This window comes from Paramisgurnus dabryanus, chromosome 1 (genome assembly GCF_030506205.2).
Source record: "Paramisgurnus dabryanus chromosome 1, PD_genome_1.1, whole genome shotgun sequence".
NCBI lineage: Eukaryota > Metazoa > Chordata > Actinopteri > Cypriniformes > Cobitidae > Paramisgurnus > Paramisgurnus dabryanus.
This window is the reverse complement of record NC_133337.1, coordinates 65,929,912-65,990,859: the sequence shown is the minus strand read 5'-3', so window position 1 is coordinate 65,990,859 and position 60,948 is coordinate 65,929,912. Positions and strand designations below refer to the sequence as shown.

The 60,948-nt window shown below is 37.4% G+C and overlaps 2 protein-coding genes across 2 annotated transcripts; one reads left to right on the top strand and one right to left on the bottom strand.

Annotated features, from left to right (window-relative positions):
* Positions 1 to 699: 699 nt before the first annotated feature.
* hs3st3l (heparan sulfate (glucosamine) 3-O-sulfotransferase 3-like) lies at positions 700 to 12,989 on the top strand. The gene is made up of 2 exons (XM_065257683.2): positions 700 to 1,426; positions 12,102 to 12,989. The coding sequence occupies exons 1-2, from the start codon at positions 924 to 926 to the stop codon at positions 12,718 to 12,720; spliced, it is 1,122 nt and encodes a 373-aa protein (XP_065113755.1). The 5' UTR covers positions 700 to 923; the 3' UTR covers positions 12,721 to 12,989.
* A 67-nt stretch (positions 12,990 to 13,056) lies between these two features.
* Positions 13,057 to 28,262, bottom strand: gsg1l2b (gsg1-like 2b). The gene is made up of 5 exons (XM_065257685.2): positions 27,723 to 28,262; positions 25,459 to 25,506; positions 22,799 to 22,951; positions 17,181 to 17,292; positions 13,057 to 16,741 (listed from the first exon to the last, which is right to left on the bottom strand). The coding sequence occupies exons 1-5, from the start codon at positions 28,021 to 28,023 to the stop codon at positions 16,441 to 16,443; spliced, it is 915 nt and encodes a 304-aa protein (XP_065113757.1). The 5' UTR covers positions 28,024 to 28,262; the 3' UTR covers positions 13,057 to 16,440.
* Between the last annotated feature and the right edge of the window lie 32,686 nt (positions 28,263 to 60,948).

Here is a 60,948-nt window from a genome sequence, read left to right as displayed (position 1 = left end):
TGTTGAGATTTTGCTTTCCAGAACTATTTGAATGAGGCTGTTATTTTAGTTTGATTCTGTAAAGATAAAGACTTGTTAATGTTTAATGTTTATTTAACTGTTGCCAGTAAATAACATCAGTTTAAATCTACAGTAAGTTACTGTAAACATCTGCCAGTAATACTGTAACTTTTAACAGTGCTTCTGAATAGGTTAGTGGTTGAGTATTGCATTAGCAGCAAAAAAGTTCTTTGGTTTAAACACAGGAATACTGATGAAAATTATTGGTAAACGTTCAAAATATGTATATTTTTCTTTTTTTTAATGTTTGGAGCCTGCATCTGTTGCCATTTACTTCCATTGCGAGATCAGCGTAAAATATTCAGAGTTTTGTATTCATGCAGGTTTTTGTGTTCATTTACAGGTTTTGTTTTCATACATAAGGGTTAGTAAATGATTGATGGTGACCGAATTTTCATTTTCGGCTGAACTAAACCTTTATTACAAACAGAACAACGCCATGCAAGGGCCTGTTGAGACCTCATAAAATATTACCATGTCCAAATAATGGAAAAATAATGCATGCCATATTTCACCCCATACCAACACCTCGAGCTCATCTTGTGCGTCTTCACTTTGTGAAGTAAACCCGCCTTCATTCGCCACCCTCCAATCATAGGCCGTTTAAACGCGCCAGGATGCTGAGCGCACTTTCATGAATGAAGACAACAATCCTCCGGGGACCAGAGTCACATCACCGCACTGATATTACAACCAGGATCTTACTGTTGCCCGTACAAAGCATGGGAACACGAGTTAAAGAGTCTCTCTGTGACGATGAAACACCCCAAACTATGACATTTGGACGCTTTGCAATATAGGAATGCCGCACCCTAAACTGACAGGGATGGGGACCGCGACTTCTTCTTCAGGACAGGCGCCTTATGTTTTTCGGCTTGTCAAAGTTAAACGAATATAGTCTTAAGTATAATGGCCGACTACAGACTGTTTTCAGAGGGATGGCAACTTTTAACAACCCTCTCTTGGACATCCGGAGACTCTTGCAAAAACTTGTGATCATGTTTTCATTTGGCGCTATATGCGTATCTCTTCTCTACCTTTTGCTGGGATGCTGCGAGTCGGACATCTCGAACAACGCACAGCCGTGGACTTTAACTGAATGGTACCGCGAGGGCGACAACAAAACCTTGTTAAGAGAAATATTAAAGTCGCCGGGTTACGTGCTGGAGGAGAGTGTGGATGCAAACAGCTCCGGGAAAGATTGGACTGCAACACGACGGCTTCCTCAGGCTCTCATCATCGGAGTTAAGAAGGGAGGGACGCGAGCGCTGCTCGAGTTTCTGAGACTTCACCCGGACATCCGAGCTCTCGGCTCCGAACCGCACTTCTTTGACAGACACTACACGCGTGGACTCAACTGGTACAGGTAATAAACTCACAGTGGACACGAACTTCACCACTTACAGTAGTTACATCACAACATTTTTTTTGTTTCTTTAAAAATGAAGGCAATGCCACTGTAAGAAAGCCGGTCAAAATATGTACCCCAGCTGCCACTGAGAAATACTGATAAAAAAATCCTCATATACATTTGGTACCAATATCAAGGTACTAATATAAACTCTTTAGGTGCAGAACTGTACTTTTAAGAAGCGTACAGCCTTAGTAACAGCTAAGGTACATATTTTTAAAAAAAATCTTAAAGTGAATAATTTTTTGGTTCCCCAAAGTACTTTTAGGTTCTCAATTAACCATTTATTTCTTTTTATAGTCTTCACTTTCAGAAAAAAGGTACAACAGTTATACCTTTTTGTTACATGGGACAGTGCCTTTTAAAAAGGTCCTCATCTGTACCATTTAGGTACAGATATGTACCTATTGGTGAGGGACCAATATGGTACCAGTGTGTAACTAAAGAGGGACCAATATGTACCTTTGAGGTAGCCTACAAAAGTGTACTTTTTGAAAAGGTACCGCCCCAGTGACAGCTTTGGTACCTTCATGTAGCCTACCTTTTTCTGAAAGTGTGTGGAGCATTTTGTGGAGCATTTTTGTAACAGAAACATTCTTTTTAGGGAGCCATACAGCCCGACAAAGAACCTTTAAGGAACCTTTATTTTTGACAGTGATATTTTGATAGTGTATTTAATTTTTTTCGTCCTTGCTAAATTCCCTTAAATTGGAGCGTCTGTAAAATAAATAAATGTTAACACAATCCTATTGCATTGATGAGTTTGTACATTCTTAAAGATAAAAGTGCCTAAAAGTGTTTTGCAATACCATTAAAGAACCCTTTTTGGTTCCCCAAAGAATCTTTCAGTCATGATTCCTCAAAGACCCATTTGTGTCTTATCTTTATATTGTCTGAAGAACCTTTTGCACTACAAACAGAACAGTTAAAGGTTCCTTGTTGAACCATACTAACCAACACAGAAGCTCTTGCAAAGCTTTTATAAGTGGGCCCACTGTCTTAAAAAGCGTAACTTTACCGATGCATAACATCAGTGCAATTCACTCATTAAAAGTCACAGAAATATCCTTAAGCATATTTTTATGATACATGGTATGCAGTTGAACATAGGGAATATCACAATATTCATAAAGCTTTAAATAAGAGAAATAATGCCATCTGGCCATTGTAATCCACTGAAGTGGGACTGGATGTTGACAATGTTAATCACCTTTGGAGCTGTTGCCAGATGTTCCTTTATATTGAGAAGAACACTCACTGTATGTCTCAGCTGTCCCAGCTGTTTCTGTCTGAGACACCACAGTAAAATGCTAAAACTTAAAATAAAGCTGCTTTACAAAGTAATGCATACACTCTTAAAATAAAGGTTCTTCACAGCGATGCCATATAAGAACCAGCTGGTGACTTTTCTTCTGAGGGGCGTGAGTTCAAAATATGTATCTTCGTAGTGTTGCATTTGTTGTGTTATGTGAACCTATGTGCATCATGGATCATGTCACGTTCCTGCTGCACACACGTCGAAAGGGTTTATGATAAAAGAGACACGTTCACAAAATAATTAAGCAATTATGTATCTGGCAAGCGAGAATGTCTCTTTTATCATAAACCCATTCGAAGCGTCTGAAGCAGGCAGTTATTTTGATATGAAGCGTGATGCACATATGTTCACATGATACGCAAACACATATTTTGTCATGATGAGCCACACACGAGACGGGCTAAATACATGTTGTGATGAGCTTTGCATCATGTGCCCTCGACAAAGAAGTCACCAACAGCCACTGATTCTGCACCACGCTGTCAAAGTTGAGCGATCAGCTTGGTCATCTGCATTTTATGGATCAGATTCGGGTTTGTATTGATAAGGTATAAAGACAATATTATCTCCTGTTGTGAGCTGATCTTCCAAATATGGTAATGTGCTTCACATTTCCCTCACTCTGTATTTGACCAATCACAATGCACTGGATAGCTGGCCAATCAGAGCACACCGCGCTTTTCAGAACGATGAGCTTTGTACAAATCAACGTGTTTCAGAAAGGCGGGGCATAGAGGAGCAACAATAATGTACGCTTCATGTTTTTTTGCACCAAACACATTGTATTACACACAAAAAAAAAATATTTTAGCAGCGTAATTGGGGCTTAGAAGACGCATTTCTGTGAAGGTTCTTCAGATGTTAAAGGTTCTTTATGGAACCATACAGGCGAAAATAGTTCTTCAACAGTATCGTCCAGCACCTTAATTTTTAAGTGTGCATGTCTTCTGTGATTTCAACTTGATTCAAACATCCTGGCATGAGTGAACCAAAAGAAACAGATAGTTTGAGTTTATATTGAATACATCTTTTAACATTGTGTTACTGAAGGATAAGCTAGAGATTAATATGTTGTGGACTTGTACTGTCCAGATCAATACTATATTTGTTTGTACAGTATGTCTAGAGAAAAGCGTGACAGGTTGATCAACAAGCTCATCACAGATTCTGTCAGTATCTTCAATAAAGTCACACCGTTCAATTTTATGGCTTGTCACGCTGCCTTCGAACTGTTGGGAGAGTTGACAAAACTCAATTACTTACCCTTAAAGCAGTGTGATTGATTGTTTTGTCAATTCTCAATTGGCTTGCTTAGTCCATATAATCAGTCCATAGCTAAATAGTCAGTGCCTTGAAAATATTTGAATTGTGAACATTTGAAGTATTTGCCTGTAAAGATATCACTTTGATATTCCTTTGTGTGCATGCATGCATGGGTGTGATGTTGGCACATAAACCCTCGGAGGAAGTCTTTGAACAGAGAGGAGGCAGATTGTGATCTTGCTGGGAGCAGATGGACCTCACAGCATGACAGGCCACTTGACATTATTGCGAGACCTGTCAATTGATCTTTAACCCGAGTCACTTTTTCCACCGAACATAATGATGTGTGCCAGGGACTTCATATGGTCGTAGGACCTATAGATATCTGGCCAATCACAAATCTCGGTTCAACTTCCCCAGGTCTAATGGAATGGACCGGTCATTAATCTTGTTATCAATGGTAGATTAAATCCGTAGGCGTATGCGGGGGAAGGGATGTTGGTTTCACAATCTCAATTCAGATCTTTAACAAAGAGAAAATAAATGACGGCGGGTATAAGACCTAAAACATGGGTGAGGTGATAGATTATTGTTTCATCTTATAAGTGTTTCTCCAATCGACTAGACCCAATGTTTGACCTTGAGTTCACGCTTGTTTTAAACCGGTTTGGCGGATTCACAGATTCGGTTACAATTAGCAAGAGGCTTCATCCTGCCATAATCACCACAGAGACTCCAAGTTCATGTTTCAGGCGCCTATACGCTGTCACTTTCCCCTGAAAGAAATCTATTTGGTGTAAGTCACCCTCAATACTGCCTGAGATAGATCATTCAAATGCAATAGAGAACTGTCAGCGGTGTATGGGGGAAGGCTATTTGAGGTTAAAATGACAGATATTACAACATTAGCAATCATCTGCTGTATCCTGTGTAGAGCTTTAGATGTACATTTGCAGTTTTTGAAGTCGACAGAAAAGCATCGATATATTGATCGAGAACTACAGGGTATAGCTGAACGTAAAACCACAGGCCTGATTTCCAGGAACAATTCGGCAAAACAGGCCGTGTGCGTTTCTGCTAAGCCTTTGTGAATTGTTCGCTTGCTATATGACAATAATGCTGTGTCACTCATTGTGAGTGAGCTGAAATTTGATTTGCTGTTGTTGGATCTGATGTCGTCACATTATGTGAATTCATTTGCAATTCATTGAGAGCTCATTAAAATCATTTAAATTCATACCCCCGGTTTGAGCCAAACCTGGCTTGGCAGGAGATGACTTTTTTAGTGTGCATATGTTTGCACAAGAGGCATTGCATTATCTTTGTTATGCAGAAATTAAACAAACCTTTATAACAATTCATACTGTATGCTAAGTCATTATTAATGCTGTCTGTCAATATGAGCACTGCATCTACTTCAAAAGGGGATTTTGAGTATAGACATTAACATAATAACAGGATTATAATTGATGAAAGTTACTTTTTAAGTTATTATAGCTAAAAATGTGACAATACATTTTGACAATCCAGACTAAAGTCTTATATCTTATAATAAGATTAGGAGCATCAAAGTTTGATTTCAGTCATTGATATGGCCTTAATCTATGTTCTTTACATTACGGTATGTAGGATGATTTTATGTAAATCAGTCAGAATCGAAAGAGCAAATCCAAGATTTGACTATGCTTAAAGTAAAGATTGTAGAAGTATGATGTGAGTAGTGTGTGTCTGTATTGGCATAAGTATACTGTACTTTAGGATTAGATGCTCCATTGGTAATTCAGCTCTCATTAGGGGTCTCAGGGGAGCAGGGATGGGGATAGGGCGTCTGAGCCCCTCTATGATGGATGTTTCTGGGAAGTGGACAGGGCACAGTTACAACTGACTGGCTTCTTAATGGCCTCTGTATGCAAAGAAACGGATGGCTTGGCTCAATCACACACACACACACACACACACACACACACACATAAACATACTTCATCATGCCGGTTTTATACAGCTTGTGAATTTAAAGTATATTTCTGAATACTTAATGCTTACTTAGTGTCACTTTACTCACATTAGTGTGAGAAACACAGCAGAATTGTTTAGAAAACATTATATTAGTTATGTACCTTAATGCACAACAATTGCACAATATTAAAAGGTGCATTGGGTAACTTTAACATGGAAATCTGACTTTTTCTTTAAGTGCTATAATTGGGTCCCCATTGCTTTTATCAACCTAGAAAATGTGGAAAAGATCAACCCAGTAACTTAGTTTTGGTAAACCATTCTCTTCAAGCATGTGAGAAAATAGTTCATTGAAATTTGGTTGTTGTGATGTCAAAAAAGGGGATAACACCGCCCCTTAATCTGCACTTTCCAACCATTGCACTGCCATTTAGTGCAGAGATGAGCTAATTTGCATTTAAAGGACACACCCAAAATTAGACATTTTTGCTCAAACCTACAAAATGGCAATTTTAACATGTTACAATAAATTATTTATATGGTATTTTGAGCTAAAACTTCACAAACGTACCCTGGAGACACCAAAGATTTATGTGACCTCTTAAAAAAGTGTTGTGAAATGTTCCCTTTAAGAAGGATCTCTTGACAGAAATGTAATATAATCTACATAACTATATTATCATTGGTGTATTAAGACCTTACATAATGAATTGTATTGTTTTTATTACATAGAAGTCGCTGTCATGTTTCTATAGTAGCCCTACACGGACAAGCTCTTCTACAGAGCGTTTCATCCCTACGTTGTCTCAGATGACGACATGTTTGTCCTGTGGCAGCTATCATACAATATGCGTTTTGAACTTGAGGGGTGATGTGTTGATTGCAATTCGCAATCTCACCACTAGATGCAGCTAAAATTTACACACACCATCTTTAACAGAGTAAATCATTGTTGTTTTATTTTTTCTCCATGTACAGTTTTAGTGCATTGTAAAAATAAATTGTTGGTTTAAAAAAAATAAATAAGTTTTTGCCTGAGTTAATTCAACTAAAAAATATTGTTGACACAATATTTGTACAAAATTTTTTTCAACTAATATTTTCAAAGTCAAATCAAGTCAAATTTTTAAGGCAACCAGCTATAAACTTTTTTGAGTTGAACCAATAAATCTTTATTTCCATTGAACACGCCCACACTGAAAGTTACTTTGAATGAAAGCGTCTACCAAATGTAAATGTAAAACTGTTACATTAACTGGGAGAAAATTCATTTATAGTAATAAATTAAAGTCCAGGATCTCAGACAAAATGGACACCAATCACCAAAACATTGACTTTTTGCTTTTCTGTCTGTAGCTCCTTTCTTAGTTTAAGTCTGATTATATAATTTTATTGTAGGAAAGCAGTGAAATCCAAAAATCTTTCAGTGCAAGTAAATTCTTTCTTAAGGTAAAAGTAAAAGATAATTGTATTACACATATTCATTGGAATGAAAACATTCTTATCACATCCATTTCTGTAGTCGATGCCTGGACATGAGACGGAGTAATTGCTTCACATCTGTTTGTGCACAGCAAGCTGCTGATGAGGCCATAGAGCAGCCCATCTACAAACTCCACCTGCCACCCCCGCACCAGCTGAGACCCAAATTACCATACCCCCATCATGATCAATACCCACGGCACCATTTGGTTTATTCAGTATACCTCCGAGAGGCCCAGCCAAATGTAGCCTCAATTAGGGGAGACCTATCCACTGGCTCCTATGGGCTCTCGGGATTGGACAATACTGAGCAATGGGGAAACAATGAAGTAGCTTCAAAGCTCACAGAGAATCCATATTTCTTAGATTGATTTACCATTTATGTTCTGAGACATTTCGCGAACAAAGACCTACCTAAACCCAGGTCCACTTAAAACCAGACCTGCCTCTGCATGGCAAACTTTCAAAGTGTTCATTCTTTGATAAGATTATTATTTTGTAAAAACTGTAATTCGACAAACCCACAATGCAGATAGTGTTTGCAAAGTCAAATACTCATACTCTGTCAGAAAAATGGTCCCTAACTGTCACTGGGGTGGTACCTTTTTAAAAAGTACAACTTTATACGTAAAGAGTTCATATTAGTACCTCAAGAGTACATATTATTATCTTAAAGGTACATGTTGGTATCAAATGCATACATAATTTTACCTATTGGTACACGTTAGTACCTTTCTGTACATATTTTGACCATTTGGTCTGACAGTGTAGAGTTATGTAAGTGAGAGTTTAAAAATCTACAGTAAATACTTTGCACAATCCTCTGGATTTCTTAACTGTAGTCAGCGGACATCACAAAGCACCTTGCATTAGCTAGAGGACAAAATCGAAGAGGCACAAAGTGTCCACTACAAGTCACATCAGTAGAAGCGAGTGAATAATTAATGGTGAGATCTAATAGACTTGCTGGCCCTATAATAGGCGAAGGTAAACAGTGAAGTCTTTAAGCTAAGTGCTTTCTCAGATGAAGTCATTGATAATGCAGGGCGTTCTGGGGATTGGCATAGTCGGTGTGGTCCTCCATCGATAGGAGCTTGCGCGTTGCAGGGACGGCTGGCACAGCAATGTGAGTCCGTCTCCTGCCAGAGGACACTGGAGGCATCATATGGCCTGTCCTCTATGACCCATCTGAACAGCATGATGGACGATAAGTCTTTGTCATTTCTTTGATGATGTACAGTCAGATTTGTTGGATCTCTTTTGTTGGCATATTATAAGACTTGTATACATTTAAATAGTGCATCCTTGAGGAGTCTTTAAAGAGCTTTTAAATCTGATTGGTTGGGAAGGGAGAAAGGGATTCCAGAGTTACTTATTGTGAGAGAGAGAGAGAGAGAGAGAGAGAGAGAGAGAGAGAGAGAGAGAGAGAGAGAGAGAGAGAGAGAGAGAGAGAGAGAGAGAGAGAGAGAGAGAGAGAGACAATATCGCTTAGATTACCCGCAAAAAGACCTTTATATGTCTTTGCGTGTACTTAGCCATAGCAAACATTGTAAATTTACCATTATTAGTATGTTACTAGGTCACTACAATATACTGTAGCTTTGCACAATTAACTTACAAATATTGCATATAGCAATAATATAAGCTCAGATAAGGTTTGGTTAAAGTCAAATTTCAACTTTGTCAATATCAACTCATAGAAAAATTCAGGATATCTCAATGTGCTTTTAGATGGCGAGTTTTTGAAAGCCATTAGCTCGTGGTACTTGCGTTTTTAAGGAGTTGTTTTTGCATCCAACCATTTAAAAAAATTCTTCCATGGCCAGGGATGTATAAGGATTGATTGGTCTTCCTGGCTAACAACCTTCTTGCTGATGTTTGGTTGGGCCATTTCGCTCGAGTTCTCTTATTGAGTCTCTGCCACAGATATCTTCATACTCGGCTATAAACTGTAAGTCTGCTATGTCTGGTGTTAGGAGGAGTAACGAGTTACAAAGTTAGTATAGTCTACTTATCACAACATTGTCAGTCGTACAAACCAATAGGGTGTTGAAATGCTATCATGTATACTTTTTATCCAACCACAATCAAATTGACTCTATACTATTCGAATGGCGCAATTTATCAGAATAGTTTTTTTTAACTATGACAAGCCGAAATGAAATAGCTTCGTTTCTCCTATTTCAAAATGTAAGGAGTAGAAAGTACAGATAATATATGCATTTATGCATAATACAAAGATGGTTAGATGAAGGATCATTTATGAATAGATATCCACACATTTATCTATTATAGGCAGCTATTTAAACAATATTCATTTCGATAGTCCACTTTAGACATTTTACTAATTATAAGTAACGTTGTAACTACTTATCAACTACCAATCTTTAGACAATTAGTAAACTGTCTGCTTAATATCTACTAACACTTTATTGTGATGATATCTCAACGGACATTCAACTGTCTAAGTATCTTAGTAGGTGCATGTCAACTTATTTCACTAACCCAAACCTCTTCCCTAACCCCAACCCTTACAGTCTACTAATACTCTAATGACAGTTAGTTGACGTATAGTTGCAAATTATTGAAATTTAGTTGACATGTAGTTGCAAAGTTGTTTATAGTTGGTAGAATGTCTAAAGTGGAATATCAAAATAAAGTGTAACCTAAAGACATAATTTGAATTACTATTTTGTCTTTCAACAAATTTTTCTAGCAGGTGTTACAGCAAACCCTCTGTTTGTTACAATGAACCCCACCTATGCACTGTAAAAAATCCGTAGAAATTACAATGTTATAGCAGCTGGGTTGCCGGTAATTTACCGTAGATTTACATTTATGTTATTTACTGGCAAGAGTTTGTTTAAAGTTAAATAAATTTTAAATATTAACAAGTATTTATCTTTACAGAATAAAACTATACAATAACAGCCTCATGCAAAGCATTCTGGGAACCAGAAATCATCATCAACCTTTCTCTGTTTTTTGCTTCAGATTTTGTTTTCCAGAATGTTTTGCTTGATGCTGTTTTTTTAGTTTTACTCTATAAAGACAAAGACTTGTAAATGTTTAAATGTTAATTTAACTTTGAACAAAATGTTGCCAGTTAAAAACATACATTTAAATCTACGGTAAATTACCGGCAACCCAGCTGCAATTTTTACGGAATTTTTTACAGTGTGGGGTAAGTTATAAATGTTTGGCACTCCTAGATTGATCTCACGGAAATTTTGTGTTATAGTCATGCAAAATTGTTTTAATTTATTTGTGTCCATGGCACAAAATTTTGCTTTTTTTCCGTGCTTTGAGCATTTCACGTCTTTGTCGTGACACTTGCAAACATTTCTATAAATAGTTTCTTGTGTCTGTGGCACAATTTTCTTTTTCGTTTCATTTTATGTATTGTTTTCTCATAAGTTTTTTACTATTTTCTTAACATTGTCTCTTGGGGTTGGGGTTAGAATCACTTTCTGTTACATTTTTAGACATCCTAACCCAAACCCCAACTCTAACCCCAACTCCAAGCAAGAATAGTTTTAAAAGCAGAAGAAACATGTAGAAAAGTACATCCTAATAAAAACTCCAAATCATTCATTTGTAGCAGAGATATGTATGTTGGTTTTGTAAAAAAATTATTCATCTAACTTAAATATTTTTTGAATGATAGAGCCAAAGCCAAAAAGCGTCAGCTTGTGCCCCGCTCTCCCCTACTTGCTTTCGCCCCTGTGACGTTGGTTTGGGGGTGGAGTTAGGTTGGGGTATCACTATTGTTATGTTCCAATAATCGAAAGTTTTTTTAAATTGTCAACTTGTAAAATATGTACAAATTCCTGTGAGATCAGGACACACGCAATTGCTTTTTTCAGAAGCAGGGAATTATTTATCATCTCAAAGCTGGATATTGTGACTTGTAGTCTTTCATAAAACACTGGATGTGGTCATGCTGTAAAGGCAGGTGGGGTGCAGGTGGACCATTAAACCTGGTGGGCCTGTGAGCCTCTTAAAACAAATGAGTCCCATCTGCCAGCGGTAAGAAAGAGATGCATGAATTCCATTTGTTTTTCGGTGTATGTTGGTAACCCTCCGTGATTGATGCTGGTTTCACATCTGCACGATAAGCTGCATTACCGATGCACATTTAGAGCACTCTGGGAGCTGTCTGACTTCTCATTTACAGCCAATAAGAGACACAGTGGACCGTGTGGCTTGGGTTTATCTGCTTGAGGACAAAAGCCATCACCTCATTAGCTCAGTTTTGCTGTGTTAAAGTAGCTCATCTAATGCTGCTGCTAGTGTGGGCGTGATATAGTTTGGACAATCAATACTGTGTTGCAAGTGTAATCCAAGACTTAAGTAAAACATTTCTTGGGAACAGCTAAAGAAAGATTGATTGCAGAATAAAAGCACGTCTACTTTTTCATTCCCTAAACAGGCTGTGTCTCTAAAGAATGAAACTTTGTAAGCTAAAAACTTCTCATACCATTGCTTCCCTATGACAAATAGCTTAGCTGTTTTCCTTATTTTTGGATAAAAGCATCTGCTTAATGCCTTAAAGTAAAAGTAAGTGTACGTTCTTTAATAACTTTCCTAACTTTTCTTCATCTCTCTCAGGAGTATGATGCCAAAAGCTCTCGAGGGGCAAATCGTAATGGAGAAGACGCCCCGATATTTTGTCACCCCGGAGACGCCCGCCCGCATCCATGCCATGTCACGAGACATCAAGCTAATCGTAGTGGTGCGAGATCCCATCACCCGCGCCATTTCGGACTACACCCAGATTATTTCCAAGACCCCCGACATTCCCAGTTTTGAAAAGCTGACTTTTAAGAACAGAACCACGGGTCAGATAGACTCCCTTTGGAGCCCGCTGTACATCGGACTCTACGCCAAGCACTTGGAGCGGTGGTTGGCCTACTTTCCGCTCGCCCAGATCCATTTCGTCCACGGTGAGAGGCTGATAAGCGACCCCGCGGGCGAGCTAGGCCGTGTGCAAGACTTTCTAGGTTTGCAGAGGATCATTACAGACAAACACTTTTATTTTAACAAGACCAAGGGCTTTCCATGCCTCAAAAAGCCCGAAGGCAGTAGCAAACCCCACTGTTTGGGGAAAACCAAAGGAAGAACTCATCCCAAAATTGACCCAGAGGTCATTCGGAAACTTAGGGAATTCTACCAGCCACACAATCTTAGGTTTTATCAAATGGCAGGCATGGACTTTGGATGGCAATGAGTGTTTCTTACTATAAATGTATAATAAGAAACATTTCAGTGGGTGTTGGTACTGTAGATACCTGTGTGTTTACAAAAACTGATAACTAATGGTGTTTGTCTAGATCAGTGTTTCTCAAACTTTTTCAGCCCAAGGACCACTTCATCTTCCAATATTTTTCTGAGGACCACCTAACAGAATCTGACTCTAACACGCCCCCAAAAAAACAACAAAATAGGAAGGATAAGCTAAATTTAAGTTTAATATGCAACTGTTTTAAGTCAAAAACTAATTTTTTAAACACAAATGTTCAGAAATTATTATATGAATTTTATTTAATTCCAAAGAGCCATTAATTTAAAACTGAGGTGGTGGGTATGTGAAGTTTATGGTTGTATCTATGGTAACAATATAATGCTGAAAAAAAATTCCCCTTAATGTCCAAAATTACTGAAATTACAGGGATTTTACACATGAAACAAAAACTAGTACATTACAAAACTAATAGATCTGTGGATTTTAGCTGCTTTCAGTTTATGCTTGACATTAAGCTTTATTCTACATTTTAATAGGTAAATAAGATCCATATCACACTCATTGAGAATTTAACTCATTTACTCACTTCAGTGCACATATCAAAAAAGTTTATAATATGGAACATAACATTGTTTCATGCAGTTTTTTGTCAAAGCTAATTATTACAGTAGCCCTATTTCAACAACAACAGCCATCTTAATAATTGGCAAACATTAGGCTAGCTTCTAATAAGACAGAATATGTTTTTAGATTTCGCAAGAGCAGTGAAATCAGGTGTATGTTTCTCAGCACGATACGCATACAGTGGTGCAAATGAACTGTTACTCGTTTAAATTGCATTATTGTGTGAGAACGATGCTTTGAATTTTGGAAAAACGGCAGTTTCATTTATTAAGACATGTAACGTAAATGTCATTGTTGATAAGCAAGTCATAATTGAGCAGACTTATCAGACAACAATTGTCGGAAAAGGCAGTGTTTTAAAGCTGGAAATACAACAAATAAAGTTAAAACAGCCATAGAGTCCGGTCTCTTAACTCACCACAGTCAGCTATCGCGTCTTGAGACGCGGGCGCGAGCGGGGGAGGCGATCGCGTTGAACTTGTGGACCAAAGCGCGAATATAAACACGTGACACAGCTGCTCGCACCAGTCACGTGACTCGCGCTCTGCAGCTCATGCTGTATGAAACAGACGCACGCGCATCAACTCGTAACTGTAGGGCCCGTTGTCTAACTTACTAAATTTATTCTAGAGATGTCTTTTTTACAGACTACATAAAGGGACGGATCAAAATACCTTGGGTAATGACCCGCGGGCCGCCAATTGAATAGCCCTGGTATAAACACTTGCCTAATTTAGGTCATCTTTTGGCGGACCACTGGGGGGGTTTGGCGGACCACTAGTGGTCCGCGGACCACACTTTGAGAATTACTGGTCTAGATTGATTGATCAGTAGGAAAGCTGGTGTTCATGAGGAAGGTACAGTCAAGTGATATCATTAGATGTTATCATATACAGTAGGTTTGTTGATGGTTCCATTGCTATTCAGATCAATGTATCATAAAGTTTTAAGGAGGTCATAAATATTCTTTTATACCTTGTTTGTGTGTCAGGTTGTGTAAACTGTTGACATGATGTACTTAACTAGTGAGATTAATTTATTGTTGCAAGCAGCACTTTACTGCAATTTCCATTTTTTTATGTTTTGATATTTTTCAATTTGATTGATTAAATTAAAGCGTATTACACACATCAAACTGTTTACGTTAAAATAAACTGTATAGCAAAACCCCTCTATTATTGTTGCAGTTTTTATGCTAAACATGAAGGATGATGTACAAAAACAGCTCATAACTGAGGTATCAATGTGTACAGAATAGAGTCTGTCTACAATCTAATTCACACCCAAAGATAGTTTGGATTTCCTTTTGATATTGGTTTGGATTTAGACAATATACAAAAAACAAATCATTTTATAATGAATTTGCACTATTATGAAATGTGTCTGGTTAAAAGTCAAAAATAAATTAAGGTCTTGTGTAGTCGTGTTTTTTTTTGTTTGTTTTTTTGTAAATTTGTTCAAACATTTTGTAAAAAGTTGTACCACGTGAATCCAAAAGGTATTTCATATGATCAAATTATTAAATTATTTAAAATAATGTTACTTACATATTTTTTGGTGTTGTATGAGAACAAATATTTGTGATACTAGAAGATGGGTTTAAGATATAAAGTTTGATTTGTTGACAACATTACCAAAATTGAGAAAACAATACCATCATATTATAAATTAAAGTGTTGTTTCTGGCGCCACCTTCCGGCTAAAATAATAAAGGAAATTGAAGTTTAATAATACGCAAATCAAGCTTAATAATATGCAACAAATAATTGTAAGATTATTTCAGGTTATAAAGGTTTTTTATTATATTTTATTCTTCAATAGATTGTTATTATATTCTATTGTTCAATAAGGTTATGAACAAAGTTAATCATTACACAGAAAAACAACAAGAAATACAGTAATTAGAGGGGACAACACAGTAAAAGATGAACATTTAGCCGACATGCATTTTACACCATAAGTCTACAATATTGTTTCAAAGAATTGTTCTGTATTGTACTGTATGCGGTATTACTGCAAAAAACAGTTATATTTATTATTGCACATAAAATGTAAACAATTCATCTTGGCAGTACAAAGACTCATAGCGCAGTTAATAAATGAATCAATACATTGATAAATATGTCATGTACAGTTTGATGTATTTCCTGTAAGTATGTAAAGTATACAGACCAATATAGGGGCTATGAACTTACTAAACTTAAACATAACTCTACTAAAAGTGTTTTTTATTTTATAATACAGCCCTTCATAGTCATCCCCTGTAGTTCTGCAATTTTTTCACACTTTAATTCCAAACTTTTACATTTTGAAACTTCATTTTCTTTAAATTGCAGCTTGAGCATTGTTACATAGGGACACTGATCTTGGAATTATATTAAATAAAATATTATTGATTGATGCGTAGTAAAAAAATTCATATACAATTTAAACCACATTTTAGAGTAAGCTAAAGTTTTCATTAAAAAATATATCAGTTTATTTTTTTTTTTAAATGTCACATATGCTCTAGTTTGTTCCTTAAATGTTTGATGTGAAACGGGATTATTATGGGACTTAACTTTGGATAAACAAACAGACGTACTGTTTAAAATAAACAGATTTCAGGACTGTGGTTGAAGATCAAAACCACTAACAAAGGCACTCAGCAATGTATGTTTCATCTGAATACAGCTGATAGAAGACGATACAGAAGATACAGTTGTGTTTTAATTACTTCTTAAATTCAATTGTCACTAAAAGTAGTTTGTAATGTCATTAAATGTGTCACATATGACTCTCTGAAATAAATATCCATAAATAAATATCCTTTATCCATTCCAGATTTGGCTTCAGAAAAACCTGTAAACTCTATCATAAAATATACGACAACAAACTAAAACATACAGCATCACCGAAAATCAACCAACATAGTACATCAAACAAATCATGATCCCAAGAGCACAGTTATGAAAACCTAATGGATCATCTTAAAGAGCCTTGGATGAAGGTTTTAATCTATCAAATACACACACAAGTACAAAGCCAAAGTTGATTATGCTTTATAAATAATATGGTGTTTTTAAGTCCACTGTATTGGCTTTAACAGTATTCCTCTCCTTGTGGAGATGGCAGATCATTGATATCAAGGAAGACAGAATTGGTGGACAGCTTGCGTCCAGAACTTGACAGGTCCAGAAACTCTTCAGCTGTACTGGGCACAGAGCTGATGTACATGTCCCACACCTGCTCTGGAGACTCCAGGTCCAGTAACTTCTGCTTGATTTTCAGGTTCTTCTCAATGTTCTTACGCTTGTGTTTGAACTCAAGAATAGTCTTGGTGTATCTGTTTATAGTTGTTACGGAGGACGCCATGCAGGCGGTGAACGAACTCCAAGCCAAGCTGAAGGACATTAAGAGAGCATCATACAAACATTTTAATTATTTCAAATGTTTCTTTCATTCACAACAACACATATGGGTGGTTTTCCGGACAGGGCTTATCCTAGACCCAGACTACAATGCACATTTGAGCTGCCTTATTTTAAAGAACTGACACATTGGAATTTTTTGTAAGGTTCGTTTGTAAAAAATACTTAAATGTCCTAGTATAACTAAGTTCTAGTAATGGATTAATCTAAATCCTGTCCGGGAAACCGCCTCTTAATTATTTAAATTAAGTTAAAACCATTGTTCATGTCAAATGTGCAGTCAGTGATCAAAAAAATTAAAGTTTGATATTCACAATTTATTCTTTGAAGAAATTTGCTATAAGAACATATTTTAAAATAAAATTACTAGAAAATCCATTAAAATAACTTGAATTAAACACGTAAACGTACATATAAGACCAGCTGTAGTCCCAGTTTTGTGGTTTCCAGTCTTCAGGGCCCAGACTCACAGTTAACTGAAACGCTGTTGTGAACATCATGTGTGCTACCATACCAAGAAGACCTTTAAACAAAATGAAAGTTTATTTAATTAATATATTCTGCATATAGATATTGCACGTTTAATAAAACTAAAGTCTATCAGCACAAGAATTCGTTCATCAACTGTAGGGGGCGCTGTTGTCATGATATTTAGAGAGTTGCAGGATATGCTTTTGTGTTTCACCACAAGGAGGCGGTGGTGAACTACAACAAAGCTGTTCACGCACAAAATAACATACCAGAAAAATTAGATATTAACAATTATGTTGTGCATTATTAACACGAATAAAAAAGGTGTCACAATTCTGTACTGTACTATACTCTGTACTCTTTTAACTCTTCTATAATAACTGCACAATTTAAAATTTTATTTTAATTGAGAGCCTATATGACATAGGTTTAATACTTTTTAAAATTTCGACCGCAGGATTATTTACTAGTTAAATAGGCTATTATAGTTATAATAAGATATACAATTTCTGCCCCTGAGAAATCACACCTGTCTCTGTCACAGCATATATGTATGGGATAATGTATATGCAGTCTAGATATTATTGAAGTGAAGGATCTTGTATTACACTAAAATGGCTTATTTCACAATACACTGTAAAAAAATTCCGTAGAAATTGCAGCTGGGTTGCCGGTAATTTACCGTAGATTTAAATTTATGTTATTTACTGGCAAAATTTTGTTCAAAGTTGAATGAACATTTAACATTTACAAGTCTTTGTCTTTACAGATTAAAACTAAAAAAACAGCATCAAGCAAAACGTTCTGGGAAACAAAATCTGAAGCAAAAAACAGAAAAAGGTTGATGATGATTTCTGGTTCCCAGAATGCTTTGCATGAGGCTTTTATTGTATAGTTTTATTCTGTAAAGATAAAGACTTGTTAATATTTAAAATTTATTTAACTTTGAACAAACTCTTGCCAGTAAATAACATAAATTTAAATCTACGGTAAGTTACCGGCAACCCAGCTGCAATAACATTGTAATTTCTACGGATTTTTTTTACAGTGTAACAACTGGCTGTAAAGTAAGGTTAAATATTTAATTATATTGATTTAAAATATTTTATTAGCAAATTTTTAACAAATACAGAACTTCCACGAGGAACACCTCATTACTTTATTACCTCTATTATCACCTCCATTACCTAATACTTTTTGTGTAAAATTAAACTGTACCTGTCAAAATTATTTGCAGCATCCGGGTTACCGTGTGTTGTTACTTTTAACACAAAATTACTTTCTTAGTATTTTTGTCTTGTTTTCTTTACAAATATCTAAAAATTCATAAATCTTGAATTCTTGATGAGCAAAATGACCTAAAAAATAATTCTAGTTTTTAGACAAAAATTATCAAATTTAAGTGAGCAAAAAAATCTGCCAAGGGGGAGAGAAAAAAAATCTGACTAGTTTTTTCTTAAACACTTCAAGAAAGATTCAAGAAAAAAATTCAATTACAAATTCACTTAAATTTTATATAATTTGTTTAAAAACTAGACTTATTTTCTTAGGTGATTTTGCTTATCAAGGAAATGCATCTTGCACATTTCATTTAGATATGTGTACCGAAAACAAGACAAAAAAAACCAACATTAAAATATTGTCTGTTGTAGTTGCCGGCAAAGGATCCAGCCAGGTATGCATTTTTGTCAATATCGCACACCCCTAGGCTGCATAAATGCGCAAAGGTAAGCTATTATTAGAGTAATAAGTTATTTTACACTTTTATGCGCATGCCCAGTTACGTGATTGGTCATGTTTAATGCGTTTATGGTCGTGTAAAGTGTGGATGAAGATTCTTTTTAAAATGCCAGTATAAACGAGAATTGTTTTCATTTTAAAATGCCGTTTTAAAACACAAATGCTCTAATGTAAACAGGGCCTTTTTTTGCAGTGTATCTGGAAATAGCAAACCTGCAAATATTGTGACTGGCCAATCAGAATCAAGCATTCCAATAAGCAGTGTAATAAATATCATTTAAATTATTGTGAATAATAATTTTGTCATGAAAACATTAAAGAAAAAATATTTTACTATGTTCTTACCTCAATTTAGATGAATTACATACCTATCTTTTTTCAATGTGTGCACTTTTAGTCTTTGTACAGTGCTTCATGATTGTGTTGGCATTTAACCTATAGCCCCATTCATTTCTATGGCTCCAAACAAAAGTTTTATTTTGTGCCACCATACTTACTCATGTAACTACTCATGTAAGAGTCTTTAAATAGGGAAAACATGGAAGTGTTTGGTGGCTTCTAAATTCATCCCTGGTTGGATCCTAATGAATGAATGGGGCTAGGCTAAATGCTAACACATTCACGACACGCTGTATTGATAAAAGAGGTATGTATTAATTCATCTAAGTTTAAGTAAGAACATAGTAAAATATTGAAAAACTGTGGTGTTTTTCTATAAAGCTTTTAAAACATTTGTGTCAAAGATAGTCTCTTATATTCTTTCATTTCAAATGTAACTTTTGTACTTCTGTAGCCTACTTCACTTGGTCATCCCATATTCACTGTACGTTAGGAGCATGCAAATCCTTTAAGATGCGTGGCCAGTTATTAGTTAAGGTTAATTGGAAATGCATTGTAATCCAGCTTAGATGCACAATTCAGAATAATCTTCCTTGGCTTTTGAATGTCAGAGAAATACCCACATTAAGCCCTGGCTAATCCATGGACAATGTTTCCAAAGTTATTAATGAGTGGTATAAAGGTGTAGAGCAGTGGTGCAGGTCAGGGTTATTGCTTAATATTGCCACAATGTGAAAGTGAGGAGGAGTCCAGATGGCAAACAACACAATCAACACCAGTCAGCCTATGAGTCAGGAAAACCAATGTCACCCCATAGCAAAAATAACAAGGACAAAGGAAGATTACAGATTATATACACCTCACTAACCCCACTCTGCATATTTCACCAGCTGTTGAAAAGTCTACTAACCAAGGTGAAAGACCAGGAATCTAAGCTACTGCAAAATCAACAAACCAAACCAAAAAGAGATGTTTTGTTACACCCTAGGAAAGGCAGTTTGCACTTAAATCCTCTCTGTCCTGTTTACATACTATCATGTCCATCTAAATCTCTCTAGATTCACCTTCATTTATCCTCTCTCTCTCCCTAGATAGCATCACATGGATAAACCCTATGTCTCCATGACAACAGTGAGGTGCCTTTATGCAGACACACACGCACACACACTACTTAAAAATAATTATAACCTTACCCTAACCCACAATCTAACCCTTACAGTCTTTTTACAAATAAGGGCATCCTTAAAGCGAAGTTTTTCTCCCTTGTATGTACGCTTGAATAGTCAAAGCATCCTCTAGTCAGCACTTCAACTGATGGTCTAATATGTTAAAGTGTACAGCAGAGATCTCTCATATGTTGATTCTGTCAAACGCAGACAGGAGCTAATTGAGGTTGAGGCTTCAGTCCCATAATCATGAATCAGCTCTTATAAAGCTAAATGACAGAAGGCCATATGTTCACCCCTCAACCGTTATAAATGTGACCACAGTAGGTCTGCAATGCCACTCTCTGAGATAAGGAGTTTGACAGATACGCTGGTTGGTCCATCCTTCGCAAAGCCTCATTTAAAGGGACAGTTCACCCCAAAATGAAAATGTTGTCAACAATTAGTTACTCTCATGTTGTTATAAACATGTATAAATGTAGTTGTTTTGATGAAAACCAAGGAAGATATTTTGAGAAATGTTTGTAAACAAACCAATCAGAAGCCCCATTGACATCCATAGTTGTCCTTTTATGGGGCTTTAGATTGTTTTGTTTACAAACATTTCTCAAATAATCTTCCTTTGTTTTCATCAGAAAAAAGACATTTATACAGGTTTATAACAACATGAGGGTGAGTAAATGATGACAGAAGTATTATTTTTTATGCAAAGTTTCCCTGTAATACAACAATTGTTTTGTAAGTTAATGCAATGTAATCATCAAACATGTATCAGTTTCCTGTAAAACTAACTAAATTCACAGAATTTGTAAATATAATGGCCTAATACCATATATAATGGTACATTGTATTTATAATCTTAAAGACATAAATATAAGATAACGGTATACTGTCAATCTCCCTGGATGAAATGGACATCAATGCTACACTGAAATAAAAAAAGAGTCGATTAAATTTTCTACACGTGTCATCATAAGCTCTTAAATCGTGTAAAAGGGCAAAAATATTCTGGATGACATTCAGAAATACTGGCTTATCAATACTCTAAGGCTTACAAGGGTTGCTGAGCCTGATGTTTTGTATGTATCTAGAGAATAGGCTGTGCTCTGTGATACCACATAAATGCAAAGGCATTTGCCACAAAGGACAGGCAAAGGGCAGCCTGCAGGTGGAGAGAAATCTAAATCTGTTCTCTCTAGATATTTTCAATAATGCCAATGCTTTAAGGACAACTGTTTCAACGGATTTACAAAAAATTGCTAGAATTGAAGGGATGTTTGCTTGACCTGTTTATAAATTAGAAAAAAATCACACAGTACGGTTTATAATTTGTCTTGAAAGGTTGGATGTAATAGCTACAAGCTACATCCAAATCACAATGAGTTTGGTGACCTTTACGCGGTTCCATATACATTGAGAAAGGACGGCTTTACCACATTATAATCACAATGCAAAAAGAAACTGTGTTTTATCCAGCACACAGTATGAAATACCTTTGGTGTCTTTACTGTAAATCTATTACCACATGATTGATCTACCCACTAAAATTCAGGGTTGAACATACAGTTTCATACACTATTAAACAATTTTGATTATTTGTATGAATTCGTAGTGACGTGAATGTTACAGAAATTTTTTGAAAGAAAAAAAAAACAATAATGATACCACACCCCGCCCCTAAACCCAATGTCATGGGGGGGGGGGCAAATCATAAAAAAAAGTATGTTGATTGTGTAAATTTATACAAATTAGCCAATTCCAAACAAATATGTGTAAATTGGGATGAGATTGTGTTGTTGAAAGCTTTGCAGGATCCTGCATGAATTTGTGTGGATATGATCAGTTTGCTGTTATTGTCTATGTTGCTATTGTTTATTGGTTGCCACTGCTTTATATTTTTGTATGTGGTGATATCAAAACTCAACTTTTTACTTTCTGTTTGTTGTCACTATTGAGGTTTTTGTGTTATGTATTTAGCTCAACACATGTAAAACTGTTGCACAAGCAGCTGTTGGTTTGCATGATGTTCCCTTCTCCAGGAAGGGCAGTGATGTATCAATTTAATTAATTTTAATTTTTTTGTCTATATGTTTCAAACTATTATTGTTTCACATTAAACAATATATTAAGTAATAATCGAATAATGACTAAGTTTTTTGTTTCACGAACTGATACTTTCTAAACAAGAAGAAATCTGCAGGTCTTCTGACAAGCATTACGTTGTCAATATGAAACATTATGCATTTACTATAGTTAAAAAACTATTTCAGATTGACAACAAAAGTAGTACAGTGCTAGAAGACAGTCAGTTACCTGACAAGACTGTGAATATGGCAGCAAATGCATTCAGTTTCAATCCATCAATGACGTTTCCAAAATGGCAGACCTCGATGGACATCAGAATTCCTCCAGTGGCCAAAAGTAAGATGTAGAGACACTCAGCCACAATGCACAGCCATAAGACACCTGTTTATTTAAGCAAAGGGGACAAAAAGAACTGTGTATCAGGGGTATAGTGAACAGGTCTCAGAGGAAATTAAGATGGAGGATTCAGGAGTCAGCCCCTGATTAAGATGACATGGTGCCACAGATGCCATAAAAACTGACAATTCGGAACCAAACAGATCCACTCGGGCTCATTCAAATCGCCGTCCAACCCTAAACAGACTGCTCATGGGCAGTATCTAAGATATTTGGTCACACTTTACAATATGGTTATATAGAACTTGTTACCATTAGTTGATGCATTAGTTACATCATGAACCAACAATGAACAAAATTTCCATAGCATTTATTAATTTTAGTTAATTTCAGCATTTACTAAAATCATTTACATTTTTTAAATCAAAAGTTGCTAACTGCTAGCATAACAAATGAATACACAATGAACTTATATTTAATGTAAACTATAATCCGGAGTTACATTGGGATTTTTTATGGGGGGGGGTAATTATGTTTAATACTGTGTGTCATTTAACGTAAATAAATTAAAAACATTGGACAGTAATAATTTTTGCTCTGCATTGGGCTATGTGTGAATAATAACTTCAACTAAATAAGTACATTTTCTGAAGAAAATGTGAAGTGGTGCTTGCTGTGGCAAAATTCGGGATACAAACAGGTACAATGTTACCATGTTTCAAACAAGCCCACCCCGGTGTATCTATGATACTCTGCTGGAAATATAGGTCTAGGCTAAACGGTTGCAAGGGTACCTCAGTTTGGTTGCTAGAGAGTGAATTGGCATCCACCGGTGATTATACTCAAAGCCATGAAATGATTCAACCCTCATGTCTCTACGTTGTTCTGATGCAGAGATATAGGCTTTTTAATCGGGTGCTAGGGTACCTCTGTTTGGTTGCTAGGGAGTGAACTGGCATCCACCATTGATTATACTCCAAACCACAAGTAAAATGATCCAGCCCTCATATCTCTACAATGTTTAGATGCAACGACATTGGCGGACATGTTTTGCTTTTTATAATACTGTAATGCAAAGATATCCATCTTGGCATTTTCTAATGGCAGTCTAGGGGATTGGTTGCTACAGTGCCCAAAATAGTTGCCAGGGCGTGGCTTGATACCTTCATAATGATCCTAAGATACTGATTGGATGCCAGAGTAAAATGAGCCCACTCACTTGTCTCTGTGACACCGTAATGCAGAAATGTTCAATAAAAAAGCCCTGTACATCATAGTAGGAAAAGCGCATTGCTTTCCTTTCCTTCACCATGTATTTCTATAAGGCGATTTCGGACAGCATTTGCTACCCAGGAGTACAACTTCCACCCCATTTTGAGATATGTTCTTACAGAGCCTGCCAGCCTCAACAAAACCCATGAGGGGGTAAACAGAACAGGAAAACACTAATCACACGAGACAGCACTAAACATTATCAAAAACAAACATAACATAAACAGGAACACGAACAGGAGTTATACAGTGCTAAACTCACTTGTAGACTTCTTGACAAACAAAGTAACAATGACGAACCCGCACTGGACGACAAACCCAAGGACTCTTAAATAAGAAGAACATAAATTACATACACCTGGAAATCATTACATGTAAGGGATTGGGAAAAATGTGACGAGACCCGGGAAATGCGTGGTCAGAATAAACCAATACTAAAACCATTGTACTGTCAGAACCCTGCCATGCTGAACTAGATCTGAATACAAACAAGGATCTGGCAGGATCCTGACATGTCCTTAATAAGCCAGTTGATTTGAGCCCTCTTTCATGGGTCTAGGACAATGCGTGCTGGATGAGTTTGTGAGCCATTGAAGCACTATTAAATGGTGAATAGATTCACCAGTTGACTTGCATGGAAATCAATAGCAGTAATAGCAGAGCAAGCATTGTGGTCAGTGGCCCTTCGCATTGTGTTGTTTTCACAATTTGTCCCGTGGTGAAAACTAATTGAGGAACCCTGGTCTATTATTCAAGGAGATGAGATCTGATTTTGCACCATGTTTAATGGTGGACCACACATTAATGAAACTGTGGCTTTAATCTCCAGGAATATCATTACACTGATACATGTGTTTAATTTCCTGGAATATAACATCTAAAAACGAGTGACTGGTAACCCTGTGGCCACTTAGATTTAGTGTTTTATTGTCATGATTAACTATCATTATAACTGATGGATCTTTTGCCTGACACAGAGGCCACACACACCCATCAGTTATCATTGGTTGTGCTAAAAAGGCTGGCGATGTTTGTGGAGAATGAAACTTTATTGACATGTTTACATGCCTGAATGAAAATAAGAACGGTGAATGGCTTGTGCAAAGATAAAAATCTTGCTTAATCAGAACTGACTGGACCTCCAGACAGCAGATAGGCTACACAATATCTAATGCAGCAGACACCAGGAGATTTGCATTAATCAATGACCCACTGTAGGTGAAAACGTCATGGGAAATATAAATCCTCCAGACTTCTCTATTAAAAATGACAGATCTTACCTTGCTCATGGGGAGGGGCGACATTTATGAAACTTCTGCATTTCTCACCTGCAAGAGGAAAAGCATTTCTGAAATATTATTTGAATAAGAAATAAATCAAAGTAACTTCAAATATTCCCTTCTAAGCAATGAAGTAAAACTCCATTATAGTTGTTTTTTGCTTTTTTGTGATTTCTGTGTTTTTATTTCATGCGAAGCTGCTTTGGAACAAATGAACAATTGTGAAAAGTGCTATATAAATGAAATTGAAAAATTTTGAACAAAATGTTGCACACATACATAGAATTACCTAAAGCCTTGTATTATTTAGATTTTAACTGAGCTCAGATTTGCCAAGTGAAATTGTTACTGAAATTTTCAAAATGAACTCAAACAATTATTATTAAATTTACTCTAATCCAGATATTTTTACCTGTATAATCCACATAGATTTACAGTACCATACTCCTAATGTATTATAACAGTGGTCTCATTTGTTTTTTATTTTATTTTTTGGAAGCAGTTTTAGGAAAAACATATGAGATTCAGTTTATCCCAAAAATGAAAGATCTTTCATCATTTACTCACCCTTTTGTTGTTTGAAACCTGTATGAGTTTCTATGTTATGTTGAACACAAAAGAAGATATTTTGATTAATGATGGTAACCCCACAGTTGACAGTACACACTTACTTCCTTAGTAGGATGAAAAAAATACAATGGAAGTCAATAAATACCGTCGACTGTGTGTTTACCATCTATAATCTACTGTGACGAACATGTTTAGAAAAACATGAGGGTGGGTAAACAAAACATTAATTATTTTTGGGTGAACTACCCCTTTGAATAAAACACAGGCAAGAACTCTTGAATCTCCTGAGCTATGAAAGAGCAACCACAAAAAAAATTCTGGGTTGGTTTCATTTTATCTTATAGTCTACAGGCCCGTCATGTTTGTGTTTTTATTACTAAACTCAGGGACATAAGTGAACACTGTCAGAAGGGTTTAAAAAAGGTTTAAAACTGTACCTTTATTCCTAACATAATTCAATGTTTTACCTTTTGGGGTACATTCCTGTACCTTAAGGATCTATTGTGTACCTTTAAAGGTAACTCTTTTGCACCCCTAAAATTTTATTGGTACACAATTGTAGGATATAATATTGTACCCCAAAACGTATATATGTATACCCATAAAGGTACAAAAAAAGGTATCTTTGAGGGTACCACCCCACCAAGCAGGCACATGACCAACCTTAAACAGGTTGAAATAATGTCAGTTCTTGATTCAACGTTGATACACCAGTTAATGCTGAACAGATCCAAAAGTTTAAATATGCTTAAAAATCAACGTTGAAATTTGGTTGAAATAATGTCAGTTGTTTGTTCAATTTGCAAAATCAAAAGGTAATTCAACATTGATTCAACCAGGTCCTTGACGTTGATTTAATGGTTAATCAAAGTAAAAATGCCAGCTGGGAAGCGACAGAAAAGCTGCACAGTTTTATATTTTTTATGACAGAGAATTAAAGGGACAGTTCACCCAAAAATAAAAGTTCTGTCACTCTCATGTTGTTACAAATATGTATACATTTCTTTATTCTAATGATCAAGAAGGAAGATATTTTTAGGAATGTTTGTTTAACTGTTCATAAGCCCCATTCACTTCCATTGTATTTTCTCCACTATGGAAGTGAATGGGGCTCATGATTGTTTTGGTTACAAAAATTCCTCAAAATATATTCTTCTTGTTCATCAGAACAAAGAAATGTATACATGTTTGTAACAAGATAAGAGTGAGGCATCAAAAGAGTGATGACAGAATTTTCATTTTTGGGTGAACTATCCCTTTAAGATAATTATAAGGTCTAAATATAAAAAAAGACTATAGAAAATTAAATATAAGAATAACCTCTCTTAAAACAACGTTTTAATTAAAAGTTTTACCTATTTTTTTTTCTTTTACATTTTTAGTTGAATCATGTACAGGTACATAAAAATTGGGTCAGTAGGTTTGTGCGTCTAGATGATGTATAGCACTCGTGAACTGTCGACAACATTGCCAAATATCTTAATAATTCTGATAGAAAATACAAGAAAATACAAAATAAGAGACCTTATACTATTTATTTACTGAAAGCAAAGCAACAATTAAAAATCACCGAATAAAATATAATATCTGAATGAGCCACCTCGTAAAATATGCTACGTACAAATTTCCAGGGGATTGGTTATACAGTAGACAGAGCAATGTTAGGAAGTAAAACGACAAAGCGTCATTCTTACCGACAAGGTCGACGTTCTGCTCACAGGAAAACCAAATACCGGTGTGAAACTTCCTAAGTACAAACTTATCCTCACCGGTCTCCCATATATACTGCACCGGCTTGCTGTCATTGATATTTGAGCTGTTGTATCTAATGCAATGGGTTTGTTTTCCTCTCACTGGGCCGGTACACAAGGGTTTCACAACTTTTCTGTAGCCGTCACACCAGTAGCTGGTAGTCAGTGCGGAGATGGCGAGTATCAGAGCGATGAAGTTCAAGGTGAGCGCCAGGGATGCTCTCCGCCTCCGATCCATCCCCATCGTAATGAGCACACCGAAATGATATCGTCGTTTAAATCCAGGTGCTGTGTTTTGTATTTCCTTTCACATCTGTAAAGCGTGTTTGTTGTGTTAAGGTCCTGCAGTTTTGTGCGCTGACTGAGTTCTGCGCAGTAGTCGTGAGGTGAATGTACTGTGTGCGTGTGTGCTCTGCTCTCTCATCCTCCGTCTCTCACTCTCTCACTTACACTGAGCGCTTCATTTTTCATGTCATGTCAGATAGAATGAATGTAAGGTCATAGTGGCCAAGATTTTAAGTCAAATTTGTAAATCTATTCGTTTGAAAAGGACCGTGCATAAAGATAAACATAAAGATTACTCATTCAGAATCGTGAGTGTGCAACGATATCTCATGGCAATTAGAAGTAGTACGCATTATACGAGGTGGCTAATTTGTACGTTTTTGCCCCTGTGACGTTGCGTTAGGGTTAGGATTATAAAGGTTTGACTAAAATAATCAATAATTTATTCACTCTCTGGCCATTTAAGATGAATGTGACATTGTTTCTTCAGTAGAACAGTAAACAGATGTTAGTTAGAATTGTGGTTCTTGGTGATTCATAACATGCAAGTAGTCAGGTGCCAATACTTGGGGAGTCGAAAAGGCAATGCTTCTGTAAATCAATCCCCACAGCTCTTGATGATATACTGACTTCGTATGTGGATGGATGTACATAACATAAGTAGCTTTGTAAGTATGTGGGTATGCTTGCATTGTTTAAGTTTGTGCCAGAAAGGCACGTGAGTTTGTGTAGGACTTTCTTAAGGTTTCTAATTAGCTTGCTGAGGGTTAAATGTGGCTAAATGTGCTACACTGTCATAAAAATGGTCAAAAATGGTCCCAAGCTGTCAGTGTGAAAGTACCCTTTAAGAAGATCTTAATATGAACCATTTAGGTACAAATATGTCAATAAAAAATAATATGCTCTTTTTAGATCTAATATGTACATAATATGAACTCATCAGGTGCAAAGGTTTTTTTTTAAAGGATTGTGCCCCAATTGTTTTTTTTTATTTGACAGATGGTTTCTGTATACAGTAAGTTGTTTTAAAGGCGGTTATGAGCCTAAACTGAACTTCCGGTCTGTATTTATTTATCGATCTGGCTAGTGGCTGATCTCTGAAACAAATACCTTAGAAAATAAAATGTTTATGTTTGCTAAAGACAATGGGAGACAAGAAGCATGGATCACAACTGTGTGGAGAGGTTTGGCAGCCAGGGAACCCATAAGGCAAAATAAAATATCTTTTTCTGGCCAAAAATATATTTTAAATATTCACTAAATACATTTTTTAGAATGTTATGCTCAATTGAATATATTTTTGAATTTGGAAATATGTTTAGTTTTAACCTTAATATATCAACATATATTTTAAAATGTATTTCAAGGGCAGGCAAATATATCTACACTGTAAAAAAAATAGCTGTAATTATGTAGCTGGTTGCCAGTAACTCACTGTAGACGATAAAGACTGAAAATGTTTCATGTTCATTTAAAGTGTGTTTTGCAGGTTTTTTTTTTACGAATTTGTGCAACTTGCTTGTGTGTAATAACCATTTAAAGTGTTATCCATTGTATTTTATGTTGTTGGGTATCACAAAACCCGAAAAAGTATGAAAAAGTACAGCGGTTTGCAATGATTCTCCTTTCCCCCACAACGCACTGTATGACGTCACGCTGGGGAGAGAATTTACCAAAGCCGCATTGAGAGAATTGAGAATGACTATAGAAAGACGAGGAAAGTACAGTTCAGATTATAGATAAATAGATAGATAGATAGATAGATAGATAGATAGATAGATAGATAGACAGACAGACAGACAGACAGACAGACAGACAGACAGACAGACAGACAGACAGACAGATGGATAGGCTAGTATAGAGAGATAGGCAGACAGCCAGATAGCATAACGTTAGCATATCTTCGTGTAGAATGTAAACAAACAATTAACATACTCGTGCATGCTGGCTTGAGGGGGTCCATGATCCTGCCTGAAATGGGTGTAACTTTATGCGATCTTCAGCACAAACGGTTTTGGCAGCATGTCTCTAATCCAGGAAGGTGAGTGAGGCACGTCACATCTGTTCGCGGGGACCAGCGACCCAAACTCACTTTCTTACAGCCAGTAGCGGAATGGCAATCGAGAGAGTCGGGACTTTCCCGGTGGGTCGATCTGATAATAGTTATACATTTCGAGTTAACAACACCGTCTGGCGGCGTGATGTGCGCCGGTTCCCGCAGCCCGCTGGTCAAAGTGCAGCCTCTCTGCTCAACAAAGTATATGAAAGTGCTCAACCTGTTCGGCAGGTCCAAACATGTACAGGATTTATAAAAATACGGTGATCAATGAGCGGTTCCTCCTCAAATGGCATAGTCTGTCGTGATGTAAAAAGCCGCCGAACGCCTGTTTATTACAGTATGTATGCGGTCGGATCCGAGTGTGCTGCAGCTGCTGACTGCTGCGTATAAAATGATCGTGTGATTCGTTATAATCGCATAAACAATATAACAAAGCATCATTTTATTCCACAAAACAATATATTTGAGATATTATTTGATAGACTAGTAAGTGTGGATAAAGGATGTTTAAAAATCTCTAGCCTGGTGGTCAGGACATGAATGGATCAAATCAGCAGATTTGCGAAGTTTTATTTATCTCCACAGATATCATAAATAATAATTAGCATGGTATCTTTGCAGTATAACACATTATATATTTCCTACGATGTATATATGATTTCCAAATTGTATACGCAAGTATTAAACAGCAATAAATGTCTCATCTATCTCTATGGCTCTGGCTGAGGCTTTCTCCACTTCTCCCCAGCGTGACGTCATCGCAGAATTGCGTAAAAAAACCGTTAATACCAAAAACGTAAAAAAAGTGTTCTTTAAGACCATTTTTGAGACATTTAAAAAATTATACACATATCTTGAGTGATTTATGTACCCATTAATCGACAGTGGTGGTTAACCTGCAACACGCCCTTTAACTTTGAACAAACTGTTGCATAAATGTAAAACATACAGTAAGTTACTGGAAACAAGCTGCCAGTAATACTGTAATTTCTATACAGATTTTTTACAGTGTAATTTTACATACCATATGGCAAAAATGTATTTTTGCCTAAATATATTTTAAATATGTGCTAAATAAAAGTAAATTTTATAAAGTAAAGACGGTTTCATCGGACGCACGTGCGTTGACGCGATACGCGTCTGGTCCGAACTTTACTTCCGGTTTCGGGTTTTTAATGGTCTAACTAGTTGCTAAACTGAAATCTTGAACAAATACCTCGTCGAAAATAACAAATGTTTTGGTTTCCTATACGTGTTGTTTATTTTGCTTTTTATATCAATGAACTACATTTAAAGTTCTTTGTTGTTATTTATTCTTAGCGGAGTTTACCGGAAGTTACGTGTTGACCTTGAAAGCCGCTTGTTTATGTTGTGACTGCAAAAACCGTCCATATAACCTTTTTTAAAACTGTTAATCACAGGTTGGTAACACAAAGTTGAATACGACGTGAATATATTTCCTTGGATTGAAATATATGGAAGGCTTAATATATTTTTAAATGCTTTAAAATGTATTTTATATTTCATTTTATTTATATTTAAATATATTTCAAAATATACAAAAATGGCCAAAAAATATATCAGTAAAAAATATTTTTGTAAACATATTCCAAAAATTTTTTCAGCAAATATATTTTTTGTATATTTTGATATATATTTTTTGGCCGTATGGGAAGGACCTGTATAATTTTACACAGTAACATTAGCTCAGTGTAATAGTTGATATGGTTAAATATGATATATGAACAAAAGTTCATTTAAATTTCAGCACTGCAAACATTTTGCATTGGAAGAAATAGCTGGAGGGATGCAAGTTGGGAATATTTTTTATGCCATGCGTAAAATCCCACAATATTTATGAGTGAAATTTGCATTAAGGTTGGAGGCTATTACATTGATAAAAGATGGAAATCCTTTGAACTGGAACTCCACCCCTAATAAAATTCACTCCTGGACTCCAGTCCCTCCATTTCCAGCTTTGTGCATACTTAACATGTTTTTGATACAGTGCTGCAAACTTTTACTGTATATTGTACAGTGTGTTTGTGAACATTTGTGATTTGTTAAAGTGACACAGAACAGTGGTTGGCATCTGGGGGAGAGGCAGAGGTCTCAGGAGCTGTTATATTAAATGAAACCCTTATAGTGTTTAATTATTCCGAGTTAACCTAAATCTGAAAATGACATATTTTACTGTAATTCACACATATTGTTAAGAAAAAGGAAGTCTGCACCTTGTTACAATACTGCACGGGCATTACTGCACACTTTAGTGGAAATACTTTCACTATACACTATCTTTTACAGTACCATAAACTCTTCTTTTTTTGGAAATACTAACATGGTGCTGTTATTGCGTCTTATACCTTTATCAGGACATTTGAAAGATAGGCTATTAGAGACATTATGTAAAAGTGTTATTGGTTTAGTTTACGGTTTGCTTGTAAAACCAAAGTGATTAAAAGCCGCATATGTCACTCTATTGAGCAATGTCTACTTTACATAGTTATATTGATTACTATAAATGCTGTTTGTTTATCAGTAATGATGTTTTCACACTGTTAATTGTAAACACCATACTGTGTTGAAAACAAACAGCTTTATAAACTACATAATTTATTTCTCTCTTCTGGATATGCCAGGCAAGGTGATCAATATTAGTGGCAATGTGTTGAAGAATGTGAAACAACCTCCATCACATGAGGTCTCTAGAGAATAACGTCAGCATTACATCTGTGGACCTTGTCCTTGGACAAAAATCTTACTAATGCATATAAGATGCGTCACTAACTGAAACTGTTATTATACACTCATCGCATGGGGTTACTGCAGTAATTAATGTTAAGAATAAATGTAATTTGTATTATTAGATATACCATACTTAGTATATTTTTGTTTACCAGTGTGTTTATAATCTAATGGAGGATTGGGGGAGTCAGTGGATTGTGATTTGTGAATGCGTAATGGATTTTGCACCAATTTAGGTCACTCTACCTGGTGAGCAAATTGCTTGCCATATGTAGAATACAAATGTCAGCTTGTGTTGCTGGAAAATAATTGTGTTTTAGACTTTCCATCATTAAGTTAATGTATCTGGGGCCTAATGATAAACGCAAAGGCCAGAAAAGTACGAATGCCCTAAATGCTACTGGGAAGAAGAATATTCGAGTTAGATTACTGTTTATCGTACCTTTGGGAAATCATCAAGGACGCCTGAAAAGTCTTTATGGATAGAGTGGGATGCACCTATGTGATAAAGTTTATAGTATATAAAATGTATGCAGTATAAAAATAAAGCCGGATGATTTACGAAACATTAAAATGTGACTGGAAAACAAGACTGTTACAGCCGAAAGGCTGGAATAATTAACTACTGTATGACAGTCATGTAAATGAGAGTAAGTTTTCATTAATATGGTGGGAATGATCATCTTAAGTGAGCAAATATTTGTGTATATAATTTATTAATAAGCAAACATATAAAATATAAAATATATGAAAAAAATATAATAATAAACAATAAATAATTTAAAAAAGTATTTATTTCTGCATGGACACTAGACTTAGTGTTAGTTTTTAGTTTTATTGGTTCCATATCAACTTGTAGTGAAATGCTTGGTACAGTATGTGTCAGGGTTTTGTGTCATGTTTGTTCTGCCACGTCTACATTGTAGTCCTTGGTCATGGTCCTCATTTTCCTGGCCTAATTGTGTGCAGGGCTGTGGCCGTAATAGCCCCCATCCCCTAAATAACTACTTCTTACATTAGTTCACTAATATAGTTTACTCAAATGAATGAATCAAAAATTCGCACAAAATCAATTCATTCAGTGTAAGCCTCAGTAGACGAGTAGACCATCATCGACAACTGTTGTACACTCATTATTGTGGTGCATTGTGTGGTTGAATGAGTGCACTCAATAAAGTCCACTATGATTTCGGACACCACAAAATGGATGTCCCCACAAATAATGCACTATTCAAGGGTATAGAGAGCTATTTTGGACGCAGTCGGCAGCACCTGTGCAGATTCGACCCAGAGTCGACTGTCAGGAAGCCCTTTTGTTGCCATTGTTGTTGATTGTTTGGTACTTGTGTGTTGTGTTCACGTTTTTTTATGGATCAAGTTTCAGTCATGGCGTATGTTTGGTTTATTAAATGTTTGGTTCGCACGTAGGTCTTCTTTGTCCTTTGAATTTAACATGTTACAGTATGACTCTCTTCACAAAATGCAATAGACTATACAGTATATAATATAGTGCTGTATGTTAATTCTGAATATCTTGATTATTTACTATTTTGGTTGACCTCAACTTAAGTATTCATAGTGAGCTTGTTTGTATGTGTGTGTGTTTTAAAACCACTCTGGGTATTTGAGGGTTGCAATAAAGAATTTTGTGAGATAACAAAATTTGCTCTCCTTTTATTCTTCATATTACATTCAGGCTCAAAGAGTAAGCAACACACTCTTAATCTAAAAAAAACCTTCTTTAATGCTTTTGGGAATGGAGGCAGAGCCAAAAACAGTGTGTAAAGACACAAAGACACAGGTTTAACAAGCATCTATATATATATGCATCTTGTTGTTGTCAGGTCATTGTTATGAACACATTGGCTCCAGTCAGTGTGTCATCTTGCATCCAAAAAAAGCACAAATGAAATGTTATGCTTTGCACTTAAAGGGCAAAAGGAGATGCGATTTAAAAGTACTGTATGAAAGAGATTGTATACAAATGATCCACCTCGCCAAATAGGCACATACAGCCATGAGATTGTGTTTGGCAGCACAAACATATTGTTGTGCCCAAGATACTGGTGGATTTTGTGAGGGCCATAAAGTCTCTATGCTGCATATCCATCTTTCTGCCTCCATTCCAGTCACTAGAGACGATTACAGTTTCTTCCTGCAGGTGCAACACACCTGTAATACTGATGGAAAACTGTCTCACAGTTTAGCTCAAGGACATATCAAGGGTAAAAGGGGGCATTTTTTGAACTCCATTGGGAAGTATGGGATAAATCACAACTGAAAACCATACTCGGATTAGTTTGGGAACAAAGTAATTGCTTTTGGAGTGAATTACTAAAAGTCTGTATTCTGTTATTGCTTCTGCCGCAATATCATCTCACACCGGTTCTGATTAACTGAGTCCCCTAAAGGCAATCGTGCATTATTTACTCGTTAACTTTGACAATAATGGAGACATTTTGTGTCTCCTTCACAGCAAGCCATGGATCTCATTATTATGTCCCCGCTATTATAGAACCTCATTATAATAAAATGTCATTCATCAATCTTTTAGAAATGGCGAGTTACAATTACCAGATGGCTTTGGAGAATAGTGTGAATCCGAGCTGAATATGAAACGCTATTATTGCGTCATCACAGGGGCTTAATGGTTTAAGGTGACTAATTTTGCAGAGATTTATGACTCACAACAGATAACCATTAGACTAATAAAGGTTGTTTTTAAAAGCATCTCCCCTAAGGTCTGAATGGATGAATCTCTATTGAAAGTGGGCTGAAGATAAAAACGTTACGTTTCAGTGGGCCACAGGTGGCTGAACAGACTTCCCAATCACTTTGCAGATATTATCCCTGTGGGAATGAAAAGGTTTGCTATCTCAGAGTGCAATGAAGTGCTGAATGTAATAAAAATCACAGGGAAAGTCAGAAAATGTGTGTTTGTGTGATCATGTGCCAGATAAACAACATAAAAAAATTTTATTAGTGAAAACCATTCAAAATATGTACTTTTTAGACTGATTTCTTTAAACATATACATTTTAATGTTATATTGTGTCATATTGGTTACATACAACTCTTATTTAAGGCTTCAGAATGATCCCAGTTCAATCATGTCAGGAACATATTTTATAGAGACCACTGATACTGAAAGATTGACATATCAGGTTTACAGTTTTATTAGGTAGCCACCATTCTGTCTAGCTTGGACAGCTCATTTCTCTCTTTTCTTAATGTTGGTGAAAAGATCATCAATGCAGGTTTTTTGTTGGTGTCTGACTTTACCAAGGTGAAATAGAAGTGCACTTTCATAATGTACTTAGTGCTCTATTTTCGTACACTTATTTTGAACTTAATATATTAAAAATTCTTCTTTAGTACTTAAGATAATCTTAAGAACACCCAAGTGTACTTCTCTGTGCTATTTTGAGACACTAAAATGTGCTCAAAATGTATTTAGGTACCAATTGTAGTAAACTTAAACCCATCATTGTATGAAAGTAGGGTTCAAGTGCTAACTAAATACTGTAAAAAATAAATAAAATAAGGAGAAAGTAGGTTAAAAGCGCATTTTAGTTATTCATGGTGTCTTAAAACAGCACAAGTAAATAGATAATCTTAAGAAGTACTAAAGAAGAATTTTTAGTAAGTACAAAATTAGTACGTTAAAAGCACTTGATGAAAAAATATGATGAAAATCAGACTTTTTCCATATTTAAATACTATTGAATAAATAATTGGGTCCCCAGTGCTTCTATCAACCTAGAAAATTTGAAAAAGCACAACCCAGTAACTTAGTTTTGGTAAACCATTCTCTGCAAGCATATGCAAAAATAGGTAATTGTGATGCTAGAAGGGGATCTTATTATAATGAAACCGCCCCTTAATCGGCACTATCCCACCACAGCACTGCCATGTAGTGCAGAGATGAGCTCAATTGCATTTAAAAGGACACACCCAAAAGCGGCACATTTTTGCTCACACCCACAAAGTGACAATTTTAACATGTTGTAATAAATTACTTGTGGGGTATTTTGAGCTAAAACTTCACTCTGGGGACACCAGATTTATTTGACATCTTAAAAAAGTCTTCTAAAATGTCCTCTTTTAGTAAATTTTGGAAGTGTACTTCTTTTTCACCTGGGTAAACTGATAGTTCCCCAGAAATGAAAACTCATCATTTATACTCACCCTTTGTTAATTTCTCTGTTATCTAAACACAAAGCAATATATTTGTAATCAAGCAAGACCTGAAATAAAAATATATACTTGTGGTGATAGAATTTTCCCACCGGTGCGTGTGACAAACCCCGTGATACCAGTATCACCGGGTGGGAGGAGCATATAAATGCACATGTAGCCGTGTGCATTTTACTTTCACTAAATGCAGCGCTTGCATACGCTGCGTTAAATAGCTTATGAATCTACATGCAATGCAAGGGCAACCATTGTTTAATTAAGTGCTTGAGTGCCTTCTGCCATCGTCATTGTCAGTCAGCTCAGATAAGTTAAGGCACCATGTGTCACCAGTTACACAGACTATCGCAACATGCCTAGTGGTGCTCCAAAAATGTCAGGTTACAAATATTGCTCAAAATATCTTCCTTTTTGTTCAGCAGAACTGATAAATTTATAACAATGTGAACTATCCCTTTAACATTCTTACAGATGATGCCCGGTTTTACATTTCCTTTCAGGTTTGTAATGTTAGAGATAGTTTCCTGGACAGGTTTTATCCTAGTCCCAGACTAAAATGCATGTTTGAGCTGCCTTAATTTAAAAGCATATTGTACTGACATATCTTAACACATTGTTTTGTTGCCATTGTTTTGTTTTAAACTGCACACCAGTATTGTTTCAAACAATACTGGTGTGCAGTTTAAAACAAAACAATGGTTTGTGTAAGGCAAGTTTGTAAAATCTAAACCCTGTCTGGCAAACTAACCCTTAGGGGTGGTTTCCCGGAACAGGGATTAGCTTAAGCAAGGACTAGGTCTCAGTTTAATTAGGAAATATAACTAGTTTTAACAAACATGCCTTACTTAAAACATTACTTGTGTGCATTTTGAGGCAAAACAAAGGGCACTGATGTATTTTAAGATATGTCAGTGCAAGTTGTTTTTTAGTTTGGACAGCTCTTACATTTATTTTAGACTAGATGAATCCCTGTCCGGGAAACCACCCCTTAGTGTTTTAACTTCACCTAATTACTTTAAACAAAGTGTAACCTTATCTTGAAGTTTGTAGTGCAGATAAAAATAAGTCTTATTTTAGGTAAATTGATATTGCATTGTTTCCCCAAGAGAACATTTGCTCTTAAGTTGTGCTCTGATTAAAACAGATACAATTTCAATTTATTGCATCCATAAATGTTTTAAAGAACATTTAGAGTTTTTCACTAAAGCCGATCTAAATGAGATAAAAATGAATACTCACATAACACAAGGCTTATTGCAATGATCAATGGTATCTATTTTCAAATAAAAAATATGCTATAATTTAGTTTGCTGAACCGTGTACCTTATTTATAGAATTATTTATTATGCAATTGCTTCCTTTCTTACGATTTCTCTAGATAGTAAATAATGAAATTGTTATTCTGTGCAGCATCATTCAGCAGTGTGCCGTCATGACAACCCCACTCATGAATAATAGGGGTTAAACCCTTGGTATCAGCCTTTGGCAAATGTATACTCCATGTAAGTCATCCTGGATTGAGGACTGGGAAGAGCAAATAAATAATGCATGTTTGCAGTGTTGCATGAATGGAGCTGACTGATCACCAGATAAGCATGTTCGTAGTAGCTGTGAATGGAGAAAATGTTACCAATTAAATATAAAATTTTGCCAGAAATGAAATTCTGTAAACATTTACTCTGCCTCGTGTCATGTATGCTGTTGTGGTATTTATTTTCTGTCGACCGCAAAATTATAAAAAATATTACAATGACAGTTTATAAAAAACATGTCTGTGTAAATTAAATAGAAATAAATGAAATACAGCAGATGTTATACAATGTTATGCTGTATCACATGTTTAATCTGTTTCTCATTTAAGCCCTGGTAGCCCAGCCCTATAGTGAGTCACTTCAGGGCAGTATACAGTTCACACGAGACTGATGGCTGTCGGATTTAAATTTCGGACCTTTAAGAACGTTTGTGGTTCTGATTCACATAAAGGGGGGGGGGCTAATGCTATTTTATGCATTCTGACATATTAACACAGTTTAAGAGTTGTAACCCTCATGCTAAACATAAGCAAAGTGTCAAAAAGCATATTTCTGTGCCAAACTCACGCCTCCTTTTCCCTACAAATTTTGTAAAGTTTTTTTTTTAACAAGATTTCTGTAATGACTATTTGACCCCATATTTCTTTTAAGGTCCTCCCCCCAGAAAATTACGTCTGCCCTGCACAGCAAGCGACAACTTTGTTTTATCAAGATGGTTTGACAAAAGAAGTGTGTTTTTGTATGTAAGGAGAAGAAAACCTTATAACTTTCCAAGTGTAGCGCTCCCCTCAGTATTTATATTAACAAGGGCAGGGCTTTTGGGTTCTGTTAATGTATTAATTAAATGTGTTAACCCTAATTACCTCAATTTAGATATTATCTTGGATTTCTCTTTTAAAATACACACATGAAATGTTTTCTTTACCCGACTATGAATTTACCTTTCTTAAGTTATATTACTAATAAAGATTTTAACCGTGTGTCTAAGTATGTCTTTCACCAAATAAAACAATAACCTCTTTCCAAGTAAATAATAAAATAACACAACACAAAGTTTAAGAAAATATCTCTTAGTTATTTACTCAAAAAATAAGTTATTATCTCAAAAGAAATAAACAAATTAAATAAAAAATATAATTGTTCTTTTTAAACCTTCAACATAAAATGTTCCTCTTTTTTCAAAATAAAATACTGTAATTGAATAGTCTCTCTTACTTACACAACAATGTAAAAAATGTCAATACTGTACCATACAAATGCACAGAATTCAATGTAAACTATGAACCCTCTTGTTAAAACAACAAATGTAAACACAGTCAATACTGTATCATGTATAAATGCACAGAAAACAATTTAAACTCTATTAACCCTCAAATGGATTAATTCAGAAAACCTCAATATACCTTTAACACTTAAATCAGACTTTTTTGTGGGCCCACAACACCTTAATGCAATCTAAAGCCGGCAACCAAAGTTATTATCAAACTAAAATACCGTAGCAGGCCTGATGCGTTGCTCGTGTTCGTAGAGGCCCAAAAACGTAATGGCCGCTTCACTCGTCACCGAGCAAACAAAATGAAAGGTACCTTGAAATAATGTTTCTGTCCCAGCCTTTCACCAACAGTCACGGGTGCAGTCTCATCATCCGATCAGCCTTACAACACGAACTCGATCTCCATTTTAACCCTCTGGGGTCTAAGGGGTTTTTAGGGCCCTGGGGAAGTTTTGACATGCACTGACATTTGTGCTTTTTTCAGTTGCTTAAAAACATATTAATGGCAAAAGTCTCATAACACTGTGTTCATCACAAACTGGGCTACAATATCATATAATCAACATGTATGTACATGTTTGTATTTTTGAGAGAAAAATGTTTATGCGTGGTTTTTGAAAAAGCAAAATTTTTAAGTCACTGATATAACTCCACAAAACTCATTCTTAACATGTTTCCCAAGACTTTCCAAACTGGATCTAGTAGTCTAGAGTTTTTTCTTCAAAATGATGTGAAAATCATATGGCCTACTTATTCACATAAAGCAAGATATTGATTTACAATTTCTAAGAAACTTTTGCTTGAGAGAGGCTGTATGCGTGGAGGCGGGAAAGCTCCTGAATAATCAGTGATTGACAGCTGAGAGACAAAAGAATTGAATAATGAGCCTTGTGGGGATGTTCAACAGGAATGTAACTACCTCTGTAGTAAAACCATGATAAGGTTTACTTTTCAATATAATGTAAATACACACACACATTATATATATATATATATATATATTTCTATTGAAATATTTTCTATTCATTTCACAAGTATAAGTTACCTTTTAAAATCCATGGTAGCCTAATCCTGGTAAAGATACTGTTTGGCCATCGTAAAATGAACACACTTCAACACAGGGTTAGTGTTTGGTTGGCCAGCGAGAGGTTTACTTTTGTGCAGTAAAAAGCTCAAAAGAACAACTGCCTATCGTTGTCTGGACTCCTATTTGTGTTTTTGTAATCATTATAGTAGAAACACAACCAGGGACACGCGTGATAAACTTATCAATGTTTGTTTACAGCCGCCGCCATTACCTCACGTGTTGATCATGAAAGCAGTGAATGTGTGCACATGCGAGTGATCCTGTGTTTAATAAACTTGCTGTGCGGAGATATGACGCAACTAAATAAGGATTGTACTGTTTGCAATCGCGTATTTTATAAGAATACCAAAAAGCGCGTCGAGTTCCCTGACTCGCGTGTTTGTGTATGTGCGTTCCCGTCGCCTCAGCTGTTTGACGGAAGACAAAGAAAACACTCGCGTCTGGAGAAACTGACACACATCCGCAAGTAAATAAGGATTTATATGTCGGACATCGATCCCGTCACACTGACGAAGCACACACACTCGCGTCTGTCTGGAGATTTAGGCGCGAGTAAACAAGTATGTGATGTGTGCAATCGCATCTTTTATAATGATACCACAAAGCGCTTCAAATATGAGGCATTGTGTGTTTGTGTGTGCGTTTGGACGTCGATCGAGTCACACTCGCGTCTGGAGATAACTTTAGTTACAGTCACGAGTAAACAAGTAGATGTCATGTTTCCAGCACTCGGATTAAAACTCAACACAGCAGTGAATGGCTGGCTGCAGAGACGGAATGGAATGTCCATTGACTGTGGGGTTGACTAATGAATATGGATGATCTCTGCTCTTTTCTTCAATGGAGCGGGGCGTGGCTCATTATAGATAATGAAGCAACAGAAGAAAGACGGTAAATCTCTCTCTTCTAATACAGTTAACAACGAATTACAATATTTGTTTTCGATTTCACTTACATCTTCCAAAAGCAGACATTCCAAGCATTATGTAGACATTTATCTTTTGTTTATATGACAAATATTCGTTAAGTTACAGTTCATTTTTCTGACGTGTTTCTGAAAGGACTTCACTGAGGGAGAGAGAACAAAACGCGCATCATGTTTATTTTCTTAATTTTGCGAAAAGCACAACATGCTGTTTTTATTGGGAGTGGACAGAAAAAAACTAGACAATTTTACGTTTTAAATGATGTATAAATCATATCTGTATGTCAAAAATCAGCAGAGTTATCTAAGTCTCTTTGGGGAGTGATCGAAAAATAAAGAGTTTGCGGCGCCCGCGCCGCAGCCGACCCCAGAGTGTTAACACCACGTCTAGTAAAACTCACGAGTGAAGTCCTGGTTGCTTTAAACTCTGTGTGAGTCCTCTTCTCTGTCTTCAGATCGAAAACAGCAGATAAACTCCTCAAACTGTTCAACGGAGAGTCAAACTTTAACTATAAAATATCGTTCACTTGTGATGAACTGACTTCAGCATATATTTCAAAAGTAACGCAGCGTTAGCATTAGCAATAGCACAAAAGTAAACAGTCTTTGAACTTCGTGTAGAAATTCCTCCCGTTACTCAATATGCACCTTGTCACTCTTTTCATATGGTTGTCGTGCAAACAATCACCAGAAACAAGTTACATTTTGATTTGTGCACTAATAGTTTTACATTTTAAACTCAGAAAATCTCTGTGTCACGCTCACTCTGCTGTTCCACTCTCCTTCACTCTCCTCTCTCTCTCGTCTCTCCCGCTGCAAAACCACACCCCTCACTCTACTGCCGATCGTCATTAACTCCATAAATGCTGGTTTAGACAGTTTTCAGAAACACTTTAACTTTTAATTAAAACAATAAACATACAATCATTTTTAAACTGCTTTTAACATTTTTAAACATAACTTATTAAATTAACTTAAACCTTTTTAAATCACACTATTTATATACTCTTATTAAATGATACTACAAGCATCACTTATTACTTCATGTTTTTAACTGGGTTACACCCTCCCCCTTCTAAATGTTTTTGATGTCCTCATCAAACATAATGAACTCTATGTTTTAAGTGTACTAAAGGAAAAGGTGCATGACTACTTTAAATTAACTCTTGCCAATCTTAATGATAACACCTCTATGCACTATAGTAAGAGGCTGATCTTTTGCCTTACCAGGCTCATCATAAGTTAACCTGATAACTGGTTTCACTACCCTTTTTGGACGATTTTCAGATTTGCTAAGCACATCTGTCTTAGTGATTATCTCTGGATGCTCATCGTGGCGAGGGTTATCAGACTCTGGATCACTTTCTTCCTCAGGAACGGAATCTTGATCTCCATCCTTTTCTCTCATACTGTGATGTTCCTCCTCCGAACTGTTGTCCTCTGACAAGCTATCCTCAGCAGGATTTCCATCTGACCGTTGAGAGTAATCACTATCATCTTGGATGAGATTTGACTGTCCAGCAGTAACTCTTTCCTTTGTCTGTTCCTTTGTCAGGATCTCTTTCAGGTAAGTACTGTAGGGTTTTCCATGTCCATAACTCCACTCCACATCTGAAGAGGAATCTGTAAACTCTGACTCTTGAAAAGCTTCCTGTACTTCAGGTAAGACTTCCTTTGATCTCTTTTGTGTCTCAGCTCTTGTTCTTGGTCTTGTCTTGACACGTGAGTTGTCCTCAGTTTCCACTGTTGGCATTCTCACTAACTGACCAATCGGCAGAAGATGATCACGATGGAGAGTTTTAACTCCTCCTCTTCCATCCTCTGGTTTCACTTTATACACTGGAAGGTTGGGCATCTTTCCCATGACCAAGTAAGGTATAGGACTCCAACGACTCTCCAACTTATGCTTCCCTTTCAATCCTAAGTTCCTTAACAACACTCGGTCGCCGATATCCAGTGTCTGGAATCCCACTCTTTTATCATATGACCTCTTGTTCCTCTGATGTGTCTTGTAGGCCGTTTCAGAGGCAAGCTTGTAAGCTCTTTGCAAGTCTTCTTTTAGCTTGGCTACATAGCGTGAATGGCCACCATCAGCTTGGTCATCAGTAGAAATTCCAAAGCACAAGTCTATTGGAAGCCTTGCTTCTCTGCCAAACATTAAGAAATAGGGTGAGTACCCTGTAGCATCACATTTGGTACTGTTGTAAGCATGAACCAAGTAGCCAATATGTTTGCTCCACTGCCGTTTCCTTTCACTGCCCAGGGTGCCCAGCATTGAAAGTAGAGTTCTGTTGAATCTCTCAGGCTGCGGGTCTCCCTGCGGGTGGTAGGGAGTGGTCCGTGACTTCCGGATTCCCATCATCTTCAAGAGCTCTTTTATTAACTGACTTTCAAAGTCTCTGCCCTGGTCTGAATGGATTCTGGCTGGCAAACCATAATGAAGGAAATACTTGTCCACAAGGATCTTTGCCACCGTCTGCGCTTTCTGATTTCGGGATGGAAAAGCCTGCGCATAACGGGTAAAATGATCCGTGACCACTAACACATTGCTGATACCTGCAGAATCTGGCTCCATGGACAGAAAATCGATGCATACCAGATCCATCGGTCCATTGCTTGAAATGTGATGTAAAGGCGCTGCCCTATGACAGGGGGTTTTCCGTGTGACACACTCTCCACAGTTCTTTATGTACTGCTCAACATCACCTGCTAGTTTCGGCCAAAAGAACCTACTTCTCAACAAGTCTGTAGTTCTTTCAATACCAAGGTGTCCAAGCTCATCATGGGTGGCCTTCAACACCATTTCTTTGAACACACTGGGCAAGACAAGTTGAGTGAGTTCTTCACCAGAGGGCCGCTGGCTTAGGCGATGGAGTAGCCCATCTTTCATCATCAGCTTCCCCAGCTCTTTTTTTTAGACGAGAGTGCTCTGGACAGGATCCATTCTCTTCCGGCCATTTGCCATGTTTAACAGCTTGTATGGCAGATTTGATGGCTGCATCATCCTCCTGAGCTGCAATCAGTTCCTGTTTTGACATCTGCCCCAAGGATTTCAACTCCAGGTGAGTAGGGAAAGCATAAATATCAGGCACACAATCAGGCGAAGCTCCCAACTGATCTATATACCTCTGTGGACTGCCCGCCAAACTTGGAATGCAGATTCGTTTGCAGATGGATCTCACACCAGGCTGTGGTATGGTCTCCCATTCCTCCAAATTCTCTTCAGGCATATTCCTAGAGAGCAGGTCGGCATCTATATTGTGTCTGCCTGGTCGGTATTGGACATCAAAATCATATGTGGATAAGGCAGAGAGCCATCTGTGCCCCACAGCACTGAGCTTGGCGGTCGACAACACGTAGGTAAGCGGGTTGTTGTCCGTCCTTACCGTAAATCTGACCCCATACAGATAATCGTGGAATTTATCCACAACTGCCCACTTAAGGGCAAGAAACTCCAACTGGTGAATAGGGTAGTTCCTCTCAGATGTCTTTAGTTTCCTGCTAGCAAAGGCGACTGGTCTCAGGCCCTCACTGTATTCTTGATATAGAACGGCACCCAGCCCTCTCAAGCTGGCATCTACATGCAGAACATATGGCTTGTTGGGATCCGCAAAGGCCAACACAGGTGCATGTGTAACACAGTAGATAATCTTGTGGAAAGCCTCTGTGCAGGACTGGTCCCATCTCTCACCGAAGGGCTCGGACTCTTTGAGGTAAGTCTTTGTGTTGTCTTACTCAGTTTTCTTGCCCCGCTGGGTCGGAGCATAGCCTTTTGTGAGCTCAGACAATGGCCTTACTATGGCTGCATAATTGGCGATGAAACGGCGGTAGTAGCCACAAAATCCCAAGAAGGATTGAAGAGCCTTTAGGTGCGTAGGCTGTGGCCAACTTGTAACTGCCTCGATCTTGTCTGGGTCAGGCGATACTCCATCGGCCGACACAATATGTCCAAGGTATTTTACTTTTGGGAGACAGAATTGACATTTGTCGAATGAGATCTTCAATCCAACCTCTGCCAGACGATCAAGGACTTTAAGAAGTCTCTCTTCGTGTTCTTCTAAAGTTCGGCCGAATACAATCAAGTCATCGAGGTAGACAAGGACTTCGAGCAGATTCATGTCACCCACAGCCTTCTCCATTAATCTTTGGAATGTGGCTGGGGCTCCAGTTATTCCCTGTGGCATCCGCTCAAACTGGAAAAAACCCAAAGGGCAGATGAATGCAGTCTTTTCCTTGTCTTCCTCGGCCATGGCGATTTGGTAGTAACCGCTTCGCAGATCAAGAACGGTGAACCACTTGCTTCCAGTCATTGAATCCAACACATCATCAATACAAGGTGTTGTGTACTGATCGGGGATTGTACGGCTGTTTAACAATCGGTAGTCTATGCACATTCTCACAGCTCCATTCTTCTTGCGAACAATCACAATGGGAGATGCGTATGGACTACGAGACTCCTTTATGATCCCTGCCTTTAACAGTTCTTGGAGGTGTTTTCTCACATCTTCCAGGTCAGCTGGAGCCAGGCGACGAGAGCGCTCCCTGAACGGCCGTGGATCTGACATCCGAATTGTGTGTTCTACTCCCTTGGCCAATCCAACATCCCATTCATGTAATGAGAACACCTGGGACCTTGTGGATAGCTTTTGACGGAGTCTTTCTTTCCACTCCTCTGAGACAGGCGAGTCTCCGAAGTTGATCAGGTTCACATCAAACTCTGTGTCAGCTGCCTTGGAAGGTGAAAGAGGAGTGACTGCATCTATCAGATACATATGTCCGATAACTGTTCCAACTGGTATGGCTGTCTCTGTTAAGGACTCATTTTGGACCAAGATTCTGAAATGATTGACATTCACCTCTTTGCTGGGCACCACCATGGGCTGAAATAGCACACCTGCTGGGAGTGGAGCTACCGGAGACGAATCAACCATCAAGATTTCTTTGTCAACTTGGAGCTTGTACTCGACCCTACAGACGGCAGTACAGTCGCCACCAGGGGGCAGGGTCAGTGGGCCAGGGCCTTGCCATAACACACAGCCAATATCACCTTCCTCTTCCAGGACTGTGGCCGTGCTAGGTGCTTTTAGATTGTGGTCTTTGTAACTTGCTTGTATCCCCAGTGTCTGCGTGATGTCAATGCCATTGTTCTTACACTGCTGTACGAGACGTCGGATGTGGCTGGCATTTGTCCCCACAATGATAGGAGTCTGGTCTGCAGTTCGGGGCTGGGGGCAGATAAGAGCAAGAACTGTCACCGTCTGGTCGGCACCTGCAACCTTTGCTGGATATTCAATGTCGACTACTACATACCCACGGTAAGGATAACTGATCTCAGATTCACTTAATCCCCACAGGGCTAAACCAGACACTGGGCGTATTGGGACATCAGACAGGTAAGTTTGATACCAAGACTCAAAGATAATGGTGACCTGTGAGCCACTATCCAGCAAGGCATTACAGCTATATCCATTTACTTTCACAGGTACTATGCTGGGTGGACCAATCAAACCTTCAGGGAGACCAGCTGCCTCAGAGGAGGTAACAACACTTTTCTTGACCTCACAGTTAGCTACATTGGTGGTGGTATCCCCAGACTGCTGTCTGTCTTTAGTCATCTTCAGAGCATGAATTAGCTTTCTGATAACTTTGGCTTGATTCTCAGGGTTTCGGCATTTTGTGGCAAAATGTCCGTTCTCACCACACCTATAGCAGAAATTTTCTTCTGACCTTTTAGGGGCTCCCTTGGGCGAGTTTGGAACCTGTTTAAAAGCCTCCATGGTTGAAATAGTGACTGCAGCATCAGGCTCAGGCATCTTGTTGCTGGTTTTCTGTTTTAGTCGTTTCACTTGTTTTTTCAAGGCAGCCAGCTCGGCATCTTGCCGGTTCTCAGAGCCAGTTGGTGCACTAATGGTTTTAACCTCCCTGTAATCGTCTTTGACTGCAGTGGATTTGGTCACTACTGATGCAACCATTGACTTTAGCTCTTTTAATTCAGCCTTTAAGTTCTGGATCTCAGTTTGCCATGAATCCACTTCTGCGTTAGCATGAACTTGATGTACAGAGGCACTGAGCTTCTTTCTAGCAGTTTCGTACTCTTCCTCAGCACGGATCTCAGTCAACAGCTGTAAAAAATTTGGGGGTGCAGCCTTCCTTTCTCTCAAGCGCAGCTGGATCAGCATCAGGTCTGAGGCGATAGCACCCCTCAGCAGTTGCTCCAGTCTGGCTAGATCCTTACAGCCAGCAGGTAGACCCCCTCTTTGAATCACCTTGGCTAGAGACCTCTCTAGACGTCGAAGGAAATCTGATAGATTCTCCCCTTTTTGCTGTTGCATTAATCGGAAAGCAAAGTAGAGATCATCACCTGACTCAGCACTTCCAAAAGCACTTTCAAGCGCTTCCAAACACTCTTTCGGGCTGGCATCAGGAGTAATGTGGCGTGCTGCTTTCACAATTTCGAGTGCGGGCCCCTTTAAACTTCCAATAAGTCTGCGTCTTTTTTCTCTATCAGAGCCTTCAGTCTCCTCCACTAAAAGCCATGCTTGCTCCAGCCAATGATCAAATGGTTCCTCACCGGGTGGGGTTGGTAGAGCTCCTGAGAACATGCGTAGTCGACCATAACTTCCTCCATCAGCTGGTTTACTTGTCTTTTCCAACAGATCTCCGACAGCGCGAAGGATGGATTCAGTGGAGCTAGTGGGTGGGGGTGTACTAGGGAATAATGATTTGAGGTCCTCCATAGTTTTCCCTTCAGCTTGCAGCAACCCTTTTAGTTTACTATTAAACTCTTCAGCAGCCGTCTGAGCCTCTCCAATAATGATAACAGGCCACATCTCGCCACCCTTAATAGGCATAACTTCAGAAGGAACCCTCTCCTCTTGCACAGTCTCTTTACTCTCACACAAAACCATCCGTTGGTTTAGTTCTGCACTGAAGTTTCTTCCTCGGACACGCACCCGTCCTAGCGACTTAATAGTTCCCAGTGTTTCTTCTACCTCACTGATCTCTACATCTTCTGGGACGATGGTCATAAGTGCATGAGTCTCATCCAAACCCTCACCACGGCACCAGCGTTTTAACTCTGACACTAGTTCCGTTTTTTCCATGTTGATACTGGTTGTAAATTAGCTTAGTAACTTAAGTCGGTCTCTTTACCTTTTAACTTTTTTTTTCTTTTTTACAGAAAAATCCAAGACTATCCCAGCGGTGCCTCCATTTTATGTAGCGCTCCCCTCAGTATTTATATTAACAAGGGCAGGGCTTTTGGGTTCTGTTAATGTATTAATTAAATGTGTTAACCCTAATTACCTCAATTTAGATATTATCTTGGATTTCTCTTTTAAAATACACACATGAAATGTTTTCTTTACCCGACTATGAATTTACCTTTCTTAAGTTATATTACTAATAAAGATTTTAACCGTGTGTCTAAGTATGTCTTTCACCAAATAAAACAATAACCTCTTTCCAAGTAAATAATAAAATAACACAACACAAAGTTTAAGAAAATATCTCTTAGTTATTTACTCAAAAAATAAGTTATTATCTCAAAAGAAATAAACAAATTAAATAAAAAATATAATTGTTCTTTTTAAACCTTCAACATAAAATGTTCCTCTTTTTTCAAAATAAAATACTGTAATTGAATAGTCTCTCTTACTTACACAACAATGTAAAAAATGTCAATACTGTACCATACAAATGCACAGAATTCAATGTAAACTATGAACCCTCTTGTTAAAACAACAAATGTAAACACAGTCAATACTGTATCATGTATAAATGCACAGAAAACAATTTAAACTCTATTAACCCTCAAATGGATTAATTCAGAAAACCTCAATATACCTTTAACACTTAAATCAGACTTTTTTGTGGGCCCACAACACCTTAATGCAATCTAAAGCCGGCAACCAAAGTTATTATCAAACTAAAATACCGTAGCAGGCCTGATGCGTTGCTCGTGTTCGTAGAGGCCCAAAAACGTAATGGCCGCTTCACTCGTCACCGAGCAAACAAAATGAAAGGTACCTTGAAATAATGTTTCTGTCCCAGCCTTTCACCAACAGTCACGGGTGCAGTCTCATCATCCGATCAGCCTTACAACACGAACTCGATCTCCATTTTAACACCACGTCTAGTAAAACTCACGAGTGAAGTCCTGGTTGCTTTAAACTCTGTGTGAGTCCTCTTCTCTGTCTTCAGATCGAAAACAGCAGATAAACTCCTCAAACTGTTCAACGGAGAGTCAAACTTTAACTATAAAATATCGTTCACTTGTGATGAACTGACTTCAGCATATATTTCAAAAGTAACGCAGCGTTAGCATTAGCAATAGCACAAAAGTAAACAGTCTTTGAACTTCGTGTAGAAATTCCTCCCGTTACTCAATATGCACCTTGTCACTCTTTTCATATGGTTGTCGTGCAAACAATCACCAGAAACAAGTTCCATTTTGATTTGTGCACTAATAGTTTTACATTTTAAACTCAGAAAATCTCTGTGTCACGCTCACTCTGCTGTTCCACTCTCCTTCACTCTCCTCTCTCTCTCGTCTCTCCCGCTGCAAAACCACACCCCTCACTCTACTGCCGATCGTCATTAACTCCATAAATGCTGGTTTAGACAGTTTTCAGAAACACTTTAACTTTTAATTAAAACAATAAACATACAATCATTTTTAAACTGCTTTTAACATTTTTAAACATAACTTATTAAATTAACTTAAACCTTTTTAAATCACACTATTTATATACTCTTATTAAATGATACTACAAGCATCACTTATTACTTCATGTTTTTAACTGGGTTACACCAGTAAACCTGTCTTAAGACAACAGTGGATGCAGTTCATTTTTCCTGGACAGTAACGTAATTGTGAATGGGATTATGTTTGTTCCCTGGCTGCATTTCGGAGAGGATTGCTTTACAAACAAGGCTCAGTTTGACACTGATTTTCCACTTGTTTAGAACTGATGGAGCGGTCTCAACTTTAAAAGACCCTGTTTAGGAGTAGCAACCGTCCATAGGCGTAAGTAAATCAAAATCTCACGTTTTGTTTGCAATCGGCGTATACTGCATGTAATGTAAACAACACGAACAACAACAAACATTTTCCGCCTCAGTTGGCATTGTACTGCACTTACGACATTAACACCTTTTAAACAGGCAAATGCAGAAAAACACATCAAGATTTACATCACTTTTTTTATTAAAATAGCAAATAAACAAACAAGTATTAATTACCAGATAGAGAATTGTTGCTGCTGTTGTTCCTGTTGATCAAATATTTACTCAATATCTGATTCTGGATCATATGTGTAAGGCTGTATCTGACTGTAAGCCATATTTATTTAAAAAAGTTTTTAAGTTTGATTTCTATCGATGTCACAGCTGTTAGATTAGTATCAAAAGGCTGTGTGTCCTCGTAACTCTTCAACTCCATCCCACCAGACGCCTTTAAGTGCTCGTATTATTTCAGCAAAAACCGGAATGGCCTTCTGTCTTTAATAATCTGACAACACAAAAGACTCTGTGGAAATATGAAGGATGAAATACTAATCTGTAGGTAACCAATATTAACATGCCAAAAACAGTATTGTGTCACAGTGTATGTGAGCTTTAAACCTGTTTAAACCCTATTATAAATGCAATTACATCATTTCACTTTTTATGTGATTTTATGTGAGTAAAGATGCTTTTTATGTAAATAGTTTGTTTTTGTGATGTCAATATGTAGTACATTGTAGTGTTTACTACAGCATATATAAAGTAATATATAAAATATCTACAAATACTATAGACCAATCTACCCACTGATGTATGTAATGTACATAAAATATTGCTTACTTATAGATTTAGATCACATATTGAATTGGCTGGAACCAAATAAGAACTCAAAATTGCAAGTGAAAGTTGTGTAATTTTATATGGGTCAAGAACAAGTGTAAATGCTAGTGGGTGTCTTCAGGGAAAATATTTAGACAGATAAAGAAATACATGATGTCAAAGACACCATGGAGACATTGAACACATTAATCTTACAGGAACTGAAACTGTAACAACTTATGATACATTAAAACTGTCAAACACAACTCTCGCTGCAACAAGTGGGAGCACAGAGCGCTATGAACCCTGGCCTCTGAGTGCAAAAGCGGTCACAGTTGGCCTGGTGAAACCCACTTCATCACAGTTTGCTATCTGCCTGCACACAGCGGAGCTCCTGGTTACTCCATCACTGGAATGGAATGGATTCCAGAGGGCTCTGTCTGTGTGTGGATGATTGCCTGAGACCTTTAATTTGCCGCTCTCCAACCTCCAGCCATGCTGCAGGGATTCAGCATCACATTATGGACTAATCCACCGCACGCTCCATGATGTTTAGGTTGAACCGGTAGACTAATTACTGCTTCATTTTTGTTTTGTTGGGTTACTGAGGACATTGGAGCATAAAAGTTGTTGTACATCAAAGATGAGTCATTTCATGAGTTTACCAGACATCATTAAGCATTACCTGTGGTCAAAATGCCATGACCCACTTATTGCTCCAGAGTCAAGGGACACAACAAATCATTAGCTTTGACACCTCATTTTCAACTTCATCGAAAAAAACGTAATGTAAGAATGTCACAATGAAACTTCAGACATCAGAGAATGGTTGCATTTGGTAAAGATATTACTAATTACATAATACAATAAAAATTAACATGAAACTAAATATACTTTCAATTACATTCACTGGCACACTGTCATTTATAATTTATTGTGTTATTTGTAGTGCTGGGAAAAGGTTAATCGCGAATAATCACATACAAAATAAAAGTGCATTTTTGCCTTATATATGTGTCTGTACTGTGTAATTATTATATATATATATAAATACACACACATTCATGTATGTATTTAAGAAACATTTACATGTGTATATATATTTATTTATATTTTTATATATTATATATTAACAATAAAAATGTATATAAATAAATATGTTCTGAAATGTATATGTGTGTGTGTGTTTAAATATAGGACACATATTAGGCAAAAATGCACTTTTTGTATGTGATTAATCTCGATTAATCTTTCCCAGTAATTCCGTTAGTGGTTTTCCTACCATTACAAAACCTGTTCCCACTTTATATTAGGTCCCTTTTACTGTTTACTTGCATAAGAAAAAATATTTAAAACATGAGGTGAGATCAGTGTTAAGGTCAAGTGTTATTACATAAAGATACTTTTAATGCAAAAAGAAATTTAACAACACGCACGCGAGCACGCACACCTCTTACAATATAAATTTTTGTTATACAAGTAGCTATATAATAGATAAATAGGTTACTCAAATTTTAAAAAATTAACATTTAAAAGTTAATTAAAAGTTAAACAGGGCCCAACAAATCCCTACTGTCTTATACTTTTTTAGTAATAAAACACAAAAATAATGAAGCAATTTAATGGTACAGGTTTAGGAGATTTTTTGGGAGTCGTTGGAAAATGATGTCTTTCAATGCATAAAGCTTTATCTTTTTAATTTACTAAAGGACATTCTTTTTAACAATCTTTATTATTTGCAATTTTAAAAAGCATGTCGTTTACAGAACAATGAGAGTAAAAGTGACGTGATTGTCAAGTATGATAACCCATCTAACCTCTTAATTTAACCCATCCCAATAAGTACAGTAAAGCACACCCGGAGCAGTGGGCAGCTATCACTGCAGAGCCCAGGAACAACTGGACAAAGAGTGTATTGCTCAAGGGCACGACTGCCCCAATGCAAACATGATGTATGTTGTATGAAGGCAAATGTATTCATCTGCACATTCATACTGTGGTCTCATGAGTACTAAGTGCAGCTTAATTTAGACACACATTATGCTGTGTGATCAATACGACACCTGGCATTTACACAGGCTTTTTACTGTTAAATGTGTTGTCCAGTGGGCATAAGAGATGCAGTCAACTCACTGTTACGCACTCTGAGACAGACGTGATGCACAATTTTTATAACATTGTGATTCAGATGAGAATTTATCAGACTGCCAGGTATGCTGTTATTTTGATTAGAAATGCTCGCTGTTGGAGCTCAACCTTTGATTATACAGCAGAAGTCAACAGGCTCTTTATTCACATATCAAAGGAAATTTCCAGACCTATCACAAGGGTGGCTGTTGTTTTGAAAAAGGTCATCCATGATTTTACTGTATGTGATTGTTATTCATATGCACTGTATACAGCATTCCTAATGTCTGTAAGTATAACACAGATGCTAAACGTAAACAGAACATTGTTCTTTCCTTCTTGGCCAAAATTTGAGTAAAAATTAATTAGCAAATGTGAAGATGGTTTTGGTTCATTAAGGTAGTTGTTATCACAGCTTCTCGGACTGGACTGTCAGAGCTTCGAGGGAAGATTAAAGATATAACTAACTGTTCATTTTCAATTTCTGTGTTATTTCACACCAACAAAATGAGTTGTATTTAACTTACCTTATTTTAGCAAGTCAATCAAATGAGATGTTCAAGGGGGGCGTGGTTTAATTGGGCATGAGCATTTGGGCAGAAGTTTGATAATGCAGCCCCACCTCTGGGCTCCACGGACAATTCCTTCTTCACATGCCCTGGCTCCAAACTGACATTTTTGCGTAACATGGCAGCGCCGATCGTTGGACATTTTACGTTCAGTTCATTACAATGGAAGGAAGCCGTGTTACATCATCCATCTTTTATTACAGTCTATGTAAAAACAAACAAACAAACATAAAATATGTCAATATATGATAATTTAATAATAATGATTATTGTATATTATGGTTGCTGTAATTAAAGAAAATAAACAAAGAAGGTTGGAGTGTGGATCTGTCCAGTCAGGAACGTCTTCCAAAAAGAAGGATTAACCCTGGACATAGGGGAAATGCTGAACATAATCTTATTGACTGAGTGCTTTCAAGACTTAGGCAAACACAGGACTGGAAATCAGTGAGGCGATCTTTAAGCTCTTTTATCTGACAAACCAAGCTCATAAGCATAAAGGCAGGAGAGACAGCTTGTTTATATTCATGCCAAATATCCACAGAGTCAGCCATGATGTATTAGCCAAAACACTAACAGCCGCCTTAAAAATGTCAGCTGTGTGGCAGTAAACATACTTGACAAACGAGACTTGGGGCCCTATCTTGCACCCAGCGCAATTGACTTTGTCAGTGACGCATGTATCATTCGTATTTTGCGCCGGCGCACAGCGGGGTTTTTCCCTCCACAGATGCACGTCAGCAAACTAGGGAATGAACTTGCGCTCCCTGGGCGGTTCAGCGCAAAAAGGAGGCGTGTTGCGGCGCAAACCATCTCTTATGCTATTTTGCAGTTTCAAAAAACAATTGCGCTACTAACCAAAAAAAACTAGTCTAAAGTCAGTGGCGCGTTGCGCGTGGTTCATTATGCTATTTTAAGGGCGCATGCTTGACCATAATGTATAGCGTGCACAACGCGCATACACTTTGCTTATCTAATCTACACAGATGCAACAGTTATTTTTGCAAATCATAAATTGTTACACTTAAAAATATTAATACACGAGATAAGGGGAATCATAGTGGTGAGCATTGTGGTGATAGTTTTTATTTATTCTCATGCAAATAACGATTAAAATATTTTCATAACTTTGTTGTGTGGCTGTATTACGTTTATTTTATGTAAATAATAGTTAAAATGTTTTCATAAGAAACCTTAATGTATATGAACTTGATTTGTAAGAGTACTTTGGGGTTGGACCTTGCTTGCGTTTCTTGGGTCCGATTTCAAAGCCCCCAAACCCTTTCAGCGGTGAGGGTGGACGCAGCGATGTCCTCTGCTGGCGTCAGGTCCTGAGGCAGATCCACCTCCCGTTACACGGCGTGCCCGATTTATGCTGGCAAGCGTGGGATTCCCCCGTACAAGGACGTCGGTCTCCTCGGCTGTGAACCGCTCCTGGCGTGCGCCTGGTAAATCCGTCATAATAATACCAACCCGCCACGGAACTTGCGCCCTTGCGTTTAAAGGGAATGTTGGCTAGCGTTCTGATTGGTTTATTTGACGTTACGCCCAAACCACACCTATGAATAATGAACCTACTTCAAACCAACCCCTTATTGATTTGCGCCCGGCGCAAGAGTTATTTCTCACACCGGGAAAATAGCAACAGCGCCCAAGATCCGCCCACAAACTCACTTGCGCGTTGCGCTTCGCACTTGCGTTTCAGATCGTTAAAATAGAGCCCATCATCTACTACAACAACAAACCAAAGTGTAACAATCAATGTGTGCATATTCATACTAAATAAACATTTGGTTGGTTTAACACATGGTTGGGTAATAATATAATATTGAACCAACTGTTAGGTTAAATGAATAAACCTGTGCTGGGTTGTTGTTGCCCGCATAGGTAGAAACAGCCCAGCATTTGAGTTGAAACAACCTAGCATAGGTTTATTTATAACCCAGTAGTTGGTTCTGTACAATATTTACCCAAACCAGGGTTAACCAACCAAATAACTTTAGAGTATATTAATACTGCAATCTGTAACCTTTCCCCTCCATCACCATCTCTATTTAAAACATAACATTTAGGTCACTTTACGCACTTATCTTTAAGTTTGTTTAAAAAACAACTGACATTTCCTGTGAAATCAAACCAGACAAGCTAAACCTATAAATCATTATTTATAGTGTGATTCAGGGTAATTGGAACACTGAGGGGCGTCTTAAAATTAACACAGAGCTAGACCTTAGTTAAATTAGGACGTTTAAGTAGATTTTACAAGCATCTTAAGACAAAACATGGTGTTCGTAGACCATGTATTAACAGTTAGTGCCCTTCAATGCCGCTAGTGGACATTCCATCAAAAGATACAGGTAGAGGTAGGCCTACCAATTTTAGGTACTGCAGATATAAACAAAGGTAAATATTACTATGTTGGAAAAAAGGTACAAAGCCATCACTGAGCAGTACCTTTTTTAAAAGTACACCTTTGTATTAAAGGTCTTCTTGGGTCCAAAGAAATGTACCCGACCCGAAATGACCCAAATCACTTTTTACCCAATTCCGATGTGCATAAATAATGTTTTTAAATAAAGACCCGACCCGAGACAAACCCGAAATTTTTTTAAATTTAAACTCGACTGGACCCGAAAGTAATCCGCACCGACGTGTGTGCAGTCAGCAGCCCCTGCACGCACCAGTCAGATGACGACACCAAGGTAACTGCTTAAATGTACATTTAAAATTGATTGACAGATCTGTCTCAACGAAAACTAACCTACCGCCAGCCACACAATGTCGCAATCACTCTTGGCAAACATAGGAGGGGTTAGAAAAGGACATCGAAGCACTCACGCGATATAGTTTGGGTTATCTCGGGTCCGTTCTGCAAAAACAAATTCATTTTAAATTAATAAGACCCGATGGCGCTATATTATACCCGAACCGTGTCCGAGGTACATGTAAAACTTTCAGACCCAAATCCGCTCGGGAGATCTGGTGACTGTGGAGACTGCTAGAGTACAGTGAACTCATTGTCATGTTCAGGCGACCAGTTAAGGGGATTTAAGCAAAAAAGAAAACTTTAAATTCATGCAAGAAATATCAAACATGTCATATTGAGAGTTATTTCCAGGATATAGGAGTATCAAAGCATTTGTGCTATTAAATGGGAGCTCTGAATCCAGTTTGTGAGGATTATATGACACAGCTAAATCCAGCGATGTGTTACAAAGCCCTGTTTTGTAATTCCCTGTTAAGCACAAAATCCCCCAGCCGTGGCATCCTTTAGGGATCAATTCTACTTTACTGTTTACAACAGTAGAATGGCTTGATTTTAATGTCAGAAGCTTAAGAGTCAAGAATTGCTCCTTCCAACGAAAAAAGAAGTGATATACAGCCTTGATAATAAAGCAAAGCATTAAAAGATAATGTTTGGAGTCTGCGTGGTCTGCATGTCGTCTGCTGTATTCTCAGTGGAGCAGATTCTTAAAAATAAGGGTGCTCATTGATGCCCTAGAAAAACCATTTTTGGCTGTATGGTTCCATAAAAAAAACTTTAACATCCAAACCTTCCTGTTTGATAGAAAGACAGATGCACAGATAGACATATGGATATATACACCAGATAAAACTATTGGTAAGTGATAGGGTTGAGTGAATACAATCAGAAACAAATTTGAAAACAAAATAACATTAATCAGACATTCGTTTTTAACACCTTGGACAAGAGTTCACTTGCTGCCCCACCCAAATACCCATGTTCAGATGACCTCTCACCCCACACCGGTTGGCACAACACTCAAGAGATGCAGCGGATGTCACGGAGAGCGAGGGTCTGGAACAATTGGAAGTGACAGCTCATTTATCATCTTGAGATATCTGTTCCACTGACTAGTTCAGATTTTCCTTCTTGTACGTTTTGCATTGTTAATTAAAAACGCAACATGGTAAACAACTTGAACGATTTTCTCCACTGTAAGTACTTAACTTATGAGATGTTTTCCAATAATTTTTTTATGTTTGGTTATTTAATAGATTAATTTTAGGATATATATTTTTATTATTATGAAATATTTTTTCTGATTTCTTTATTCTATTTGTGGACACAGTGTTGCTTAGTTGTCATAGAGATCTCAGTGAAGTACAACGCAATGGCTAATACGTCTGATCCTCTTTGGAAATGCTGAGTGCCCTTACAATTCCACAGACGGTTATATGTTGACAAAAAAACGCCAGAATGTTCCTTGAAACTTTTTATTTCACCTGACATTTTAGATAATTCTCTAACATCTACATCAGGGCTAATCAAATCTAACCCTGGAGGGCCGGAGCACTACAGAGTTAAGCTCCAACCCTAATCAAACTTACCCACCTGTGACTGTCTAGTGATCATGAAGACGAAGGCCCTGTCCCAAATGGCACACTCCGGAATTGTGGTCCTTTGATGACATCATGTGGTGGAAACTTTAGGGACCCGTTATGCAAGTCCACGTGGGTGCACCCGAGTCGTATTTTGAGACAGACTCGAGCGTCACGCCGAAAATAGGAGGAGAAGTTGCCAGTTAGGCCCTGTCCCAAATGGCACACTCCGGACTTGTTGACCTCCTCAGAGTCCACACTTTGATGACATCATGTTGTTCCCAATCAGTGTGAACTCCTTTTCATCATCTGATTGGTCTGATTGCTCTTTCGCAAGGACTTCTGGGCTGGTAAAGTGCGCAAAACCTGCTGCAGTGCGGGCTTCGCCGAAGACCGCATCAAGGGTGCAAACGGGGCGCTTATGAGCACACTTCGGAGCATAAAAATGATAGATGGGACACCCTGCGGACTTGTAGACTAAGCGAGCATGCGCAATTTAAGGGCACGAGACCGAAAGTCCACATGAAGTGCGCCATTTGGAACAAGGCCTCAGTGTGAACTCCTCTCTTCCGTCTTCTGATTGGTCTGACTGCTCTTTCCCAAGGACTTCTGGGTTGGTGTAACAAGTCTAAAAAAAATTAAGAGGAAACATAATTATTTAAATGAAATATTATCAGATGTGAATAGTCATGCAGGAAACTGTGGGATTGTTCTTTTACAGTTTTGCTGTTAATTTTCTGATTACTTTTTAAACTACAAGATTTGGCTGTAAAAATATACTGTATAATCCCATTTATATATCATATAGATTTTTACAATGAAATAATTCACACCTTTTACTTTCAAGAAAATTTTACATTTAATTTTATTTTACCATAAATGTAATGTTTTGTTAAATATATTGCAGTATTTAACTGTAGGAGCTTGCACCCAGCGCAATTGACTTTGTCAGTGACGCATGTATCATTTGTATTTTGCACCGGCGCACAGCGGGTTTTTCCCTCCACAGACGCACGTCGGCAAACTAGGGAATGAACTTGCGCTCCCTGGGCGGTTCAGCGCAAAAAAGGAGGCGTGTTCCGGCGCAAACCATCCCTGATGCTATTTTGCAGTTTCAAAAAACAATTGCGCCACTGACCAGAAAAAACTACTCTAAAGTCAGTGGCGCGTTGTTCATTATGCTATTTTAAGGGCGCATGCTTGACCATAATGTATAGCGTGCACAACGCGCATACACTTTGCTTATCTAATCTAAACAGATGCAACAGTTATTTTTGCAAATCATAAATTGTTACAATAAAAAATATTAACACATGAGATAAGGGAAATCATTGCGGTGAGCATTGTGGTGATAGTTTTCATTTATTTTGTGTGGCTGCGTTAAAAAATTATCATGCAAATAACGATTAAAATATTTTCATAAATTTGTTGTGTGGCTGTATTACATTTATTTTATGTAAATAATAATTAAAATGTTTTCATAAGAAACCTTAATGTATGTGAACTTGATTTGTAAGTGCACTTTGGGGTTGGACTGCTTGCGTTTCTTGGCTTTCAGCGGTGAGGGTGGACGCAGCGATGTCCTCTACTGGCGTCAGGTCCTGTGTAGAGGTAGATCCACCTCCCGTTACACGGCGTGCCCGATTAATGCTGGCAAGCTTGGGATTCCCCCGTCTCCTGACATCATTGTAGCGCTTGCGGCGCAACATCCTGGGGATGCCAGCTGATGAGACAATTGTGGCTATTTCCTCCCACGCCTGTTTAACCGACGCTTATTTGGGCGGATTTCTCCCATCCCAATACAAAACAACTTCTCTGTCTACAGCACTATTCGGACGGGATTTGTTTTCCAAACAACGTTTGAGTTTCAACGTGTCCCCCAGGACGTCTGTGATTTTATGTACCGATTCGGACGGGATTAAAATGATGCAGGCTATTCCAGAGATGGGAGTGTCTGTTTCATGCATTTGGGCGTTGCAGAAGAGCACGTGCTCTAGATACGCGTGTTTGTAATTTTTACATTTAAAGCAATATTTTGCTTTAAATGTAAAATTATGACAGAACATGTAATTTATTAATTTAATTTTAACAAATCAAAATAAAATCCTACTAAAGTAACGTTATTTTACGTGTTTTATATAACTGTCTGCTTATAATAAACCCAAATAAATGAAGAAATAATGATTAGTAACAATTTATTA

Coding starts and splice junctions, on each gene's coding strand:
- hs3st3l (XM_065257683.2), top strand. CDS start 924: ATGTTTTTCGGCTTGTCAAAGTTAAACGAATATAGTCTTAAGTATAAT. Junction 1,427..12,101: donor CGTGGACTCAACTGGTACAG/GTAATAAACTCA, acceptor CATCTCTCTCAG/GAGTATGATGCCAAAAGCTC.
- gsg1l2b (XM_065257685.2), bottom strand. CDS start 28,023: ATGGGGATGGATCGGAGGCGGAGAGCATCCCTGGCGCTCACCTTGAAC. Junction 22,952..25,458: donor CGCCCCTCCCCATGAGCAAG/GTAAGATCTGTC, acceptor TTAAATAAACAG/GTGTCTTATGGCTGTGCATT. Junction 16,742..17,180: donor GACTACAGCTGGTCTTATAT/GTACGTTTACGT, acceptor AATGTCCTTCAG/CTTGGCTTGGAGTTCGTTCA.